This window comes from Lolium perenne, chromosome 4 (genome assembly GCF_019359855.2).
Source record: "Lolium perenne isolate Kyuss_39 chromosome 4, Kyuss_2.0, whole genome shotgun sequence".
Lineage (NCBI taxonomy): Eukaryota > Viridiplantae > Streptophyta > Magnoliopsida > Poales > Poaceae > Lolium > Lolium perenne.
In genome coordinates, this window is record NC_067247.2 from 216,013,942 (window position 1) to 216,086,030 (window position 72,089).

A 72,089-nucleotide genomic window follows, 5' to 3' on the forward strand; every position below is an offset into this window, starting at 1 on the left:
TTATACCAATTACCACATGTAGAATTTCCTGTTTCCAACCATATAACAATTAACGAAGCAGTTTCAACCTTCGCCATGAACATTAAGAATAAAGCTAAGAACATATGTGTTCATATGCAACAGCGGAGCGTGTCTCTCTCCCACACAATGAATGCTAGGATCCAATTTTATTCAAACAAAACAAAACAAGAACTTATAGACGCTCCAAGTAAAGCACATAAGATGTGATGGAATAAAAATATAGTTTCACTAGAGGTGACCTGATAATTTGTCGATGAAGAAGGGGATGCCTTGGGCATCCCCAAGCTTAGATGCTTGAGTCTTCTTGAAATATGCAGGGATGAACCACGGGGGCATCCCTAAGCTTAGAGCTTTCACTCTCCTTGATCATATTGTATCATCCTCCTCTCTTGATCTTTGAAAACTTCCTCCACACCAAACTCAAAACAAACTCATTAGAGGGTTAGTGCATAATCAAAAATCCACATGTTCAGAGGTGACATAATCATTCTTAACACTTCTGGACATTGCACAAAGCTACTGAAAGTTAATGGAACAAAGAAATTCATCAAACATAGCAAAACAGGCAATGTGAAATAAAAGGTAGAATCTGTCAAAACAGAACAGTACGTAAAGACGAATTTTTATGGGGCACTTAACTTGCTCAGATGAAAATGCTAAAACTGAATGAAAGTTGAGTACATATCTGAGGATTACTCACGTAAATTGGCAGATTTTTCTGAGTTACCTACAGAGAATACTACTCAAATTCGTGACAGCAAGAAATCTGTTTCTGCGCAGTAATCCAAATCTACTATGAACCTTACTATCAAAGACTTTACTTGGCACAACAATGCAATAAAATAAAGATAAGGAGAGGTTGCTACAGTAGTAACAACTTCCAAGACTCAAATATAAAATAAAAGTGCAGAAGTAAAATAATGGGTTGTCTCCCATAAGCGCTTTTCTTTAACGCCTTTCAGCTAGGCGCAGAAAGTGTGAATCAAGTATTTTCAAGAGATGAAGCATCAACATCATAATTTGTTCTAATGATAGAATCAAAAGGTAACTTCATTCTCTTTCTAGGGAAGTGTTCCATACCTTTCTTGAGAGGAAATTGATATTTAATATTACCTTCCTTCATATCAATAATAGCACCAACAGTTCGAAGAAAAGGTCTTCCCAATATAATGGGACAAGATGCATTGCATTAAATATCCAAGACAACAAAATCAACGGGGACAAGGTTATTGTTAACCGTAATGCGAACATTATCAATCCTCCCCAAAGGTTTCTTTGTAGAATTATCAGCAAGATTAACATCCAAATAACAATTTTTCAATGGTGGCAAGTCAAGCATATTATAGATTTTCTTAGGCATAACGGAAATACTTGCACCAAGATCACATAAAGCATTACAATCAAAATCATTGACCTTCATATTAATGATGGGCTCCCAACCATCTTCTAACTTCCTAGGAATAGAAGTCTCAAGTTTTAATTTATCTTCTCTAGCTTTTATGAGAGCATTTGTAATATGTTTTGTAAAGGCCAAATTTATAGCACTAGCATTAGGACTTCTAGCAAGTTTTTGTAAGAACTTTATAACTTCAGAGATGTGACAATCATCAAAATCTAAACCATTATGATCTAAAGCAATGGGATCATTGTCCCCAATATTTTGAAAAATTTCAGCAGTTTTATCGCAAGTAGTTTCAGCAGTTTTAGCAGTTTCAGGCAGTTTTGCACACTTTGCATTAGGAGTAGAAACATTGCTAACACCAATTATTTTACCATTGATAGTAGGAGGTGTAGCAATATGTGAAGCATCAACATTACTAGTGGTGGTAATAGTCCAAACTTTAGCTATATTATTCTCTTTAGCATTTTCTTCTTTTTCCCACCTAGCATGTAATTCAGCCATCAATCTTATATTCTCATTAATTCTAACTTGGATGGCGTTTGCTGTAGCAAATGACTTAATATCTTTATTTTAATTAGGCATAACTTTCAATTTTAAAAGATCAACATCAGCAGCAAGACTATCAACTTTAGAAGCAAGAATATCAATTTTACCAAGTTTTTCTTCAACAAATTTGTTAAAAGCGGGTTGTGTACTAATAAATTCTTTAAGCATGGCTTCAAGACCAGGGGGTACATTCCTATTATTGTTGTAAGAATTCCCATAAAAATTACCATAACCATTACCATTATTAGAAGGATATGGCCTATAGTTGTTACTAGAATTATTCCTATAAGCATTGTTGTTGAAATTATTATTTTTAATGAAGTTCACATCAACATGCTATTCTTGAGCAACCAATGAAGCTAAAGGAACATTATTAGTATCAACATTAGATCTACCATTCACAAGCATAGACATAATAGCATCAATCTTATCATTCAAGGAGGAGGTTTCTTCAACAGAATTTACCTTCTTACCTTGTGGAGCTCTTTCCGTGTGCCATTCAGAGTAATTAATCATCATATTATCAAGAAGCTTTGTTGCGGCGCCTAGAGTGATGGACATAAAAGTACCTCCAGCAGCTGAATCCAATAAGTTCCGCGAAGAAAAATTCAATGCTGCATAAAAGGTTTGGATGATCATCCAAGTAGTCAGTCCATGGGTAGGGCAATTTTTAACCAAAGATTTCATTCTTTCCCATGCTTGGGCAACATGCTCATTATCCAATTGCTTAAAATTCATTATGCTACTTCTCAATGATATAATTTTAGCAGGAGGATAATATCTACCAATGAAAGCATCCTTACATTTAGTCCATGAATCAATACTATTCTTAGGCAAAGATAGCAACCAATCTTTAGCTCTTCCTCCTAAAGAGAAAGGAAACAATTTTAATTTTATAATGTCACCATCTATATCCTTATACTTTTGCATTTCACATAGTTCAACAAAATTATTAAGATGGGCAGCAGCATCATCAGAACTAACACCAGAAAATTGCTCTCTCATAACAAGATTTAGTAAAGCAGGTTTAATTTCAAAGAATTCTGCTGTAGTAGCAGGTGGAGCAATAGGTGTGCATAAGAAATCATTATTATTTGTGCTAGTGAAGTCACACAACTTAGTATTTTCAGGAGTACCCATTTCAGCAACAGTAAATATAGCAAACTAGATAAAATAAATGCAAGTAACTAAATTTTTTGTGTTTTTAATATAGAGAACGCAAACAAGATAGTAAATAAAGTAAAGCAAGTAACTAATTTTTTTGTATTTTGATATAAAGCAAACAAAGCAGTAAATAAAATAAAGCAAGACAAAAACAAAGTAAAGAGATTGGAAGTGGAGACTCCCCTTGCAGCGTGTCTTGATCTCCCCGGCAACGGCGCCAGAAAAAGTGTTGCTTCTGACGGTAAAGCACTCGTCCGTTGGGAACCCCAAGAGGAAGGTGTGATGCGTGCAGCAGCGAGTTTTCCCTCAGTAAGAAACCAAGGTTATCGAACCAGTAGGAGTCAAGAAGCACGTTGAAGGTTGATGGTGGCGGAGTGTAGTGCGGCGCAACACCAGGGATTCCGGCGCCAACATGGAACCTGCACAACACAACCAAAATACTTTGCCCCAACGTAACAGTGAGGTTGTCAATCTCACCGGCTTGGTGTAACAAAGGATTAGATGTATAGTGTGGAAGATGATGTTTGCAAAGAACAGTAAGAACAAGTATTGCAGTAGATTGTATTCGATGTAAAAGAATGGACCGGGGTCCACATTTCACTAGTGGGGTCTCTCCAATAAGAAATAGCATGTTGGGTGAACAAATTACAGTTGGGCAATTGACAAATAAAGAGGGCATGACAATGCACATACATATTATGATGAGTAGTGTGAAATTCAATTGGGCATTACGACAAAGTACATAGACCGCTATCCAGCATGCATCTATGCCTAAAAAGTCCACCTTCGGGTTAGCGTCCGCACCCCTTCCAGTATTAAGTTGCAAACAACAGACAATTGCATTAAGTATGGTGCGTAATGTAATCAACACAAATATCCTTAGACATAGCATTGATGTTTTATCCCTAGTGGCAACAACACATCCACAACCTTAGGGGTTGTTGTCACTCCCCCAGATTTAATGGAGACATGAACCCACTATTGAGCATAAATACTCCCTCTTGGAGTTACAAGTATCAACTTGGCCAGAGCCTCTACTAGCAACGGAGAGCATGCAAGATCATAAACAACACATAGATGATAGATTGATAATCAACATAACATAGTATTCCAAATTCATCGGATCCCAACAAACGCAACATGTAGCATTACAAATAGATGATCTTGATCATGATAGGCAGCTCACAAGATCGAACAATGATAGCACATGAGGAGAAGACAACCATCTAGCTACTGCTATGGACCCATAGTCCAGGGGTGAACTACTCACACATCACTCCGGAGGCGATCATGGCGATGAAGAGTCCTCCGGGAGATGATTCCCCTCTCCGGCAGGGTGCCGGAGGCGATCTCCTGAATCCCCCGAGATGGGATTGGCGGCGGCGTCTCTGGAAGGTTTTCCCTATCGTGGCTCTCGGTACTGGGGTTTTCTCGACGAAGGCTTCTTATAGGCGAAAGGGTAGGTCAGGAGGCGGCGCGAGGGGGCCACACATTAGGGCGGCGCGGCCCCCCCTAGGCCGCGCGGCCCAAGTGTGGCGGCGCCTCGTCGCCCCACTTCGTATCTCCCTCGGTCTTCTGGAAGCTTCGTGGAAAAATAAGACCCTGGACGTTGATTTCGTCCAATTCCGAGAATATTTCCTTTGTAGGATTTCTGAAACCAAAAACAGCAGAAAACAACAACTGGCTCTTCGGCATCTTGTCAATAGGTTAGTGCCGGAAAATGCATAAATATGACATAAAGTGTGTATAAAACATGTGAGTATCATCAATAAAGTAGCATGGAACATAAGAAATTATAGATACGTTTGAGACGTATCACTTTCCAGAAGACCGAAGGAGATACGAAGTGGGGCCACGAGGCGCCCACACCATTGGGCGGCGCGGCCAAGGAGGGGCCCGCGCCGGCCTGTGGGGTGGGGCCCTCGTGCCTCCCCTGACTCTGCCCTTCCGCCTATTTATTCCCTCCGTCGCGAAAACCCTATTACCGAGAGCCACGATACGATAAAAGTTCCAGAGACGCCACCGCCACCAATCCCATCTCGGGGGATTCAGGAGATCGCCTCCGGCACCCTGCCGGAGAGGGGAATCATCACCCGGAGGACTCTACATCACCATGATCGCCTCCGGACTAATGTGTGAGTAGTTCATCCTTGGACTATGGGTCCATAGCAGTAGCTAGATGGTTGTCTTCTCCTCATGTGCTATCATGTTTAGATCTTGTGAGCTGCCTATCATGATCAAGATCGTCTATTTGTAATGCTACATGTTGTGTTTGTTGGGATCCGATGAATATGGAATACTATGTCAAGTTGATTATCAATCTATCATATATGTGTTGTTTATGATCTTGCATGCTCTCTGTTGCTAGTAGAGGCTCTGGCCAAGTTGATACTTGTAACTCCAAGAGGGAGTATTTATGCTCGATAGTGGGTTCATGCCTCCATTGAATGCAGGACGATGTGAGAAAGTTCTAAGGTTGTGGATGTGCTGTTGCCACTAGGGATAAAACATCAATGCTTTGTCTAAGGATATTTGTGTTGATTACATTACGCACCATACTTAATGCAATTGTCTGTTGTTTGCAACTTAATACTGGAAGGGGTGCGGATGCTAACCCGATGGTGGAATTTTTAGGCATAGATGCATGTTGGATAGCGGTCTATGTAATTTGTCGTAATGCCCTAAGTAAATCTCATATTAGTCATCATGATATGTATGTGCATTGTTATGCCCTCTCTATTTGTCAATTGCCCAACTGTAATTTGTTCACCCAACATGCTATTTCTTATTGGAGAGACACCACTAGTGAACTATGGACCCCGGTCCATTCTTTTACATCTGAATACAATCTACTACAATCATTGTTCTCTGCTGTTCTTTGCAAACAAACATCATTCTCTACACCATACGTGTAATCCTTTGTTTACAGCAAGCCGGTGAGATTGACAACCTCACTGTTAAGTTGGGGCAAAGTATTTTGATTGTGTTGTGCAGGTTCCACGTTGGCGCCGGAATTCCTGGTGTTGCGCCGCACTACACTCCTTCACCAACAACCTTCACGTGGCCTTCATCTCCTACTGGTTCGATAACCTCGGTTTCTTACTGAGGGAAACTTGCTGCTGTACACATCACACCTTCCACTTGGGGTTCCCAACGAACGTGTGCTTCACGCGTCATCAAGCTAAATTTCTGGCGCCGTTGCCGGGGAGATCAAGACACGCTGCAAGGGGAGTCTCTCACATCCAATCTCTTTACTTTGTTATTGTCTTGCTTTACTTTACTTTATTTACTGCTTTGTTTGCTTTCTCTATATCAAAAACACACAAAAAATTAGTTACTTGCTTTACTTTATTTACTGTCTTGTTTGCCTTCTCTATATTAAAAACACAAAAAAATTAGTTACTTGCATTTACTTTATTCAGTTTGCTTTATTTACTACTGCTAAAATGGGTACGCCTGAGAACACTAAGTTGTGTGACTTCACTAGCACAAATAATAATGATTTCCTATGCACACCTATTGCTCCACCTGCTGCTACAACAGAATTTTATGAAATTAAACCTGCTTTACTAAATCTTGTTATGAGAGAGCAATTTTCTGGTGTTAGTTCTGATGATGTTGCTGCCCATCTTAATAATTTTGTTGAACTTTGTGAAATGCAAAAGTATAAGGATGTAGATGGTGACATTATAAAACTGAAATTGTTTCCTTTCTCCTTAAGAGGAAGAGCTAAAGATTGGTTATCTATGCCTAAAAATAGTATTGATTCATGGACTAAATGTAAAGATGCTTTCATTGGTAGATATTATCCTCCTACTAAAATTATATCTTTTAGAAGTAGCATAATGAATTTTAAGCAATTGCATAATGAACATGTTGCCCAAGCATGGGAAAGACTGAAATCTTTGGTCAAGAATTGCCCTACCCATGGACTAACTACTTGGATGATCATCCAAACCTTTTATGCAGGACTGAATTTTTCTTCGCGGAACCTATTGGATTCAGCTACTGGAGGTACTTTTATGTCCATCACTTTAGGCGCCGCAACAAAGCTTCTTGATAATATGATGATCAACTACTCTAAATGGCACACTGAAAGGACTCCACAGGGTAAGAAGGTAAATTCTGTTGAAGAAACCTCCTCCTTGAGTGATAAGATTGATGCTATTATGTCTATGCTTGTTAATGGTAGACCTAATGTTGATCCTAATAATGTTCCTTTAGCTTCATTGGTTGCTCAAGAAGAGCATGTTGATGTGAATTTCATTAAAAATAATAATTTCAACAACAATGCTTATAGGAATAATTCCGGTAACAACTATAGGCCATACCCTTCTAATAATAGTAACGGTTATGGTAATTCTTACAACAATAATAGGAGTGTACCCTCTGGTCTTGAAGTCATGCTTAAAGAATTTATTAGTACACAAACTGCTTTTAACAAATCTGTTGAAGAAAAGCTTGGTAAAATTGATGTTCTTGCTTCTAAGGTTGATAGTCTTGCTGCTGATGTTGATCTTTTAAAATTGAAAGTTATTCTTAATGAAACTAAAGATATTAAGTCATTTGCTACAGCAAACGCTATCCAAGTTCGAATTAATGAAAATATTTGATTGATGGCTGAATTGCATGCTAGGTGGGAAGGAGAAGAAAAAATTGCTAAAGAGAATAATGTAGCTAAAGTTTGGACTATTACCACCACTAGTAATGTTGATGCTTCACATGATGCTAAACCTCCTACTATCAATGGTAAAATAATTGGTGTTAGCAATGTTTCTACTCCTAATGCAAAGCGTGCAAAACTGCACAAATCGCTAAAAGCTACTTTGAAACTACTTGTGATAAAACTGCTGAAATTTTTCAAAATATTGGGGACAATGATCCCATTGCTTTAGATCATAATGGTTTAGATTTTGATGATTGTCATATCTCTGAAGTTATTAAGTTATTACAAAAACTTGCTAGAAGTCCTAATGCTAGTGCTATAAATTTGGCCTTTACAAAACATATTACAAATGCTCTCATTAAAGCTAGAGAAGAGAAATTAAAACTTGAAACTTCTATTCCTAGGAAGTTGGAAGATGGTTGGGAGCTCATCATTAAGATGAAGGTCAATGATTTTGATTGTAATTCTTTATGTGATCTTGGTGCAAGTATTTCCGTTATGCCTAAGAAACGCTATGATATGCTTGACTTGCCACCATTGAAAAATTATTATTTGGATGTTAATCTTGCTGATAATTCTATAAAGAAACCTTTGGGGAGGATTGATAATGTTCGCATTACGGTTAACAACAACCTTGTCCCCGTTGATTTTGTTGTCTTGGATGTTGAATGCAATGCATCTTGTCCCATTATTTTGGGAAGACCTTTTCTTCGAATTGTTGGTGCTATAATTGATATGAAGGAAGGGAATATTAAGTATCAATTTCCTCTCAAGAAAGGTATGGAACACTTCCCTAGAAAGAGAATGAAGTTACCTTTTGATTCTATTATTAGAAAAAATTATGATGTTGATGCTTCATCTCTTGATAATACTTGATTCACATTTTCTGCGCCTAGCTGAAAGGCGTTAAAGAAAAGAGCTTATGGGAGACAACCCATTATTTTACTTATGCACTTTTGTTTTATATTTGAGTCTTTGAAGTTGTTACTACTGTAGCAACCTCTCCTTATCTTTATTTTATTGCATTGTTGTTCCAAGTAAAGTATTTGATAGTAAGGTTGATACTAGATTTGGATTACTGCGCAGAAACAGATTTCTTGCTGTCACGAATTTGAATAGTTCTCTCTGTAGGTAACTCATAAAAATCAGCGAAAATTCATGAGTGATCCTCAGATATGTACGCAACTTTCATTAAATTTGAGCTTTTTCATCTGAGCATGTTAAGTGCCTCTAAAAAATTCGTCTTTACGGACTGTTCTGTTTTGACAGATTCTGCCTTTTATTTCACATTGCCTCTTTTGCTATGTTGAATGGATTTCTTTGTTCCATTAACTTTCAGTAGCTTTGAGCAATGTCCAGAAGTGTTAGGAATGATTGTGTCACCTCTGAATATGTGAATTTTTGATTATGCACTAACCCTCTAATGAGTTTGTTTTGAGTTTGATGTGGAGGAAGTTTTCAAGGGTCAAGAGAGGAGGATGATACAATATGATCAAGAAGAGTGAAAAGTTTAAGCTTGGGGATGCCCCCGTGGTTCATCCCTGCATATTTCAAGAAGACTCAAGCATCTAAGCTTGGGGATGTCCAAGGCATCCCCTTCTTCACCGACAACTTATCAGGTCACCTCTAGTAAAACTATATTTTTATTCCGTCACATCTTATGTGCTTTACTTGGAGCGTCTGTATGTTTTTATTTCTGTTTTTGTTTGAATAAAATCGGATCCTAGCATTCTTTGTTTTGGAGAAAGACACGCTCCGCTTGTTCATATTAACACTGGTGTTCTTAGCTTTACTTTTAATGTTCATGGCGAAGGTTGAAACTGCTTCGTTCATTGTTATTTGGTTGGAAACAGAAAATGCTCCATGTGGTAATTGGTATATGGTCTTGAATAATTTTATACTTGGCAATTGTTTTGCTCAAATAGATCATGTTTAAGCTCTTGCATCATGTACTTATCACCTATTAGTGGAGAATTACTATAGAGCTTGTTGAAAGTTGGTTTGCATGATTGGTCTCTCTAAAAGTCTAGATATTGTCTGGTAAAGTGTTTGAACAACAAGGAAGACAGTGTAGAGTCTTATAATGCTTGCAATATGTTCTTATGTAAGTTTTGTTGTACCAGTTCATACTTGTGTTTGCTTCAAACAACCTTGCTAGCCAAAGCCTTGTACTGAGAGGGTATTCTTCTCGTGCATCCAAAACCTTGAGCCAAAACCTATGCCATTTGTGTCCACCCTACCTACCTACTATGTGGTGTTTCTCTGCCATTTCAAAGTAAATTGCTTGAGTGCTACCTTTAAAATTTCATTCCTTGTCTTTGCAATATATAGCTCATAGGAAAATAGCCTTAAAAACTATTGTGGTAAAGAATATGTAGCTTATGTATCTTATTTCTTATAAATTGCTTGTTGAGCGGTAACCATGTTTCTGGGGACGCCATCAACTATCACACCTTTGTTGAATGTCATGTGAGTTGCTATGCATGTTCGTCTTGTCTGAAGTAAGGGTGATTTATCATGATCAAATGGTTTGAGTATGCATATTGTTAGAGAAGAACATTGGGCCGCTAACTAAAGCCATGAATCATGGTGGAAGTTTCAGTTTGGACATTAATCCTCAATCTCTTTATGAGAATATTATCTGTTGTTGAATGCTTATGCATTAAAGAGGAGTCCATTATCTGTTTTCTATGTTGTCCCGGTATGGATGTCCTTAGTTGAGATCTATCAAAAACGAGAAATCAAATGAGATCTATCTCCTTGGACCTTTGTACAGGCGGCATAGAGGTACCCCTTTGTGACACTTGGTTGAAACATATGTAATGCAATGATAATCCATGGAAATCCGAGCTAATTAGGACAAGGTGCGAGCACTATTGGTATTCTATGTATGAGGCTTGCAACTTATAGGATGTCTTATGCATAACACATATGAATTATTACTACCGTTGACAAAATTGTTTCTATGTTTTCAAAATAAAAGCTCTAGCACAAAAATAGTAATCCATGCTTCCCTCTGCGAAGGGCCTTTCTTTTACTTTATGTTGAGTCAGTTTACCTACTTCTTTCTATCTTAAAAGCAAACACTTGTGTCAACTGTGTGCATTGATTCCTACATACTTGCTTATTTGCATTCATCATATTACTTCGTGTTGACAATTATCCATGAGATATACATGTTGAAGTTGAAAGCAACTGCTGAAACTTATATCTTCCTCTGTGTTGCTTCAAAACTTTCTACTAAGAATTTATTGCTTTATGAGTTAACTCCTATGCAAGTCTTATTGATGCTTGTCTTGAAAGTACTATTCCTGAAAAGTCTTTGTTATATGATTCAGTTGTTTAGTCATTGTCTTTACCATTGCTTCGAATCACTTCATTCATATCATATGCTTTACAATAGTATTGATCAAGATTATGATAGCAGCACGTCACTTCAGAAATTATCCTTGTTATCGTTTACCTACTCGAGGGCGAGTAGGAACTAAGCTTGGGGATGCTTGATACGTCTCAAACGTATCTATAATTTCTTATGTTCCATGCTAGTTTTATGACAATAATCACATGTTTTATATACACTTTATATCATTTATACGCATTTTCCGGCACTAACCTATTAACGAAATGCCGAAGCGCCAGTTCCTGTTTTCTGCTGTTTTTGGTTTTAGAAATCCTACACAGGAAATATTCTCGGAATTGGAAGAAACAAAAGCCCAGGGTCTTTTTTTCCACGGAGCTTTCCAGAAGACCGAAGGAGATACGAAGTGGGGCCACGAGGCGCCCACACCATAGGGCGGCGCGGCCAAGGAGGGGCCCGCGCCGGCCTGTGGGGTGGGGCCCTCGTGCCTCCCCCGACTCTGCCCTTCTGCCTATTTATTCCCTCCGTCGCGAAAAACCCTATTACCGAGAGCCACGATACGAGAAAAGTTCCAGAGACGCCGCCGCCGCCAATCCCATCTCGGGGGATTCAGGAGATCGCCTCCGGCACCCTGCCGGAGAGGGGAATCATCACCCGGAGGACTCTACATCCCCATGATCGCCTCCGGACTGATGTGTGAGTAGTTCATCCTTGGACTATGGGTCCATAGCAGTAGCTAGATGGTTGTCTTCTCCTCATATGCTATCATGTTTAGATCTTGTGAGCTGCCTATCATGATCAAGATCGTCTATTTGTAATGCTACATGTTGTGTTTGTTGGGATCCGATGAATATGGAATACTATGTCAAGTTGATTATCAATCTATCATATATGTGTTGTTTATGATCTTGCATGCTCTCCGTTGCTAGTAGAGGCTCTGGCCAAGTTGATACTTGTAACTCCAAGAGGGAGTATTTATGCTCGATAGTGGGTTCATGCCTCCATTGAATGCAGGACGTGCTGATGAAAGTTCTAAGGTTGTGGATGTGTTGTTGCCACTAGGGATAAAATATCAATGCTTTGTCTAAGGATATTTGTGTTGATTACATTACGCACCATACTTAATGCAATTGTCTGTTGTTTGCAACTTAATACTGGAAGGGGTGCGGATGCTAACTCGAAGGTGGACTTTTTAGGCATAGATGCATGCTGGATAGCGGTCTATATAATTTGTCGTAATGCCCTAAGTAAATCTCATATTAGTCATCATGATATGTATGTGCATTGTTATGCCCTCTCTATTTGTCAATTGCCCAACTGTAATTTGTTCACCCAACATGCTATTTCTTATTGGAGAGACACCACTAGTGAACTGTGGACCCCGGTCCATTCTTTTACATCTGAATACAATCTACTGTAATCATTGTTCTCTGCTGTTCTTTGCAAACAAACATCATTCTCTACACCATACGTTTAATCCTTTGTTTACAGCAAGCCGGTGAGATTGACAATCTCACTGTTAAGTTGGGGCAAAGTATTTTGATTGTGTTGTGCAGGTTCCACGTTGGCGTCGGAATCCCTGGTGTTGCGCCGCACTACACTCCTTCACCAACAACCTTCACGTGGCCTTCATCTCCTACTGGTTCGATAACCTTGGTTTCTTACTGAGGGAAACTTGCTGTTGTACGCATCACACCTTCCACTTGGGGTTTCCAACGAACGTGTGCTTCACGCGTCATCACACGTGAAACACGAAAAGAGGGAGTGAGAACAAACAATCCGGAAAAAGTTTAACTAACCCCGGGTATACCGGTTTTTTGTGAAAAAATTCGAGTTATTTCTAAGTTCAAGAAAGTGCTTGCTTGGCAAAAGAACTTTGTGACTCATACGCCAAAAACCCCAGAGAGGTAGGCAGAGCCAAAGCAAAAGAACCAAGTGTGCATCGGATTGGATGCCGAAACGATTCCGAAATTTTCACAGTGCAAGATCAAACCAGACAACACAAGCAAATTGCTAAAGTAGCACAACATCACAATTTGATAAGTTACCGGTATACAAGATACCGGCATAAGCAATTGTAGCACAATCAAAAGAGCTGCGGAGTTTTATCTTACATCATGAACCCCGGCATACTGGGGGAGAATTTAACAAACAGTGTTTTGAGACAACAAGCATGATTAACACAGGACAAGAATGTCTAGGCGGCAGGGGGCTGCAGACCGGCTTCAGGAGCTACCGGGGCTTGCTCTGGAGGCACTTCACCCTCTTCCACAACCTCCTCTTCGTCTTCACAGAAACCTTCCTCTTCCTCGTCAGAGACGTCGTCTTTGACATCTTCCGGAGGAGGGATAAAGGTGCGGAACCGGGAGAATTCGGCAATCCGGTACGCGCGGTCTTGGCGCTTGGCGGTCATGACCGGGTCCGTATCAGTAGGCGCGTCGCCGCGAAGACTGTGGAGGGCGTCGAGATCCAGGTACACGTACCAGGAGCAGGCAACGCGTAGCGCTGCATCAGCTCCGGCACGGGCCGCTGAGCACCTCCATTCCCGGAACCTCCGGCATGCGTCCTTGAGGCGGTCGGAGATGAGCGTCACGTTGCCCGGCACCGCTTCCCCGGGCCACAACACTTTGAAGATCTCCATCCGGCAGATCGACCAAGTGCCGGTCCACAGATCGCATATGCTGGATCCGGGCGGCAAGCGCAACCAAGTGGTCGTAAGCGTCCCAGGGCGCATCCGGGTTGCTCATAGATTGCTCAGCCCTGCGATCCGCCACCTTCTTGAGGGCATGTGCCTACGAATCCGGGAAGAGCTCTGCGGGGAAAGAGAAAAGCAACCGGTATAAAAAGATGTTGCCGGAAAGAAAAAGCTTTTAAGCAAAAAGAAGAAAAAAGGCTTACTGAAGGCCAGCGCATCAGCCTGCATAACTAACAGGTCATACTCAGCTTGATCTGTGGTAAGGGTGGTGATCCGGTCTTGCGCCTCTTTCCGCGCCCAGCTCTCCTCCTCCAGCTCCGTCCGTAGCACCGCGCTGGAGTTGGTGAACTCCTTCAGAGATTCATCCAACTTGGCCTCCGCTGCAGCCTGGGCCTCCTTGAGCTCCTGCGAGTGCCGGAGTTCAGCTTGCGTGAGCTGGTCCTTCAACCCGGCGGTCATAACCCTCTGGGCATCCAGAGCCTTGCGGTGCTCCTGGGCAAGCTGCTCCTTTTCAGCTATAAACCAGAAGAAAAAATAGTTAACAAGATGAATCCGGTAGATTCAAAAGATGCAAGACAAACGAAAGAAAAAGTGGTACCTTTGAGCGCGGAGAGCTGAGCTGAGAGGTCCTCGAAGGAGGCTTCCGGAAGAGCTGGTGTGCAAAAAAGTTATAAGTATTGAAAGGAAAAAAGCAACCAGTAAAAAGAAGCCGGAGGCACAAGAGCTAACCTCGGCACTTGCTGTGGGCCTCTGAGAGGTCCCGGTGCTCCCACAGAAGCTCTTCGAAGAGCTGCTTCCGGGTGTCCAGCGTGCCCTCTTCAAGTTAAAAAAAGTTCCGGTAAGAAGATGCCGGTGTTAAAAGAAGTTTCGCGCTAAGAGCTGCGTTCTCAACCCGAAACTCGGGGACTGGCTATGCCGGTTTTTTGTGTTTCTAAAGGAGTTTTGCGCCAAGAGCTGCGTTCTCAACCCGAAACTCGGGGACTAGGAGAATATATATAAGATTGAAAACCGGCATGAATGTAAGGAATTTTGAGGTTCTGCAACTTACCACCACATTGGCGTTGGCATCATGCCACGCGGTGTCAAACTCTCTGACCGCGCGCCGGAGCCGGCTGAAGTGTTGCCCAGTGCTCTGAGGGCCGGCAGGGTCGATCACCGGTAGCTTGTCCTTACCCAGGCCGCGGGTCGCTGGGGACATATCCGCCTGATTCCACTTTTCAACGTGATCAAGCAGATGCCCCAGGTCGGCACCTCCACGGTTGAGCTCGGTAATCCGGCCCAGCTGAGCTGAGGCCGTCTCACCGGCCGCAACGGCGGCACGGCCGGCGTGCAGCACAAGGGACTGCGAGCCGGATGATGGAGAGGTCGCTGCGGTCACCACCGCAGCAAGTTGCTAGGCGGTGAGCTTGGCGCCCTCTGGAGGAGTTGGCTTGGCGGCAGCAGGTTTGCCGGTAGGAGCCGCCGGGGGAGTTGGCGCTGCTTCCTTGGAGGCTGCAGCGGCTTCCGGCGTACCCTTAGCCAGAGGAGAGGCTGCCGGAGTGGAAGGCTCCGGCAAGATCTTGGTGGGGGAGGCAGTCGCCTTCTTCTTCTTCTTCTTCTTGTGTGGAGAGCGAACCAGAGGTTCCGCTCTCCCGGCTTCTTCGGTGCCGGCGCCGGTGTTGCTGGCGCCGGTGTCTTCTGCTTCTGGAGGGGAAGGTAGATCCTCCTCCGCGCGGTGATGTGGAGGTTCAGGGGCCGCGCGCCCCGCACTTGTATTGCCCCCGAGAGGAGGCAGGAGAATTGCCGGCACCAGATGGTACCGGACTTGCTTGATGAGGAGGAGAGACCCTGGGAGCGCCCTCAGGAGTTTTCGGCCTCATGCCCGGTGCGCTCCGGGTGAGGCTCAGCGCGGGCCTGAGAAAGAAAAGAGAAAGAAGGTTGGGAAAAAGCAACCGGAAAAGCAAACTCGAGCGAAAAGCAAGAAGTAAAAAGAATCGGAAGTTTACCCGGAGGCAACCGGCATTCGAGACCAGTAGCGCTTGACGGAGCCCTTCTTGCCGGCATCGCCCTTCTTGGAGCGCTTGGCGGGCGGATCCTCGCTCATGCCGGCCTCGGAGGCCGGAGCCTTGTTCTTGCGCTCGCGCGAGGCAAGTTTGTCCAGGAACTCCTGGCCAACCTCTACCTCCAGCGGTACAGCGTGCTCCACGACCTGTGGGTTGGCGCTGCCTGAGGGGAGATCTACAGAGAAACAATATATGAGGAAGAGAAAGAGCAAAATACCTCAAGAATAGAGACCTCGTCATCAGAACCGGAATCGTGGGCTGAAAACTTACCGGGGCGCGAGGTATGGGTCCGGCCCATCTTGTGTTTGTTCCCGACCACGTAAGGATCCGAGTCCACCTCGTCCAGGGGGCGCTTGCGGCAAGGGCCTCGTGCCCCCGCGGCAATGTGAGGAAAGCGCTCGCAGGCCTGAAAAAGAGAAAAAAGAAAGTTATGTACACATCAGAGGCTACCGGAAAAATAGTCCGGATTGCTTAAGCTCTTACTTCGGCAGATGGAGGATTGGTGGAGCTGAGGGGAAGAAGGCCCCAGGACCACTCCAGCGGCATGTAGGTTTGGAAAATTTACCTAGCCTTAAGGGCCACGTCCGTCGTGCTTAGGGTACAGCTGGTGATCTTGGTGGGATCGCGGCGGCCACACATCTGGCTCATCTTGTGAACCCGATGCTAGAGGGGGAGCACCCAGCGTGAGATGAACACCTGGATGATATCGTCGGAACAGATGTCCGTGTCCTTGATGAGCTGCTCCATGAAGCGGATAATCCGGTTGGTTTCGATATGGGTATTCCCCGGATTGTGCTTCCAGTTGGCCCTTGTTGGCGGTCCCGGATTGTAGGCCGGCAGGTTGATGAAATCAGCGGCGCCCTTGTTCCTTACATAAAAGAAGGTATGTTGCCATGCCCGGCATGACTCCAGATCGGAGAATTTGAAGAAAGGGCTCCCCTGGCGCGCGCTGATGATGCAGGAGCCGCATTGGGTTGGAGACTTGGGCTTGGGGATGTTTTTGCCCTGGACCGAGTTGATCCGGAGGCAGAAGAAGCGAGCGAAAGCTTCAAGAGTAGGGAGGAGACCTGACGTGGGCATTACCCTTCGAGTAACCGATATTGCCTCATCTCGTTCGGGCCGACTAGAGGCCCATGAAGATACCCGATGGCAAGGCGGGCCACTAGGACGACGCTGGAGAAGATTTCTTGAAGAACAAGACAGAGAAGAGCCGAACAAGGAAAGTTTAGAGCTAGGATTTTTGTAAACCTAGTCGTACTCGGACAAACCTCTTGAGACCTGGCCTCCTATATAAAAGCCAGGAGAGGGGCTGCCGAGGGACACAATCAATCTGAGCAACTTTAGCCACCAAAAGTCTAGAGCTAGGTCGCTGTTGCACTTAGCCTCTCGACGAGATCATAGCTGAAACCTTCGGCACCCCATTGTAACCCAATATTCTCATAATCAAGATCAGACATGCAGGACGTAAGGGTTTTACCTCATCGAGGGCCCCGAACCTGGGTAAATCGCTCTCCCCGCTTGTCTATTCACCGATGTCTCGTGTCAGCCTACAGGATTCCATCAACCCTAAGCCCCAATCGGAGGGCATTGCCGAGGAGTACCCTCGACAATTGGCGCCGTCTATGGGAAGCCTGTCGGCACAAGGCAATTCATCGGCAGTACCAGTCACATCTGCAGCGTTTGTGCTCGAATCGCCAATACCGTCAAATCCAAAAGATTCAGTCCGCTGCGGGTCCTTCAAGTTCGTACCGCACACCGAGGCGTCGCGCCTGATCTCTGCAGAATCGTGTGGCAACATGGATACTACTTTCGGTGGTGTCCACTTCATCGTTGACTCTGAAGGGTTTCTTCGCCTCCCTAGGTCTAGCACGTCAAGCCCAAGGACTTCAGTTCCAGAAGGTGCCACCCCAGCGGCAACCCCGGCAGTCCCATCCAGGAGCATGCAAGAAGGCAGCCGAGGCAGTTTCGACGTCGTGACGGAACAAAGAAAGAGACGAAGGGACTCACGCCGTGAAGAGGAAGAGCGAATCGCGACTCGTCCTCATCAGTACGAACGAGGATGCCACAACACACAATCGAACAAGGGACGCACTCGCGCACCTTATCTATCGGCCACGGAGCAGCTCAAGGCACCGTGTTATCTGCACTCTTATATCGATCCAAAGGACGGCCATGAAAAATCTAGCCATCTGCTAAGGAATTGTCGACAGTTCCTCGAAATTCGGCAGTTCTGCGACGACCTCAGGGCCGAAGCCATGGCAAGAGTTCATACGATGGAGAGAAGAGCAGGATCCTACAATTACCCGCCAGAACCATACGTACCAGAGCCGTACATGCCAACAGGAGGAGGAAAGTACATGCCAACCGAGATATTTCCAGAACCATGTGGGCAGGTCAGCATGATCCATAAAACCAGCTTTTCAAAGAGAGAAATCAAAAAGTTCTCGCGAGAAGTGAAGTATGCGGAGGTTGCCATGGTCGACACACCCAAATACATCGACTGGTCAGAGCAGAGCATCTTCTTCAGCAAGACGGATCACCCGAAGGCCGTTCCAAGGCCTAGTCATGCGGCCCTTGTCCTTGAAGCATAGATCGGAGGATACAATATGAGCAAAGTGTTCATGGATGGAGAAAGTGGTCTGAATTTATTATTTGCCAGTACAATGAAAGCAATGTGCCTAACAGTCGACATGCTGAGAGAGTCCGACACAGGATTCCACGGCGTCATACCGACTCGACCTGCTTATTCCCTCGGAAAAATATCACTGGATGTAGTCTTCGGCACACCTAGCAATTTCAGAAAAGAGAAAATCGAGTTCGAAGTGGTTGACTGGGAATCTCAGTATCACGCCATCCTCGGCAGGCCTGCGTTTGCCAAATTTATGGTTGTACCCCATTACGCGTACTTGAAACTGAAGATGCCACGCAATAATGGGACATCAATAACCATCCACGGAAGCTTCTCCCGCTCAGATAACTGCGACAGGGATTTCCAGAAGATCGCCTCAAAATTCGGAGCTACGGAAGAACTTAACGCAATCGACACCATCACGGACCACACAAAGCCACCAGCCGACAATCGAAACGTAAGATCCGACGAGTTTGACGCCGCAAAGGAAGAAAAGAAGCAGCAGGTGCACCCCTCTGACCCGAAGAAAACGGTCAATACGTCGGCGGACCTCACTGTTGCATAGGAAGGCGCGCTCATCGAGTTCCTCCGTGAGCGCTAGGAGATATTTGCATGGGAACCATCCGACATGCTAGGTATCCCCAGGGAACTCGCTGAGCACGCCCTCAATGTTGACCCAAAAGCCAAACCAATACAACAGTCGATGCGTGGATTTTCTGAGCCAAAGAGAAAAGCAATCGGTGAAGAAGTTAGTCGACTTCGCAAGGCAGGATTCATTCGGGAGCTCAAGGAAGCCGAGTGGGTGGCCAATCCCGTCATGGTACCAAAGAAAGACACAACCGCTCTTCGCATGTGTATCGATTACACCAGCCTTAACAAGCATTGCCCAAAGGATCACTTCCCACTGCCTCGTATTGATCAGATAGTCGACTCCACAGCTGGATGCGACCGTCTCTCCTTCCTCGATGCATACTTCGGGTACAACCAGATCAAGCTCAAGAAGGAAGATCAGGATTTAACCGCGTTCATCACTCCGCACGGCGTTTTCTGCTACAACGTCATGACCTTCGGGTTGAAAAATGCAGGGGCAACTTATCAACGTTGCATGCAAGCCTGTCTTGGAGAACAGATCGGGAGGAATATCGAAGTTTACATTGATGATATTGTGGTAAAGACAAAGCACGCCGCCACCCTCATTGACGACCTACGGGAAACCTTTGACAACCTTGACAAGTATAAGATCAATTTGAACCCAAAGAAATGTTTCTTCGGGGTGCCAGGAGGACAAGTACTCGGGTACTTCATCTCAGCTAGAGGAATAGAAGCCAATCCCTTGAAGATCAAAGCTATCCTTGATATAGAGCCGCCAAAGAATCTGCACCAAGTGCAGCAATTGGCAGGACGACTGGCAGCGCTTAGCAGATTCATCGCCAAGCTAGGAGAAAAAGCTTTGCCCTTCTATAGTCTAATGAAAAAATCAGAAAAGTTCGAGTGGACAAATGAGGCACAGGAGTCTTTTGATAATCTGAAGAAAATCTTATCGACGTCCCCAATGCTTGTAACTCCGCGCGAGAAAGAAACACTTCTATGTACATAGCAGCAACGGTGCAAGTCTTCAGCAGCGTCCTGGTTGTCAAACGAGAAGAAGCAGGGAGAGTTCACGGCGTGCAAAGACCCGTTTACTACCTCAGTGAAGTACTCACACCTGCGAAACAGAGATACCCTCATCACCAGAAGTTGGCGTATGCGGTATGGAGAACTGCTCGCAAGCTACGACATTATTTCACGGAGCACCCGATCATTGTTGTAAGCGAGGCACCGCTGAAGAATATACTCACTAACCCAGAGGCCACGGGTCGAGTATCCCAATGGGCTATCGAGATAGCACCACACGACATAACTTACGTCAACCGAACGGCGATAAAGTCCCAAATTCTCCCAGATTTTGTGGCCGACTGGATCCAATCACAAACTCCGGCAGCACCCGACATGTCGGGGTCATGGATAATGTACTTCGACGAGTCGAAACGGAGCACATGTGTAGGAGCAGGGGTGATACTAATATCGCCACGAGGAGACAAGATGAAGTACATACTACGTATGAATTTCTCCCTGCCGACAAATAATGAAGCAGAATACGAAGCACTGCTGCATGGAATGAAGATGGCAAAGGCATGTAGAGGAACTCGCCTGGAAATTTATGGAGACTCGAACCTGGTGGTACAGCAGTCGATGAATCTATGCGACGCGGTAAGTGACAACATGATCGCCTACCGATAGTTATACCAAAATATGGAAGCCAAATTCGAAGGGTGCGAACTTAAGCATATCGGCAGAGCCAGTAACGAGAAAGCCGACACTCTGGCAAATATCGGATCCATGTGCCTTCCCATTCCAGACGGAGTGTTTTACGAAGTTATCACTCAACGATCGATAAAAGAGAAAGCATCGGCACCTTCAAAGCCGTCGGCTGATGAATCGGAGGCAAACCCGCAACAAGCTGTCGAAGAATCTCCACCTCGATCGACGGAACAGGTCCTCCTCCTTGAACCACTATGGACCAAGCCATTCCTAACATACCTGACGAAGCAGGAGCTACCAGAGGATCCCATAGAAGCAAGGCGAATCGTCAGACGGTCAAAGGCCTTTACTGTGGTAAATGGAGAACTCTACAAGCGCAACATCTCTGGTATTGACCGTCCAAAGGTGCATTGCCATTGACGATGGAAAAGCGTTGTTGCATGAGATACACGAGGGAACTTGCGGACACCACGCAGGAAGCAGGTCCCTTGTGGCAAAAGCCTTCAGGGCAGGATTTTACTGGCCAACGGCGACATCGGATGCTCGAGATCTGGTTATGAAGTGCGACCCCTGCCAGCGTTTTTCACCAAAACCACATGCTCCCGCGACAGATCTAATGACAATACCCCTGGCATGGCCCATCGCTCAATGGGGACTCGACCAAGTTGGATCGCTGCCAAGATCGTCGTGTGGAGGACACACATATCTACTGGTCGCAGTCGACAAATTCACCAAGTGGATCGAGGCAGTACCTGTTCAAAATCAGAAATCCGAAACTGCCGTTCAGTTCTTCAGAGGAATGTACAGTCGATTTGCAAAAGCTACAAAAAAAGTGACATATGCAACTAGCAGGGTTCCTAGCGAGGCATCAAGTCCAAACTAGACAACATGGGTACGTGAAAACAGCAAAGCTACCAAATACGTACGCACGCGGTAGACGCAACTACACGGACATGGTCGATAAACAGCGAACGTATGTGTTACCAACAGCACTACTAGCTTCCTGGAGTTCACTGGTACATAACATGAGCTGAAAACAAAAGCAGAAAACGTGTTCTACATAGGCTAAACTAACGATGTCACTAGATGGCATTCGGTTCACCGGCGACTCGACAAACTGTAAAACTAAGCCTGAAAACCATGTTTAGGAGGTAGGCGAAACCATCTCTACCGTGTGTGTGCAAGGGTTTCTGCTGGTGCTCACCGAGCTCGTCGCAGTTCGTGGTTGAAGACGGTGGCCGGAGTCGAGAACGTTGATGTGGATGTCGTCAGTGGTCAGCAGCTCGACCTTCTAGCTCCGTGGATAAACTCCCCTCGTCCCGGTGATCCTAATGGCGCACCAGCTCCGCCTCTAGTGCCCTGAATCGTCGGGAACGCGAGCGGCGTTCGGCGGCGGCCTCGTGGAGCTTCGCGAGATTAGATCGGTTTAAACTGCTAGACCTTGGGTGGCGGCGTGTGGGGTGAAATATAAGACGCAGGAGGGTCGTCCTGGGGCTTTTATATGCAGCTGAGAGAGGCGGTATTGTTCCAGGAGAATCGGAACAATCGTTCCGTACAACGCTGGTATGCGTGTACACCATGGACTCCTCCGCGCGGGCGTGTGTCGAGGATGGGCTGCGGCTGGTGCGTGGATGCAACGCTGCAGCTAGGCCCAGCAAAGCGAGGGCCGGCCACTACTACGGTTATGCATCGATGGCTAAAAAGAGCAAAGATAAGAGAACAGAGTGTACATGTACGTACAGAGAAAAGAAATAGGAAGAGAGCACGTAGTAGCTTGTAGCTATGCATGCATGTGCATGTGAAAAATTATACCAAGATTCAAATTGGCAAATGAAGCTCAGATTCAAATACAACTTCAAGACAAAACAACCAGTGGCTTCAAATAGAAAATCAATTCAAAAGAATAAATCTTCAGAACTCCAAATAAAATATTCCTTTGTTTTATTTTGCGGCAACATCCGTTTCAACAAAAAATTCAGGTCATAAAAATCCGGATGTTACAATTATACCCCCCTTACAAGGAATCTCGACCCCGAGATTCGACCTAAGAGAAAAGATTTGGAAACTCCTCCCGGAGGGCATCTTCCCGCTCCCATGTCGCTTCTTCCTCGCTGTGGTTGCTCCATTGAACTTTGCAGAACTTGATCACATTCCTCCTAGTTGTCCTCAATTGTTCATCAAGAATTTTAACGGGGTACTCTTCATAAGTCAAATCATCTTGAACTTCTATGGAATCCAACGAGGTTTTCCGAGCCTCTTCTTCTGGCTTATTGAAACATTTCTTCAGCTGGGATACGTGAAACACATTATACACTTTCGACAGCTTCTTGGGTAGTGCTAACTCATAAGCAACCTCGCCACGCCGGGCGGTGATCGTAAACGGTCCAATGTATCGAGGTGCCAACTTTCCCTATAGTCCAAAACGTCGCATCCCGCGAAGTGGAGATACTTTTAGGTACACATCGTCACCCTTCTCAAATGATAACTCGTGACGGCGTCTATCCGCATAGACCTTCTGCCTAGATTGGGCAGCCCGTAGCATTTCCTGAATCATCTTTACTTGCTTATCTGCCTCCTCTAGAGTATCGGGTCCAAATACTTAGTTCTCTCCCACCTCATGCCAGTTAAGTGGGGTGCGACACTTCCGTCCATACAAAGCTTCAAATGGAGACATTTGTAGGCTCGTTTGAAAACTATTGTTGTAAGAAAATTCTGCATAAGGCAAACTCTTGTCCCATGTGCGCTGACAGGTTAGAGCACATGCCCGAAGCATGTCTTCCAAAATCTGGTTCACTCGCTCAGTTTGTCCATCAGTCTGCGGATGGTAGGTGGTACTAAAATTCAACTGCGTGCCCAAGACTTCGTGTATCTTCTTCCAAAACCTCGAGGTAAATTGAGTACCTCGATCAGATACAATCTTTTTGGGGACTCCATGTAGGCAAACAATTCTGGCCATATATAATTCGGCCAATTTCTCCCCCTTAAAAGTGGTCTTCACCGGGATAAAGTGAGTTGACTTGGTTAATCGATCCACGATGACCCAGATGGAATCATACCCTGCTGTCGTTCTCGGGAGTCCTGTTATGAAGTCCATCCCGATTTCTTCCCATTTCCACTCAGGGACCTTGAGTGATTGAAGCAGTCCCGCAGGCTTTTGATGCTCCGCCTTGACTCTGCGGCATACATCACACCTAGATACATACTCTGCAATCTCTCGCTTCATGCTAGACCACCAAAAACTATCTCGGAGATCGTGATACATCTTTGTGCTTCCTGGGTGTATGGAATATGGTGTGTCATGTGCCTCTTTCATGATTGCATCCTTGAGTTCCTTTTGGTCGGGCACCAATAAGCGATCTCGAAACCAAATGCTTCCACTTTCATCCTCCTTGTATTCAGGTGCTTCTCCTGACTTGATTTTTGCTCGAATCTCTCCGATCCCCGTGTCATTTTTCTGGGCTTCTCTAACTTGATCCTCTAGCGTGAACTTGACTTCTAATACCTCCTCGTTTTCAGCGAGACTCACATTCAAGTTGAGCTTCCTAAATTCTTCATGCAATTCTGGTTGGGCTTCTTGGATCATGAGGTTATTACAATAAACCTTTCTGCTCAACGCATCAGCTACGACATTAGCTTTACCAGGGTGGTAATTTACGCCAATATTGTAGTCCTTAATCAACTCCAGCCATCTCCTTTGCCTCAGATTAAAATCTGGTTGAGTGAAAATATACTTCAAACTCTTATGATCCGTATATATTTCACAACGGTTGCCAATAAGGTAGTGCCTCCATATCTTTAAGGCATGAACTACGGCAGCCAACTCTAAGTCATGGGTAGGATAGTTCACTTCATGAGGGCGTAACTGTCTCGATGCATAGGCCAAAACCTTGCCTTGTTGCATGAGCACACAACCCAATCCTTGTTTAGAAGCATCACAATAAACTTCAAAATCCTTCCGAATATCCGGCAGTATTAGCACCGGAGCCGATGTCAATCTCCTCTTGAGTTCTTGAAAACTCGTTTCACATGCTGGTGTCCACTCAAACTTTTTATCTTTCTTGATCAATTGTGTCATCGGTCTTGCAATCCGCGAGAAATCCTCTATGAATCGACGGTAATATCCTGCAAGACCAAGGAAACTACGTATCTCTGACACATTCTTCGGTTGTTTCCAACTAAGTACTGATTCCACTTTAGCTGGATCCACTGCTACTCCTTCCGCCGAGATGACATGACCAAGGAAATCCACTTGCTTCAGCCAAAACTCACACTTGCTAAACTTGGCATAGAGTTGATGTTCCCTAAGCCTTTCCAGAACAATCCGAAGGTGCTTTTCATGATCCTCCTCATTACGAGAGTAAATCAACACATCATCAATGAACACTACGACAAACTTATCCAAGCAATCCATGAACACTTTATTCATGAGATTCATGAAGTAGGCTGGTGCATTCGTGAGTCCAAAGGACATCACTAGAAATTCATACAGACCATACCGAGTGACAAAGGCTGTCTTGGGTATGTCTTCTGGTCGGATCTTCAACTGATGGTATCCCGACCTAAGGTCTATCTTAGAGAAGACAGAAGCTCCCTTCAATTGATCAAACAGATCATCAATCCTAGGCAAAGGGTATTTATTCTTGATGGTCACTTCATTCAGGGCACGGTAATCCACGCACATTCGCATGGTATCATCTTTCTTCTTAACAAACAACACCGGTGCTCCCCAAGGCGAGGTGCTTGGTCTAACATACTAGTTCATTTGCTGGCATCCTGTACGGTCTCTTTGCAATTGGAGCAGTGCCCGGGACTAACTCGATGGCAAACTCTATCTCACGGTCTGGTGGCAGACCGGGTAACTCATCCGGGAAAACATCAGGGTATTCCTTAAACACTCTAACATCCGATACAACCATCTCCTTCAAGCTGTTCAGAATACTGTCCACTGCGGTATGAGGTGCTGACTTGGGTTTGTAATCCACCACAGTTCCATTCTTACTAGTCAGCGATACTGCTCCAAGGCCACAGTCTATCATAGCTTTGTGTTTTACTAACCAGTTCATGCCCAGAATAACATCTAACCCTTTAGAGTCTAACACTATGAGGTCTGCTAGAAACTCTACTCCCTCGATCGTTAGGATCACCTTAGGACATTTTAAACCCGTAGTAAGAATTCCCCCAGGTGATTGTACTGCCATCTCTCGACTCATACCCTCGGTTTTCAAATGATGTTTTTCAACAAAATGCTTGAAAACGAACAAATGGGAAGCTCCAGAATCGAAAAGTACTGAACCATAACATGAGTTGATTGGAAACATACCAAGGATAACATCTGAAGCTTCATGCGCCTGTTCCGCCGTGATATGGTTGACTTGGCCACGTCCTTGCTGTCCTGAGGCATGAGGTGCGCCTCCCGGGGTAGGCAGTATGCCTCGTCCACGTCCCGCTGCTGGCGTCTTGGCGGCGGACCCCAAGTTGAACTTCACTGGTGTAGCCCCAGTGTTCTTCTTTCCCGGGCATGCAGCAACAAAGTGACCCTCTTCGCCACAGTTGTAGCATGTCCTCCCAGCAGTGTTGGCATGGTTCCCTCCGACTTCAGCTCTCGGAGTACGATAGGCACCATACGAAGCATTGTGATTAGGCTTCGTCGGCTTTGCACCTGATCCACGGTATCCTGGGTTGTTATTGTTCTTCTGGCGTGAGCTCCCTGCCCCATACTGACTCTGCAGTGCCTTGCGCTTGCGGTGTTCATCAAGTTCGTTCTTTGAATTCTCCTGAAGGATAGCCTTGTTGACCAAACTCTGGAAGTTGGCAAAATCATGAGACACCAACCTATCCTTCAACCCTAGGTTCAGGCCCCTCAAAAACTTAGAAATCTTATCCGCCTCAGTGGGAATATCCGCCCTTCCATAGCGCGATAACTGGGTGAAACGGTCCCAGTACTCAGAGACTGACATCTTCCCCTGAACCAGAGCTCGAAATTCATCCCTCTTTAGCTCCATAAGACCAGCTGGAATGTGTGCAGTGTGAAATGATTGAGCAAACTCATTCCACGTGATCCCCTCGGCATCATCATGCGCCTCACAATAGTTCTCCCACCAATCCGCGGCCACACCATGTAGTTGGTGCGCAGCATACTTCACACGGTCCTGAGCATTAACACTCACCAGGTTGAGCTTCCGGTGAATATCCTTTAGCCAATCGTCTGCCTCAATAGGGTCCGCTGATCCCGCAAAGGTGGGTGGCTTCGTCCTCATGAACTCTGCAAGCTTGGACTGCGGTGGAGGAGGATTCTGATTCTGGTTTTGGTTCTGATTCTGATTCTGATTCCGATTCGCCAGAGTGGCGGCCATCTGCTACATTAGTTGTGTCTGCATCAGCATCACTTGCGCAATGTTAACCGGTGGCGGTGGTGGCGGCTGCTCTGGTCCTTCATTCTCGGTGTCAGTGTCCGTGTCGTGAACTTCACCCTCGACGAAGTCCTCCTGAAACGCTGGCGCGTGACCACGTCCGCGTCCACGTCCTCCGCGACCACGACCCCGATTTGCATTCATCCCATGTCGTTGTTGCAAGTTAGGATAGATAAGAGGGAAAAGGAAACTAACCCATAACCAAATCTGTAACCAAACATGAAATATCCAAATAAACTTCAATTAAATTACTTTGTAAAACATGGTTTAGTATGATTACATAAAATAACCAAACAGATGTAGTCAACACTCAAGCAAAATCCCCTAACATACGTAGTACATATCTAAAAGGATTCTATTCAACTCATCCTATATAGTTTGTCTTCTCTCGACTGGGTATTGAAGTATGGAGTACTTGATATATGACTCTTGAATCTAGGGATGGAAATTGGTAGTGGATAGTCCATATTATCCGACGTCCGTATTCGAGAAATTGAAAATGGAAATAGTAATATCCGAATCCGGACGTCTGTCGAAATGGATATGGTAACTATCCGGATCCGTTTTACAAAAAGCAAATACAAATATGGTATTGAATTTTGAAGCAAATGTGGATATGGAAATGGATATATCCGTATCCGAATAAGATTATGTTAACCAATTTTAGTAATTCAACCTCAATATGCTAATTATCTAACCTAGAGAAACTAACAAATCGATCAAATTTTCTTTTATGTGATTAAACTTGAAACTACTATGTATTATATCAGTATATTTATCTCTCTACCATTATGTAATTGGCTCATTATAAGAGATGAGTCTATTGTTTCCTTATATTCGCATCCGTTCCGAATTGAGAAAACATCCGATCCGTATTTGTATTCGAGTAACATCCGCTCCGAATTCGTATTCGGCAATATCCGTATTCGCATCCGTATTCGTTTTAAAAATATGGAAACGGATATGGGAAGGACACTATCCGATCCGCATCCGATCCGTTTCCACCCCTACTTGAATCCATGCGTACTTGGGAACTTGTGAAATGAAATGAATTTGAAAACCTTGGAATGATGAGTCATTCTATTGAAAGATTTTGAAGGTGAATATGACTGGTGAATGACTTGGTGAATTTTACAAAACTGATGGTTGGGTTCGGATGCGATATCATTCCAATTTTACAAGTACCCCCACAATACCTGAATTTGGGTAAGGCTTGACTGGAAACTTATGTATTTTAGTATAGGTTCCCTCTGAACAAGCGTCATAGGGGTTATGCCGAGGCTGCCTCCATTGAAAGTGAAATGACGTGAAATGAGGTGAATGTCCTACCCAAGCCCTGTGCAGTTCCCGGGTTGACGGTTTGTTTTCACCGGGAGGCCAAGCTCATGGGGAGAGGTGCCTATACTAGAGTATGTAAATGAAAGGTTAGGATTGGTAGTTCGCGTACTGCGGACAATAAATCAGGGCCAGTTACCCCTGACAAACTATTGCAATTGTTGTGGCACAAGTGTACAACCTCTGCAGAGTTTAACCTATTCGAATAGCCGCGTCCGCGGTCATGGACAGTTGGAAAGGCCATACTGTTCCGTCATCAGAACTTTTCTAAAAATATGAATGGTGACTTGTGAAATGAATTGAAAGTTGATTTTGACTTTGAATCACAACTGAGTTGTGGGAATGACACTAATGTTCCCACTTGAGTTAGGCAAATGAAGGGGTTTTTGATTATTAAAGTGTTTATGAAATAAAACTAGCGTTATGCAAATGAAACTAGAGCTTAGAACCCCCTTACTATAGTTGATAGTATTTACCTTAGTTTTAGTTTGCGAGTTCTTTAAAGTACTCATGGCTGTGTCCCTGGCTATTCAAATGGCCAGACTATGAAGGGGAGTACCAGAACCCGGAAGAAGGACAGCAGGACGTCTACGACAACTAGGATCACTCCTGACGTCAACAGTTGCCTGTGGAATAGATGGACTACTACTACGCTATTTCGCTTCCGCTATGTGTTATGTAATGGATCAATAGAACTTCTATTATTGTAATGAGACTGGATCATGTGATCCTTTATTTGTAAGATGATTATGTGTTGTAATGAATGATGTGTTGTGATATCAATCTATTATGTCTCGCAAAAACAATATTCCTGGGATTGCGAGGAATGGCATAATAGGCATCTGGACTTAAAAATCCGGGTGTTGACAACGAGCTAGTGGCCTTCACCAACATAACTGTTGCTATGAAGGACGTCGCACAGGCCATCAGGGACAACAAGCCCACGGACATGCACCCTGACCTGTACAATGCGGTCATGGACATGCTTGGCTTCGCCGAGGATGATCTCATGGCCGCCCTCAGCCACCTCGTCGACCACAAGGCCCAGGGTTCTAGCTTCGTCGGCATGATCGAGCCACACCGTGTCCTTTGGCCGAGGAACTACCTTGGCAAGTACCACACCAAGGTGTAGTGGTGCCCTTGACGGGGTGGTTCAGGGAGGCATGCATGGAGATGGTGATGATGATGATGTGATGATGTATATTCTGGCAGTAGCTAGGATGAAAAACATTTGATGGCCCCCTTTTTGTGAGTATGATGAGGTGGTATATACTAACCCCTCATGTGATGAGAACTTTGCGGTGTTAGGATGAGACACCCACTTTTGTTGTGGTGGTAGGACGACACCATGGTAGTTTAGGATGGACTTCTGATCGACTTTTGGAATGATCATGCATGCCCCTGTTAGATTATTATTTGCTGTCAACACTTGCGTTGTTACATTGCTCATTTTTGAATTGCTTAATGGTTGTGATCGCTAACTTCTTCTTATGCCATGCTAGTGGTATGTGGTGTTTCGCGGGCGGGTTTGAGGAATCTACAGCTCATGGAGAGTCTGTCAAGATCAGGTCAATGGCTACCCCAACAACATCTACCGAAGATATGCAACATTGGAGGAGGCACATCAAAAGTACCTCACCTTTCTGGAAGGGAAGCTCCTGGAAGATCACGCCATCAATGATGCAGTGCCATTAGCACAGCTGCCGCCGAAGGAAGTACATGCTCCACAAGGAGCACCACCGGAGGTACGTCCCAGTTGGGTCAAAGATTACATCGCCTTCCTCATCGTGGTGACCGTGAGGATCGTGTTCTTCTAAATGGTCTATGATCGTATGTAATATGCCATGACATGGCACCTTATTTGAATTGTGGTAAAGATATGAAACGGTGATTTAAGCAACCAAACAACTGATTCCTATTTTTCTACGTGCAAGATTAGCTGAAAACGGGCAACCAAACGATCGAGCCTGGGTTCCTTTTCCAGCGCGCAAAATGCCGCACAGCTACCAAACAACCCGCCAAAAGTGGCGTCCTCTTATCTATGCACGTATATTCGGCCCAAACAATCAAACGCGCCGCATATCTGTTGGAGTTTCTCTGACCATCAGTGACTCCCAGTCCCAGATCTGAGCGCCTGTCGTGCTCAGTTCCCCATCCGCCTCCGAAACCTAACCCCGCGATCCCAATGCGCAGGTGAGCACCGCTTTCTCGTCAAATCCCCCTTTTCTTTCACAAGTTTTGCCGATTTTTGGGTCATCTTCCCGGCAGGAGTCCTGGAGAGGCGTCGCTCCGCCGCCGCCGCGCGCCTGTTCGGCTTTGTGTCGCCTTGGCGGCGCTCGTCGCTTGCACTATCTGGCTCTGGTCCTCCTCCGCCGGCCTCACCGTTGGCTCCTACAAGGCCCATGTACGCTCTCTTGCAAACCTCTTAACCCCTTTATAGTTGGTACTGTAATTTCCTTCCGTTAGGAGTACGCTTGGGAATGCAAGTGGTGTATTAGGTAGACTAGTTGAATGCCCGTACGTTGCTAAGGTTTTCTAAAATTATTTTTTGCCGTACATGTAAGCATAACACACATGATAATTCTTTTTTTGACAATCAATACCACATATATTTATAGTAACAAATAGTACATGGTAGAGATACGAAAATCATTGAGATCTTCAAATTCTCCTTCCTTCCATAACACAATCTTATAGTTCTCTGAAGGCAGCCAAAAATAGATACCGAACCATAGATCTTAAAATATCAACGAAGGTTTTCTCATTGTTTAACTTGAGCCGCAATGCCAAGGCTACATGCACGCGTGCAATCATTGAAGTAATCAATCAACATCGGCAAGAGTACCAACACCAGTATGCTAAGGAAAATTAACTGAACAACCTGGTCGACGTCGCTGGAGAGCCGAGAGTACGAATCACCATTGTCGAAGACGTAGCAACCGAGACAAATATCGCGAGGATAATCCTCCTTGCGGCAACGATGAGAAAAGATCCAACATTGTTCTAGCGACGAAAGATCTGAAGATCCATACCTAGATAATTGTAATCCTCCAATGCCACCATTGTCGCCACAAATGAGATCTTGTCGCCGAATGAAGGACTGAAGAATACTTATTGTAGACGATGACATCTCCAATGTGGCAAAGGCCAACAAGAAGACAGCTATCAAACCCTACCTAATCTGTTGAAAACCCTACTTTATAAAAAAACTCCAAGCATAGATCAGGTTCCCTACCCATCACGACGGCGGCAAGGCCTACTGGAGGAGGGGGAACCGATCTATAGTGGAGGCCAAGGCGCGGTTTTCTTGGAGGCAGCGGCCAGGAACAAGGATTATTGTGACACCATTAGAGCATGCGACACATAATGAAATTGTGTTGCATGCACAAGGTCATGTTTGAGCCAGCTAGAAAAATAATGTTTTCCTGTCCTTAGCAAGATTTTTATTCTCTTTCTCGAAAAAATACCAGTGGGCATCGGTATTACCGGTCATCGAAAATACCGATCCAAATATCGCCCTTAAAATTCTACAAATTTGAGTAAATTAAAAAAATGCGGTAAATACCGGTTGGTGTTCTCTTACACCGGTGCATACCGAGAAAACCGGTTACCGGTTATATCTCTAAATTATTGGCCGAGAAAAAAAATCCCTCCTCCTTAGCATCTGCATTCTTTTCACTGATTAGACTTGACTGGCCAGCTAGCCAAACATGTAGGTGATTTTTAAACCTATATTCTATATTTTTATTTTAGTATATAAAGTTCAATTGCATCTGGAAAAATATTTCTCTCAATTCAAAATACAAACATCATAGATTTTTTTTGTTCAAATCTCTTCACCTACTTTGGTCAAAGAAAATGTACTACTGGCATCAAAATTCAATTTAGTTGCCTTAGAACTTGAGGCAACAGAGATGGATCCAAGTATTGCGAATGTACCATCTGCACCAATTTTGATGACATTCAGATTGTATGTATTTAATTTCTGAAATTCTCGGTTGCATCACCGCATGAAACCAGGAAAAAATAGAAGCTGTAAAGGCAACTTATCATATTTCCCAACACCAGCATCTATATCTCTTAAATTTTCAAAACCATATATGCAATGTTTCCCTTTGCTCCATTTCTTTTTCTTTCCTTTCTGGTGGATCGTACTTTCTAGAGTAGTCTTTATAGAAGAGATAGAAGCACCGGAAAAATAATCCAGATCAGAATATGAAGATCCAAAGATCGCGAAAAGAAAAGAGATATGGAGTACTTAGAACATGCACAGATTAAGCTGACGTATATACTTAGCCATCCTGGCGTGCTTGAATAGACCATGGAGGCCGCATGGAGCTGATGACGTACTTGAGCCGTTGTGAGCCGCCACCATCAAGGCGAGTAATCTTTGTGTCGTAGCAGTCGCCACCTAAGGCGTGGCCTCTTCAACGACCTCTGGTTCGCCATAATCGGTACCTCATATTCGCTAGGGCAGCACACGGGCCTCTCTTCTCGTGAATGTTCCTCGGACCTGCAGGAGGAGTAAGATCGCTTCCTTGGACCTAGGGCAGCACAAGTGCTTTTTATTGGAGCTTGAGATGAGAGGCGAGAGTTCCACGCGGTGAGCTCGGCAAAGACGTCGGAGTCGGACTCGGACTCGGTGTCATGTGAATGTGACAGGAGAGGGAGCTGATCTGGCAAGAGCGGTGGCAGCCGACGGATGGCCGGAGAGGGTGCGATGGTGGCAGCCTGGCGGGGATAAGGGGTGAGGCAAGAAACCAATGAAAGTAGCGAGGGAGTTGGTGAGATAAATTTGCCAGATAATACGAGTTTGAGAAGGGAGCGACGCACCACCAACCATCACCGATCGCTAACCGTTATTGCTTTCCATATTTATCTGAATTCTGGTGATTATGGCGGTGTTGGGCAAGTTTGTTGACGAAGTTGTGCAGGATAACCACGGCGACCAAGCTAGCCTAATCCGTTAAAGATCAATCAGAATGACTCTGGTGTTTTCATTTGAATTGTGGCCAATATGTGCATGTGATCTTGTTCTGATTGCTTTCCATGTACCGTCCTTCCGATCATATCGTCCTAATTGGTTTCCATATGTTCTAGACAACTGTTGATGGGATCACATCAATCACTGATGGTCGTTGTCTGGTTGCTTTCCATATATTCGTCCATTGATTGTCTCATCACTATTGACTATGCTGATCCCGTGATCTATTTGCTGATTGCTTGATCCCGTGATCAATTAACTATGGAAAATCCCGTGACTATGGCAGTCCCATTAATATGGCGATCCCGTTTCTGCCTGTTGTCGTTTTTTTTTGGTAAGTATATGACGAATGGCTGGATGGCAACCGGAAACGTTTACTAAGATTGGATGGTGAAGATGTCTCCAATCTTTGACATCAAACTTTTTTGACGACGTACGGACTCACATATAATAGTAAAGATGATGCAGAGGAATTTTCTCCCTTTGTGCTTTTTAACAGGGTATATTTGAGCACGTTACGTCCTTTTTGCATTGCTTAGCAGCGAGGAAATAGGATGCTAGTATTTAAATTTAAATGGGTTAATTGGATCTATGCCACTCCAATTTCCACCACTTGGAGATATGCATTACAAAAACAAGACTAGGAGATATGCCACTCCAACTTTCTCATACTTGTATCTATGCCATTTTGTACACTTAAATGGAATAACAGTTCAAAAGTATTTCAGTATGTACTATAATACCCCTGTTTTCAACTTTTGGCAGCATATTTGGCTTTTCTGGGCGCCCAAAAATTCAAAAAAAATAAATATTTGGCCGAAATTTGAACTTGTCAGAAAAATTCGAAAACATTACAGAAAATCACAAACACTAATATTAATCTATTGTGCAAGTATGAGCAATTTCTGGGAAGATTTGGACCTCTAAACCGACGTTTTAAGTTCTGTCCAGTAACTTGTTAAATTTCTGCCAAAAGTTTGAACTTCCTAGAAAAATCTGAAAAAATTACAGAAAATCAAAAACACTAATATGTCTAAGCTAAGTGTATTCATCAGTTCAAGACTAAAAAATTCATGAAGAAAACGAAATTAAAGAACGTGCTATCTGTACATTCACGGACAGACTGGGAGAGATGGTGGGGACTAGCTCGTACAAGCACTCAGGGATCGGCTTCATCCTGCAGAAATGGCGCACAGGTCAAGCTGCAACGCTTTCCTCTATCTGCATTGAGCGCACCTCAAGCCACAGCAGCCCTACACAGCAGCTTCGACCGAGCGGCACTACCCTCCACGGCTCTATCGGGGGCGTGGCTCCACCTCCATCGCCCTAAGCCAGCACCTCCGGGGATCACCTCCCCGCAGCCACCACCTTCGTTCGCCTCCTCCAGCCACCGGCGTTGCTTGCCTCTCCAGCTGCCGGCCGCCTCCAAGCTTTAGGGTTCATCGCCTTAAGCGCTGGTCGAGGGGAATTAAGGTGTGCGTTGAGTAAAGGAAGTAGATCGGGGGAATTGACCGTGAGTTAAAATAAACATTTTGTATAAAGGCATTTCCGTCCGTACTTAGACAATATCTTGGTATTGATGAAAATGGCATTGATAGAGGTATCCAAAAGTTGGAGTGGTATATCTCCAAGTCTTGTTTTTGTAATGGCATATCTCCAAGTGGTGGAAATTAGAGTGGCATAGATCCAATTAACCCTATAAATATATTTTTTTAGGAGGAAAGTCCAAGTGATAGCATTTCTCCGCAGCTTGGTGTCGAAAATTCCAAGCCGCTGGAAAGTTGTAGTATGTGACTATCCTTGTTGCCAAGGGAGGGACTGGGTGAGGGGTTAATTTGCTTACCAGAACTATCATTATTTGGTCATCTATTTGGTTGGTGCTTAGTTTTGGGATGGTACAATTGGTTACAATACACGTGCTCAATTTGTTTAGAAAGCATCACTACCTTCTTTACAGAAATGCTTAAGACATAATTTGATGAGGTAACAAGGATGTTTTCCCAGTGGTGAACTAGGCGAGATTGCATTATAGAATATTATTTTCCAATGATAATAATACTATTTAAAGATAATAATGTTTAGTAGCAATAAATATTCCTTCTTGAGTGCGTCGTTCATTTTAGTTAATTTGGCTGGTAAGCTGATTCCAAATGCATGTATGCTAGTTTTATGCAATGTGTATTTGAGTTCATACTGAAATGATTTATTATACTGACGTCAATTCTATTGCTCAAGGATGTTGATGTAAATAAGTTGTGGAGAACTGCGGAATCAAAGGGTTGGAGAGCTTCTTCTGCCCCACGATCATATTGGCCTCGTATGTTTGTTTCTGTGACCTCTGGAAATCAATGGTCAAATTCTTAGCAAATGATGGTAAAGTGGATACACTTGAAGTGTAATTTATGTACTTGCAGCCCCACCAACTGAGTTTGAGACTAATGGGTACTTGCGTGTCCGATGCAATGGCGGCTTGAACCAACAACGTACCGCGGTATGATTAATGAATAAACTGTCTTTTTAGTTCTAAACACGCATGTTTGATCATGGGAGTTATTATTTTTCAAACCGGGTTCCCCATTCTCTATTACCTTCATAATAAAAACAAGAGTTATTCTAAGTTCTAACAGAAATTTAAAAAAAAAAGACAAAGATGAGAAAATGGGTTTGACGCACTAGGGGTCGAACCCCATTCTTGGAGCCAAATTATGGGACAAAAACCCCTTAGCACCAGCCACTAGCATTAAATGATTAAATCACATGGGTTGTTACGGTTATATCTTTGATGTTAACAAAATTAAGGTTGCTATTGTCTTGTTTTTGTAGATTTGCAATGCTGTTGTTGCTGCACGAATAATGAATGCTACACTAGTGCTGCCAGAATTAGATACAAACTCTTTCTGGCATGATGAGAGGTATCACTTTTTTCCAAAATTATTTCTCATTTATGTTTTGCCAATAGGATTTGATTTTCATGCAAAGTACTTCAGAAGTTTGTTAACATAGAAAATTACTTTTACTCATCTATTGGCTTAATCATATTTCCATTGCTTTGATATTCTACAGTTGGTATTAATTGATTATATAGTTTCATCATCTTGTGCTTGATTTGTGATATTTACATGAGCATATTCGGCCCATGTTCCATCTAGCGAACCATATTTGTTTACTTCCTAGAAGAATTTGAAGCAAGATAATAGCAGATATTTAGCACTGAGTAGACAGAATATTGTAGAGTAGAACAGTTCCAGAGTTCTGAATATTTGCCTATATTATGTATGCAATGTCATAATAGGTTTGGAAATCGGGAAGGATATATGCAGTTTGTATTCAAAACATTATCATTGATGAGAAGTTAAACTTCAGTTTAGGACTTTTATATAGGGTTTATAAAAAACCATCGGTCCATCAAATAGTGTAGTGATTCAGGTGATCATGGGTCTCAAGCTTTAAATGATTCACCATATTTTGAGAGATAAGATTCTCCCAGATGTAACTGTCGATCACTAATTTGCATACATTGCCATTCACCATCTATTTCTCGTATGCATTGTTTGGAAGTAGGTATTCAGCCCGGGGTATTGAATTGAGTTGTGATACCAAATCAACCAATGCATTGAAATGGGGCTGCAATTCAAGAACTTTTGTATGGATACACATGTATTACGTAGATGGAATCTGAGGGTAGCAACAAATTCTAATATGTGTTTGGATGGCAAAATTTCTATTTTCTTGGCCGATTGAGCCTTATCCCCTTTCTTGCGTACAAGGCCCTCGTCCATAAGAAAAGAAACAGGGAGAGAGCAACGATGAAATTCAATCAATCGACGCCCGTAGTTCCCTTCCCCAAATCCCAGGCCGGGCGGTGATGCTGACCCGGATGGTGGAGAACCTCGTGGCCCTCTCTCTCCGTGCGAACGAGAAGCTGCCTGTGGGGGGCATCTTCACCTGAGCATTGTCCTCTCGCCGTCGCCCCTTCGCCCAACCGGTCACATGACTTGTGCTTGGGCAGACAATGCCCTATCGACAGTCTGCGGTCTTTTGAAGGCGATGCCATGCACCAGCTCCTCCTTTCAACTTGTATGCGACCAAAGGATCTTTATGGTCTTTTGGAATGCTCATGACCTCAAAGAAAGTCTTCACCTCATACAACTAATCAAGACACCTTCAATATCAACATTTCCATTAAAAATAGGGATCTCAGCTTTCACCTTGTATGTTTCTCTCGCATATGTAGTGTTGTGTACTCTCAGATATGCATAGAAATCCGGTTCTTTAAGGTCTTCATCATATTCTTCACCTTTAGAAGCTTCAACATAAGTTGGCCTTCTTGAGGTATGTTGGACGAGCATCTTCTTCCTCCTTTGATGAATTGTTATGCCTGAACCTCACACTCACTGGAAAAGGGGAAGAACACTCAAAACACACACATGATTTGGCACGAATTTTGGGTCTTAATTATGAGGAAATAGTCGATTACAACTGTGCCTTCTTGGCCAACCATGAACAGTTGCGGCTATGGGGAATTAATCCTAATACATCAATGATCGACCCTGGAGGAGAGAAGGGACTAAAATAGCTTGAGCTGAGCTACATGACAAGATGCAGTTGGGACGATAAGATTACAGCTGTAAAGTTCTGAGTTGCCCGTTGGTTGCTTTTGAGCCGTCCATCAGTAGATCAACGGTGATTGCTTCATCACTGTGGCATTCTGGATAAAGCTGGCGTCTTCCCAGGTTGCTTGATCTACCGACATATTCTCCCATTTTACTAGCCATTGCACCACAGGAATAGAAATGTCACCTTGAGCTCGGGGAATTAGCTTTCTTTCGAGAACAGCTTCAGGAGCGATCAGAATTGTGCCATCCTGGTTGATGAGTGGTAAATGAGGGCTGGGTACAGCTTTAGGTCCCAAATGTCGTTTGAGCTGACTAACATGGAATGTGTGATGCAGCTTACATCCTTCGGGCAGAAGAAGCTTGTATGAGGTGTTGCCTATCTTCTGGAGAACTTGAAAAGGGCCATAATATTTTGAATGAAGTTTCAGACATCTGTGCAAGTGTTTGATATCCTACAGAAGAATCATCTCTCTGCCAAGATGGAAAAGTGCACATTTGCACAACCACAAGTAGAATACTTGGGTCATGTTATAAGCAAAGAAGGAGCTGCTACAGATCCTAAAAAGATAGCAGCAATTGTGAACTGGCCACAGCCTGAAAATGTCACAGATCTAAGAAGCTTCTTGGGCCTTACTGGATATTATCGCAGATTTATCAAAAACTATAGTATTATCTGCAAACCACTGTTTGAGGCACTTAAAAAGGACAGTTTCCAGTGGTCTGAATTCCAAATAGCTGCATTCCAATTACTCAAGGAGAAGATGACTGCATCTCCTGTACTCTACCAGATTTCACTTCCCCTTTCACCTTAGAGGCAGATGCATTTGATTATGGGATTGGGGCCGTTCTAATGCAGCAAGGCAGATCCATTTCATTCTTGAGCAGAGGCCATAGGGCCAAAGTCAGCTAGCCTCTCTACCTATGACAAGGAAGCCATGGCAATCTTAGAAGCACTCAAGAGGTGGAAGCATTACTTCTCAGCACTTCCCTCATCATAAAGACTGATCAACAAAGTCTAAAATACATACAAGAGCAGAAACTAACAGATGGCATACAACATAAACTGCTTATCAAGTTGCTGGGCTATAATTACACTGTGGAATATAAGAAAGGAAAAGAAAACAAGGTTGCTGATGCCTTGTCCAGAATCAAGCGTAAGTTAGTGTCCATGTTTACAAGTGCAGCGATTCCTATTTCGATCACAGATGTTACAAAGTCTTACACTGAAGATGACAAATGCAAGGAGCTCATTGCACACTGACCGTTGCACCAGCTGGCACTCCAAACACAACATTCTCCAAGGGTCTGCTCAGATATAAAGGAAAACTTATCATTGGCAGCACCACTGACTTAAGGGAGAAAATCATAAGCTCGCTTTACAATAAGGAGCTAGGTGGACACTCTGGGGAAAGGCCACGTATCAAAGAGCCAAACTTCTATTTCATTGGACTGGCATGAAACAACAAATTATTGAGTACATCAAGCAATGCCCGGTCTGCCAAATTAACAACCCTGAGCATTGCAAGTATCCGGGATTACTCCAACCTCTTCCAGTGCCAGATTTTGCTCGGACTCACATAAGCATGGACTTCATAGAGGGGCTACCAATATCGGAAAACAGAGATATCATCCTGGTAGTGGTTGATAGGTTTACCAAATATGCACACTTCATATCCTTGAAACACCCAATTACTGTCAAGACAGTAGCTCAAGCCTTCACTGCAAACATATTCAAACTGCATGGTCTACCAACAGTCATTGTCACAGATCGATGCAAAATCTTTATTAGTACTCTGTGGCAAGACCTTTTCAAGTCACTTGGTGTCAAATTGCACTTCAGTACATCCTATCACCCACAAACCGACGGCCAAACAGAAAGAGTAAACCAATGCTTGGAGAACTACCTTCAAAACATGGCTTTCCAGCAACCAAAGAAGTGGCATCACTGGTTGCCTTTAGCTGAGTGGTGGTACAATACTACCTTCCATACATCACTCAAAATGACTCCATTTCAGGCATTATACGGCAGACCACCTCCATTACTTGCGGAGTTACTGCTACCCACAGATGACCACACATCTGAATTAATTCCAAATGCATCTGTTCAAGACATTGCCAGACAGATCAAGGAGAACCTGTTGAAAGCTCAAGACAGAATGAAGCTCTACGCTGACAAGAATAGGTCAGAGAGAACTTGCTGTTGGTGACATGGTGTACTCAAAACTCCAGCCCTATAGGCACACATCCTCAGCTTGCTTGAGGTGAGAGATATGATCAGTAATTAGTGCTGTAGATGAGGATGTCATCACAGAACACTAATGCAAACTTTCTTAGAATTGGTGCCAGGATAGAGTTCATGAGCTGCTGAAACGTAGCGGGGGCATTAGTTAGGCCGAAGGGCATTACAACATACTCATAATGGCCTTGGTGTGTTGTGAAAGCTGTTTTGTGATGTCCTGCTCATCAATTCTTATTTGGTGGTAACCACTACGCAGATCGATTTTCGAGAAGAATTGTGCTCCATGTAAATTCATCAAGCAAGTCCTCTATTATTGTAATAGGGTACTTGTTTTTTGATAGTTTGCAAGTTAAGCTTTCTGAAGTCAACTACTTTTCTCCAAGTGTTGTCTTTCTTCTCGACAAGGATAACAGGGGAAGAATATGGGCTGGAGCTATCTCTGATGATCCCTTTTTGAATGAGATCTTTGATGATATCTTCCATGGCATTCTTTTGTTGGTGTGGCAATCGATAAGGTCGTTGATTGACAACTTTGGAACCTGGTATAAGTGGAATAGTATGGTCAGAAGATCTCCTTGGTGGCAGTTTTGTTGGTTCAGCAAACAGTGGGCAGCACTGGCTTGATGAATAGAACTGCTCCACAGACAGACTCGGCAAGTAGTTTGTTGAGATGGTAACTCTCTGTTATTGCCGACGTGCCAGGTAGACTTTCATCATGAAAGGTTACAGTTTCTTCTTCATTTGTAGTTGCTTTGAGTAGCATTCTCTTGTAATCGAGAGTGACTGGGCTGTGCTGATAGATCCAATCAGCTCCCAGTATGATGTCATAGCCTTTAAGCTGTAGTATTCTGAAATTAGAGGTAAATGGTGTCCCTTGGATGTTGTACTTGCACTGATGGCAACTGAATTCTGTCCATAAGGTAGCACCATTAGCTACTGTTACTTTCAATTTTGGGGAAGGAAATAAAGGGCAAGCTGCGTTGTTGGTAGCAAATGCAGGAGTCATAAATGTTGTTGTGCTTCCAGTATCGACAAGAGCTGTTGCTCTATGTTGCCCAATTAGTATTGACGAGGTAAATGTATATTTCCTTGTTTTCAGGCCAAATAATGCATGCATAGACAGTTGTAGTTCTGGCTGCTGATTTTGTTCAGTGTCAGAATCTTCTTCACTGTCAGAAGTCTCTGATGTACACAATTTCTGCATCAGCGGTTTGCAATGCTTGGACTTGTGCCTTTTGGGCCATTTTGCAAATTTTCTTGTGGCCAGGAAACCAGGGTTCTTTGCATTTGTAGAATTGGTTTTTGCTCTTTGCTAGTTCAATAGCTGTAGCTGGTGTTGTGTTCACTTCAAAATTTACTTGCCTTCGAGGGAAGAAACTCTGCTGAGAATATTGCTTCCTTTGTGGATTTGCTTGTTGTATTCTCTTTGCCATCCACATTGCCTGTTGCATGTTTTCAGGTTTGTGACACTGCAAGTGTGCTTGTATATAGTCAGATAACCCTGAGATGAAACTATTTATATAGTAGGTCATCTGGTAGACCTGGGCTGTCTCTTCTCATGAGATTCATAGCTGACTCGAATTTTTGAATGTATGCTGCCACAGTAGATGTTTGAGTCAGCGAATGGAATGCCCTCACATTATCACAAATAGAGCTTTCTGCAAATCTATCTGCTATGTACAAGCAGAATCTGTGCCAAGCAGTATTTGTAGCACTATAACCAGTGCCCCTCCACCATTGTATTGCATCCCCTTTGAGGTAAGTAACAGCCACTTCAGTTCGTTGTTCAAGTGGAGTTCTTGCTGAATCAAAGTAGAGCTCAATTGTTTGGATCCAAGAATCTGCATCTTTGCCATCAAATTCGGGAATATTCATCTTAGCTGGTTTGACAGCCGGTACACCTCTCCTATTGTCCAATACAGGGAATATATTTCTGTTTCTCTGAAAACCCTTTGGTGTTGCTGACCAGCAGGGTTTTGTTGCTGTTGGGTATGGTTGGTGTGATGTTGCTGACCCATGTTGGCCTGTTGCTGCTGACCATGTTGCTGGCCAAGGTGTGGTTGCTTCTGGGAGGCAACGATGACAGCACCAGGATTTATGGCATTCGGGTGTCTGTATGGTGTTCTCGGAGTGCCATCCAAATTAATTTCTTTGCCTTGGAGATTTCTCAGAGTGCAAGTGCCAGCAGGAGCTGTATGTGGGCGTGCATCCTCGTATGCTTGATTGCTTGTGGTGGTGGTGGTATACAAACAGAGGTTGCAGATAGTATGTTGGCATTGGGTGGAGTTTGTGGGTGGGAGCTACCTGTCTGATGGATTTCGTCCTCACGCACTTTTACTGATTGGAACAGTCGGTCGAAATTGGCCTGAATTGAAGTGAAGTTCTTCTGTATGCTTTCGAAATTTGCTTTCACCTGGTGGAGAATTCAGTGAACTCTCGCCGGTCCTTCTCTGTGGTGTCGAAGTTTGATGATGTCGATCTGTTTGATGATGTCGAGCTGCAGTGACTCGAGCTGAAGCATGCCGGTATCTTGTGTCCCCGCTTCGGATTTCTCTGCCATGCTTGGCCTTGAAGTTGACCCTTCCGCCGCCTTCGCTACGCCTGCGTCGCCCGCTGCAGGATGCCGCACGGATCTGGGAGGGAGGTGGGATTCTGCGACTGAAAGCAAGGACCTTCAGCAACCACTCCGGTACCCCGATCTGCAGCCGGACAGTGCCTCCGCCGCCAAGCCGCCGCCGTCCGCTCCTTTGAAGAAGAGCGCTACACTGCCGCCGGGAAAAAGAGCAACCGAGAAGGATTTGATGGGAGATCCCAACTTCTCTTCGCTCTTGATCCGATTCGCCGCCGAGGATTGTTGGCTCTGATACCACTGTTATGCCTGAACCTCTCACTCACTGGAAAAGGGGAAGAACACTCAAAACACACACAGGATCCGGCACGAATTTTGGGTCTTAATTATGAGGAAATAGTCGATTACAACTGTCCCTTCTTTTTTTTTCGAGAAAACACAAAGGACCTTTGCGTCTCATTTCATTGAAAAGGTAGAATGTTTACAGTCCTCCTAGGAGGCAGCATACAAAGAACACACTCGGCTACTCAGTGTACATCCCAGGTCGCCGGCAGCGCTACCCTAAGTCCCATAGCACCTGCTTTAGCCCAGAGGGCAGCTTCTTCCTTGAATTTGGACATCAGGTCGCGCACAGACGGCCGTGCTCCTTCAAAAACACACTCGTTACGGTGCTTCCAAATCATCCATGGCAGGAGCAGCGCTGCTGATCCTAGCCCTTTGCAGAGGGGTTTGGGCGTTGTTTGCTTCGCTTCCACCAGCCAAGTGAAGATGGAGTCATCAGTGTCCCGTGGCGTGCGGCACGACAAACGCAACCAAGCCAGAGCCTCGAGCCAAACTTGCTTGGCAAAGGGGCAGTGGATGAGTAGGTGCTGCATAGTCTCGGGTTCCTGATCGCATAGTAGGCAGCGGGGGTGGTGTTGTAGGCCACGGCGCGCCAGCTGGTCGGCAGTCCAGCACCGATTCTGGGATGCTAACCAGTTGAAAAACTTGACCCGTGGTGGCGCCCAAGCTTTCCAAATGTGCTTCCACACCGGGCAGAGGGTGGAACCCTGGAACGTGGCGAGGTAAGCGGAGCTGGCAGAGTAGTTGCCGCTCGCCGTCCACTTCCAGAGCAGCTGGTCTGGGGCGTCGTGGAGCTGTGTGCCATCAATGGCTTGCCAGAGCATAAGGTACTGCCCAATCTCATGGAGCCCGAGCGTGCCATGGATGTCTCGTGCCCAGGCGTGGTCCTGCAGACCATCCGCCACCGTCCTCAGCTTCCTTCTCCGCTTGGGTATGCAAGCATGCAACAGCGGCGCGATCTCGCCGATGGACCGTCCATTGAGCCACCTGTCCTCCCAGAACAAGGCCTTGCGTCCGTCCCCGATCTGCATCGTGGTGGATGCGAAGAACAAGGCGCGCTCATCTGCGGTGAACTGTAGGTCCAGATCATGCCAGGCGCGGCGAGGATCGGTGCGACTGAGCCATAGCCAACGCAAGCGCAGGGAGAGGCCCGTGCGCTCCAGGTCGCGCACGCCCAGGCCCCCAAGGGAGATCGGCCTCGCCACCCGCTGCCAATTCACGTGACAATGGCCACCCTTGGCATCGGCACGCCCAGCCCAGAGGAAGACACGCTGGATTTTGACGATCAGCTTGATGGTTTTTTTGTCAGGGGCTATCACCAGCAGTTGGTGGATCGGGATGGCGCCTAGAACAGATTTGACCATAGCCAGGCGGCCAGCCTTGTCCATGAGCCCTGCCTTCCAGGTGGGGAGCTTCGCCGCGACCCTGTCGACCACGGGCTGCAATTGCGCAGCTGTGGGTTTCCTCACAGTTAGGGGTATGCCAAGGTAAGTGATTGGCAGCTCGACGATCGGGCAACTCAGCTGCTGAACGGCTGCCTGGACATCCTCGGGAACGCAACGAATCAGAGTCGCGGTGCTCTTGGTGTAATTGACGCGGAGGCCGGAGGCGCGGCCGAACAGGTTCAGCGTTTCCTTGACAGCCACAACCTCCTCGGGTGTGGGGTGGCAAAAGAGGATCACGTCGTCAGCATATAGCGAGATCGTGGGCATCTCTTTCCGCGGGTGTAGCTGCCCCAGGACGCGAAGCTCGACGGCGCGCTTGAATAGCTTCCCCAAGGTATCAACTGCGAGGACGAAGAGCTGCGGTGAAAGGGGGTCGCCCTGCCTCAGCCCTCTTCTGTGCCAAATAGCTGGGCCGGGCGCACCATTGATGAGCACCCGCGTACTCGCGGAGGACAGCAGGATGGCAAGCCACTCGAGGAAGCGATTGCCGAAGCCATACTGGCGTAGAGCCTCAAAGAGGAACGGCCAGGCGATGGAGTCGAACGCCCGTGCCAGGTCGAGTTTGAGGAGGATGCGCGGCGCGCCCAGCTAGTGTAGGAGCCTAGCCGATTGCCGTACAAGGACGAAGTTGTCGTGGAGGCTTCGGCCGCCGATGAATGCATTCTGGACCGGGCTGACAATGCCATCAAGCTTCAGCGCGAGACGCAGGGACAACACCTTGGCAAACAGCTTGGCCATGAGGTGGATCAGGCTTATCGGCCTGAAGTCGCGCAAGGTGGACGCGCCGGCATGTTTTGGCAGCAGGGTGAGGAACATGTCAACGACGGCCTCGTAGCTCGTATAGCTGTTGGAACATGTCAACGACATCGTGCTTAACCAGAGGCCAGCATGCGCGCAGGAATTCGGCAGTGAAGCTTGGTTCAGCTTGGAGAAACCACGGCCTCGTAGCTCGTATAGCTGTTGGAACATGTCAACGACATCGTGCTTAACCAGAGGCCAGCATGCGCGCAGGAATTCGGCAGTGAAGCCGTCCGGGCCTGGCGCCTTCCTTGCTGGCATGCGCCGTACTGCCTGCCATATCTCCTCCTCGCTGAACGGTGCATCAAGGTCCAGCAGGTCCTCGTGGCGCGTGATGAGGTCGTCGAAGTTGAGCGTGCAGTCGCGCGGCTCCTCCGTGCCCAGCAGCCCCTCGTAATGGAGGAAGGCGGCTTCCGCGATCTCTGCAGGGTCCGTGAGCGTGCGTCCGTCAGCCGATAGGCTGTGGATCGTGTTCTTTTGCTTGCGGTAGGAGCATTGTCGATGAAAGAACGAAGTGTTGGCGTCGCCGTCCTTGAGCGAGGCGATGCGAGCTCGCTGCCTAGCCATGGTCCGTTCGAGCGATGCAAGGCCCAGGTACTTCCGCTTGATGTCCTTGCGCAGCCATTCCTCCTGGGCAGATAACACCCTCCCCTCTTGTGCCTTGTCAAAACTCAGCAAAAGCACGCGCGAGAGGGCAAGTTTGTGCCGCACGTTGCCCACGGAGAGCGCGCTCCAACTTGTCAGTCTTCACGCCGTGGCCTGCATCTTTAGGAGCAGGCGCAGGAAGGGGTCGGCTTGGTGAATGGATTGCCAGGCCGACGCCACCGTCTCCTGGAACCCGGGCATGCGAATCCAGAAATCCTCGAAGTGAAAACGCCGGTGCGCAGGAGGCAGGGGTGAACAGTCAAGCAACAAGGGACTATGGTCCGAGACGACGGAGGCGATGCAGCGAAGATGACAGTGACAATGCTGCTCTTCCCAGTCCACCGTGCACAAGACGCGATCCAAGCGGACGAGGGTGGGCGGTGACTGCGCGTTGGACCAAGTGTAGCGACGCCCGTTGAGATACACCTCTTTGAGTGCGAGGTCGTTGATGACGCGTCGAAACTGCCCCATCATCCTCCGGTCTAAGTTATTGTTGTTCTTATCCTCGTCCTGATAGATCAGGTTGAAGTCACCGCAGATCATCCACGGACCCTCGCAATCCCTATGGATGTCGCGTAGCTCTTGCAGGAAGGCGATTTTCTCGGCGTCCTCCTGCGGGCCGTACACCACCGTGATCCACCATGGGCCGGCGCTCGGCTGGGTGCGGACCTTGGCGGTGATCGTGTTCGCGGTGAACTCTGGGTCGGTGACGGTCACCATCCGGCTCCTCCATGCAAGCAAGATGCCGCCGCGAGTATCGACCGCCGGTAGGTAAGTGAAATCGTCGAACTCCGAGCCAAGTGTTTCAAGGACAATGGACGAGTAGAGCAATTCCATCTTTGTTTCCTGGAGGCAGATAATCGAGGCGTCCGTGGTGGCCAACAGCGAGCGGATGGCGATGCGGCGCGCACGCGCGTTGAGCCCACGTACATTCCAAATAACAATTTTGAGTCCGTAATCCATAGAAACAGGATCGACGAAGCACAAAACGGGCGCGTAGCCTAAACAATGACCGGCGGGCCATCCGGCGTCGCGCTGCCATTCGGGGTCAGTAGATGGGCGGGTAGCTGGCGGTCCACCAGAGCTGCGATCGCAGTGAGGACGACGAGTGGGATTGGTGCTGCGAAGACGTCGTCGTAGGCTTTCATGGCTTCCGCCGTGATGGCCTGATCCGTGTCGATGATGCCGAGCGTGCGCAGGATCTGTATGTGGGCACGTCGCTCAGCAGTGGGTGGCGCATTGACCGTTTTTGCGGAGGAAGCCGAGCGTCCACGTCGTGGCGCAAAATTGGGTGGGTGGCGGCGCGTTCTTCTCCCCGGGGTAGGCAGGGCAGAGCCTAGCTCCTTGGTGGCAGCCGTTAGGAAGTCGCCGAGCGTCCACGTGGTAGGCGGCTGTGCAGGCCGCGGCCTTCTCCTGAGCGTGATCGGCGGCGAGGCGAAGCGGCTGGCCGGAGCAGGTGGCGTCGGCGTGGGGTCTGCAGCAGCAGGCGCGGCGGGGCTTGGCGTGTTTGGCACGGCGCTGGCGCAGGCCAAGTCCATGGTCAGCTGGGCCTGGTTTGCCTCATCCTGGGTCTCCTGGGCCTGGTTTGCCTCATCCTGGGTCTCCTGGCCTCTGAGGTCGTGTTGGAGGCCTCGTGGGCTTTGTGGGCTGGTCCAGCATCCATCTTGGGGGAAGCTTCCGGAGTCTTGGCTGGCGAGGTGGCGGGAGAAGGCGGTTTTGCATGGCTTCCGGTGTCACCGTCGTGCGGCGCTGACCGGTCACAGCAAGCGTCCAAACTGCCTCCACTAGCAGCCAGAGGTGAAGCACTGCTTTGCCCCGACAGAGGATCAGTGTCGGGTGCCGAGCCGCTAGCCTCCAATGCTGAATCAGGGACTTCACTTTGCAAAAGCGACCCGGTCGGGGACGCGTGCTGATCCCCAGCCTCACGCTCCTTGGCCATGGCTTCGTTGGGGTCCCCACTGCTTTCCTGGCCAGCACATAGCTGCGACGCGATTGGGTCGTTCGTGGTCTGCGCAGCAGGCTGGCCCGGTGTCGCTTGTGCAGCTGCAACAGCTTTGGCCCTCCAGACTTTGGCAGGTTGTGCACAGCGGCCAGCCTTGGCCCTTCTCTTTTTGGCGTGGCGACGAGGATGGCGGGCCCTGTAGCTGTCCGGCCAGGGGTCCACTGCCCTTTCCAGAATCGGTGGCGCCGCCGCGTTGTGGCCGTCGGAGCCCCAACCAGGATCAACGTCGACGCCGTCGGCGCGGGATGTGCGGGGCGCGGTCCAGCTAAGGGAGTCTACGGCCATGCCATCAGCACGACCCTCCGGCGCGGCTCCGGTGCGCCGCCTCTTCCGACCTCTGTGCCTTCTTGGCCAACCACGAACAGTGGCGGCTGTGGGGAATTAACCCTAATACATCAATGATCGACCCTGGAGGAGAGAAGGGACTAAAATAGCTTGAGCTGAGCTACAGGACAAGATGCAGTTGGGACGATAAGATTACAGCTGTAAAGTTCAGAGTTCCCGTTGGTGGCTTTTGAGCCGTCCATCAGTAGATCAACGGTGCTTCATCACTGTGGCATGAAATGGACTTGGTTAACTGAACTTGAGTGACCCACATCGTCTGGTCCATGACATGAATTTTCCTCACTGTCAGCAGGAGGAACATCCTTGTCATCTGAACCACCTGATCGATCCTCTGGTTAAGATCTTCACCTAGCGCTTGGATTTGTTGTTCTGCAGCATCCTTTCTGTTTCTCAATTCCCCAATTGCTTGCTGCAGCTTGCTCTCAAAGAGGACGCCAAGAACTGGAATGGATCAGCAAGACTTTGATACCACCGAAGCAGCACAAGGTTGTGGAGGAACAACTCCACTTTGCTTCTACGATATGGACATCACAAAGGTTGAAGGAACCACTTCAACGTTCTGCGCTAGATATCGCTTTAGGGGGATAGGGGCGGGAACTGCCAAATAGTTCAGTCCAAAACTCTTTAACACACTAGATCTATTCCAAGGTCTAAGATAAGAACACTGATTTCTCTTTATTGATAGGTAGTGGGTACATAGTCTATTTACATAGCTAGAGGTAAGGACCTTTCTTTATAGGCTTCACGAGCCTTCACTACTCAGCTCTGCTCATAGCTAGAAGGGTAAGCAAATACAAATAGCCTAGTTACAACTCATAACCAGAACATTATAGAAACCACTACAGCATATGACTAAAGGACCAAGTTATCTAGAATATAGTAGAAGTGTGTAGAAGCAATGATGGATTTTAACTAAATAATTATTTTCTTTTCTCTACTGTCCCACATCATCAACTAAGATAACAAGGCATCACAAATGATTTTAAGTAGTGCACTGCATTCCTTCTAATTTGTTTTGTTCAATACTAAATCATAATGAGGTTCCGTGCGTTACATTTAATTTCAGTAATGATTTTCTATATATTCAAAACTGCCTTTTTGTCAGCCTTTTTGGTTTGTAGTGAGGGATCTTTGCGTGGTGGTACCTGGTTGATGTTTACTTATGTTCTCCATTTATATGCAACCAGTGGTTTTGTAGGTATTTATGATGTTCCCCACTTCATCAAGACATTAAAATACGATGTCCGTATTATTACGAGCTTTCCAGAAATCTCTACAAACGGAAAATCGAAGAAGCTGAAAGCCCACCAGGTGAATGAAAAGCTCACTAGTTTTAGTTGTACCAAAACAAATTATTCCAGAGAGACTATGCTCATGAAACAATTTCTGTTGGAATCAGATCCGGCCACCTCGAGATGCACCGGTAACTTGGTATAAAACAGTTGCTTTGGAGAAAATGAAGAATTATGGGGCTATCTATTTGACTCCATTTTCACACCGCATGGCAGAAGATATAAATGATCCAGAGATCCAGAGATTGCGATGCAGGGTGAATTACCATGCATTACGATTCAAGCCTAACATCATGAAAACAAGCAGTGAGATAGTGAATAAGCTCCGCTCAGAAGGCCATTTCATGTCAATTCATCTTCGGTTTGAGATGGATATGCTTGCTTTTGCTGGGTAGGGCATTGAATAACTACATCGCATGATTGCATGCGTCAGCGATGCACGTTTAGAATTCTTGTAGTGATATTCATTGTGAGCATCATATATGCTTGCTATGCATCTATGGATGGAGAAGTGCATCCAGGCATCCTTTGTTTCAGTTCCAGTTCAGTGTACCCGAAAAGCCCTCACAACAGCATCCCCTTAGATATCATAACATTTATTTTATTGATTGTTAATTCGTCATCAATTTTTGTGAAGTGATGTTATTAGCCAAAATAAACATGTGTCGCTGATCATTATGCATTATGGTCATCTGCTCTCTTATTCTAGAATTTTGGAGTACAGTTATATTATTTGGTTCATTGCAGTTCGACAGCTGACCAGCTATGTTTTCTATCAGTACTTCAGTAGTAAGCAGTGCTACATTGCTTCTATGCATGAAGATAAATGCAATGGTTGTTGGTTGTTGCATATCTTCATTTCGCGTTGTTGTTCATAGCTTATTTTTGGTATGAAAACTGCAGGTGCATTGATATATTTACACCTCAAGAACAGAAAATGCTGATCAAGTACCGCAAGGAAAATTTTGCAGAAAAAGAACTTGTCTATAGGGAAAGACGGCTCATTGGAAAGTGCCCTTTAACTCCAGAGGAGGTACAGAATTTTTGTAGATATTTTGTTCTTTATATTTCTGATGCGGTACTATAATATTCAACTGTGTTCTGAAATTAGAAGTTAGTTACTTTTAAGTTGGAGTACCAAATTGAAGCTTTGTAACATTTTATTTATACTGCATAGCATGATAATGATGATGGTTCTGGACCTGAAGTCTGATTAAAACTATGAGTATTATAGTGATTTCGACACTTCATGATTAGTAATATCAGAAGCTGCCACCAATACTAAAGTTTGTGTGCATACCCAAGCCTGCCAGGGTGCCACTTTATGGTCCAGCTCAATGAATTGTAGATTTACTTCATAAGTAATTATTTTTAATTTTAATGTTTCTTGAAGTCCACTTTCAATCTCAGCTCTCTCGAAAGCAGACCTTTCAACTAAAATCTGAATTGCAAACTCGAACTACAGAAATTGTCCACTGTACAGGTACAGAACCGTTGATGCCATTTGTTGAGGTTAGTTGTAATGGTGTTAAAATTGCCTGCTGGTTTTAAAGTTAGCTGTGACTGGTGTTGAACTGTTGATGCCATTTATTCGCCACATCATCAAGCAAATAAGTAAAGATATAGAATAGATCGATAAATTTGACACTGTTGAAGTGAGATGTTAGTGTGGTTCCAACACAAAGCTTGCCTGTCCAGCCAACGTGAAGTGATTTGTTTGATTACATGATGACGGAACATGCCGAAACCACTTGTAAAGCCATCTGAGGCTGTAAAGCAGACGGTTTTTGATAATTGATGTTGCAATGCCTATGGTTAGAGGACCTTTCGGATTGACTTCAATATATGATTGCTCCAGTGATTTTTTTTAAAAGGACGGCAGTTAGTAAAGAAAAGAATTATGTTAATATATAACTGACTCTAACTCTGTAAAACTTGCTTCACAACAATTGTTTTTCTCTGTACTACCTTAAGCATTGTGGGCAGTTTATACTTCTTCTCAGAGCAAGATCCATATAATCTATTATCTGCACCATTGTTTATTAATTCTTACAATTGTTGGTTTGGTGGCACGGATATGCACGTCATATACCATCCTGATGTGAATAAACCATTTTTGATAGACTAAGATTAATTATGCTAGGAAGGAAAATTTGAAACATATGCAGGAAAATGGTGTATGTTTTTTAAATCTGTCAAAATTGGGGAAAGACATTGAAATATACATTTCATAGCAGAAACTTTTTGTCGAGAAAAGCTTTACATAGATAGTTCAAACAAGTGTTCATGTTGTTGTGCAGGTAGGTCTTATTCTTCGTGCGATGGGATTTGATAATACAACTCACATCTACCTTGCTTCTGGTGAGCTGTTTGGTGGGAAACACTTCATGAGGCCCTTCAAGGTTATGTTTCCACGCCTAGAAAACCATAGCTCAGTTGGACATGGAAAGCTGGAAGAAAATACCCGAGGGCTGGCAGGTTCTGCAGTTGATTACATGGTCTGTCTCCTATCAGATATTTTTGTGCCTACATATGATGGTCCAAGCAACTTTGCAAACAACCTCATGGGTCACCGCCTATATTATGGTTTCCGTACCACTGTCACACCAAACAGAAAGGCCCTTGCTCCTCTATTCATGGACAGAGAGGAAGGTCAGACAGCTGGTTTTGAAGAGCGAGTGAAGCAGGTCATGCTTACCTCGCATTTTGGTGGCCCCCACAAGCGCATTCATCCAGAGTCTTTCTATACAAACTCATGGCCAGAGTGCTTTTGCCAGGTGAATCCTGTGAATCGTGCGGATGAATGCCCACCAGACAATATATACGAGGTTCTGGAGAATCAATTTCTGAGTGAAGAAGGTTTTGGAGAAGTGAAAGCCACTAATCAGGCAGACTCAACCAGCCAACCAGAGGAGAGTACGATTTAACTGAGCAACCAAGCTATTTATTGCCTGAGATCATGTATCACCTACCAGGCTATTACATTTTCAATGGATGAATTGAGGATTGTTGTGGTATTGATGGCCCAAGATGATAACATGCTCAAGTGAGAGGTTCAGTTTAACCAGAACTATTAGGATGTGAGAGACTGAAAGCACAACTACGAGAGGACTGAATTAGACAGAGATCTGTCAATCATGTTTTCGCAGAGGAAACTATACACGTTCTGTCAAATAGTAACTGTTCATTGAGTGTAGGACGTGGTGCGTGATGAGGGTAGCAATGGCTGGAAATGTATCTACGGGATGTTATAGCAGAATGTGTAGTAACTCACTGTACCAGCCTATGCTTTTTTTTCCACAGTTTTGCATATACTACTAGCTAAATGCCTGTTTATTTGATCTATTTCTGGCTTTTCGCTGAAATAGGTCACCGAAACGAACCAATGGAGTCAGCTTTGTTGTGGCTTTACCACCACCCAATTAGGGATGGCAATGGGTACCCATGACCCGCCTACCTATTGGGTTTGGTAAAAACCCAATAGAAGTACGGGTATGGGACAAAATATTACTCATGTGTTTGTAAACGGAAAAAATATCATACCCATCGGGTAGAGTGGGTACAGGTATGGGATCGTAGAACCCATACCCGCATACCCATGTACCAATCTAAATTTAACAAGTGGGCCGTCGTAATATTCTAAACTATTCAATTTCCCCCTAATCATGCCTTTTCATGTTGCTAGGCTGAACCCCACGTTTTCCGGTCTCACAAGCGCTGGTAGGTTAGTGAGGATTAAACCCCTATTTATGTGTGCTTCACCTCTTGTAATATTTTTTAGATCAATTTGATGTGTTGTAAGCGCGGGCATTTTTACCCGCGGGTACCCATTTACCCTACCGGGTGACGGGTATGGGAAAAACTTGTACCCATTGACGGGTATGGGTACGGGTGATGGGTAAGAATGAAAGTGACGGGTACAGGTATGGGATGGCTCTACCCATACCCATACCATGCAGGTGCCATCCCTACACCGAATACGCAGAAGCACCCCCGTATGTGTTTCAAGCTCATTGTGCAAGTTGTCCGGTTCGGTCCGTCCCTGATATTGGACCACAACACCTGTAGGAAATTTAGAGGTTACTAGGGGCGCGTTTGGTTGCCTGGGACGAAAACCAGCATGTCTGCGCCAGCGAGATGGGAGGCATTGCGCGTGTTGAACGGGTTATGGGCCATTTTTGGCGGGTCGTTTTGTAGCCTGTGCGGCCTTTTGCGCACCGGAGAAGGAACCCAGAACCCATCGTTTGGTTGCCAGTTTCCAGCCCGTTCTTCCCAGGTCGTGCAACACACAACTTGTTTGGTTGCAGATAGCTCAGTGTTGTGGTAACCACTTCACTTAAGAGTGGTGAGGTTACCCATTACTGAATAACAGCACATATGAGATTCAGTTCATCAGAAAAGATGCTGGTAATACACAACAACTAGTACTTAGTGGGAGATACATCACGAACGAAGCAACTACTTCGTGATGCATCACATGTTCGTCACGAGGGGTTAGTATATACCTCGAAGAATTTCATCATTACAAACCGGGGATCAGGTTGTACCAAATCCTAGCTAATGGAGGGATACAAGATCACCTCCCAAAATCAGCGGATCATGAGAAGGAAGCAGAAGCACTAGGCAGAAACTGGTTGCGGAGCCAGGTCCTAAGCCAGCTCCTCCTCTCCGGTGGCTGCAGCTTACGGTAGATGGCATACTCGGCTTCATTGTCTGCAATGAAGTCGATAGACCTCACCAGGAAGTTAGGCTAGAACAGCTGCGCCTTGCAGACGAACCGGGGAGTGAAGATCGTCTTCATCTGAGCGTAGTTGGTGATCGGGGTGCCGACGTACTGACGGTGCTTCGGGTACCGCTGCAATCGACAAGGAACACCTGTTAGTGCGGACGACATTGACATGTATATACTTTGAGATCTATGCAGGAGCTCAATGAGGATTCGTACCATGATGTACTCGTCCGCCGCCCCTTCATCACCGCCGTATAAGCAGCAACCATCTTCGCTCCAGTCTAGAATGCGATCGGATTTCATCTTCATGATGACGCTCCACTTCGTTCTCCAGTTTCTGATGTGGTTGTACAACTGAAGAATGGTGACATATACGCCGGCGAATGCAAGAACATCCACGGCTACCTTCTTCATCTGCTGCTCCTTGAATCCCATGTTGAAGCAGACGCCGCTACGGACGAGCTGAACCAACCGGTTCAGCACAAACTCTGATAGCTCAGGTTTCCAAACCATGGCTGGTTTGCTTGCTATCAGAGATGGCTGAGCATTCACCATTGGCGCAGACAGATCAGGGGAGCCCAAAGGTATGATGGCCTACATGACATACACTAGCAGATCAATGAACTACGACATGGACATCCTTAAGCACTAGCAGATCTATGAACTACGACATGGACATCCTTAAGCACTAGCAGATCTATGAACTACCACTACCACATCAAAGAACAACGAGGTAGGTAAGATCGGCCTTACAGTCAAAGGATCCACACGCAGCACCAAGGTAGAGAAAATAGCGGACCCTGACGAAGATGCAGCCAGCACCACCGTCCCAGTGGAAGATGCAGGCAGCACCACCGTCCCCGTCGTAGAGTCAGATCGAACCTGGAAAACCTCCACAACCTCCACCGGCGACGAAGGAATGTCCTACAATGGATTCGTTCAGACCCCGGTTGTGTACCCATAAGATCTAGATCTAAAGCTAGGGTTTGCAGAAGCTTACCACAACCGAAGTCATCGACGCAGACGAAGAAGATGACCATCCACCGCGGCAGTAGCCGCCGCCATAGCCGCCGTCGCCGCCGCAAGCCTCGCCGACCGTGCGGGTGAGGTAGAGCCGGCCATGTCGCTAGATCGGGGATGGTGGATGAGCTCGAAATGGGGGGAAATGTGGGATTTGGATTTGCCGGTGAGAGAGCTGCCCCTATATACGGTGGCAAAAATTCAAGCGCGGTGACCGAATTCATGGCGCCGAGATTTTGCCATCCCGCGCGAGCTCCCGTCATCTCCCGCGGTGGCTCTGCGAGGACGCCGCGTTCTCCACTTCTGCGGAAACGGGGTGACTCGCTAGAAACGGCCGAACCGGGCGTTCCTCCACGGCCTGGCCCGAGGGTGCTTTGAGAACCGGTTCCTGCAAGAACGCGGCGTCGACCAGGTAGCCAAACATGCCGAAAAAAGCTGGGCCGATGCGAGCCAAGGGGCAGCCTACCAAACCGCCCTAGCTGAATACCCGTACGTCGCTATTCTAGGAAGAAATGGATGAGGATTTCGTGCACATGAGCTCCAGGGCACCCGCCAACTGGTGCTCTGTGATTCGCTTGTTTTGATGTTGGTAGCTGTGCCAGAAATATTTTGCAGGGAATACCAACATTTGGAAATCCCATAGGACCAGAAGGTAGTTGGGCAGTGTTGTCCCATTAAGGTAGTTCAGGCCTAAGGAAGAGGGGGAGGAAATTCTGGGACCAGAATTCCCCTATTTAAGTGCAATTGGTGCACTCATGTACCTCGCGAATTGTACACGACCGGATATTGCATTCGGCGTCAATTTGCTTGCTAGGTACAGTTCTGAGCCTACCAAGAGACATTGGAAATGCGTTAAGGACATCTTCCGATATCTGCAAGGAACTAAAGATCTTGGCTTGTTTTATCGAAGGAATCAAGACCTATCAGTCGTAGGCTATGCTGATGCTGGGTACCTATCAGACCCGCACAAGTCCAAGTCGCAGACTGGATATGTTTTTTTTTGTGGTGGAACTGCAATTTCTTGGAAATCGTCTAAGCAGACTCTCGTGTCAATTTCGACGAACCACTCGGAAATCATGGCACTATATGAAGCATCACGTGAGTGTGTTTGGCTTCGAAGGGTGATCACCCACATCCAGATGACATGTGGGTTGAATACCATCCAAACCCCAACCATTATCTACGAAGATAATACCGCTTGTGTTGCACAAGTCTAGACGGGTTATGTGAAGAGCAGTCTTACAAAGCATATACACCCCAAGTTCTTCTATGCACATGAATTGCAAAAGATGAACGAGGTAAAGGTCTTGCATACTAAGTCGTGTGAGAATCTTGCTGATCTATTCACTAAGTCATTACCGGCATCTTCTTTCGAGAGATGTGTTCGTGGAATCGGTATGATGAGACTTAGGGAGATGCAAGGTTTAGGGGGAGAATCTTCACAAAATCATCACTGAAATCTTGATCCCGATGATTGAGTACTTAACTCTGCAGTTAAGTGAATTGTACTCTTTTTCTCTTAAGTGAGTTTTTATGAAGTTTCTCACATGAGGTTTTTGACGAGGCAATTCGTGCAATATAGTAAAGTATACCATGATCCTTTTCTCCATATTTTTCCCACTGGGTTTTTCAGAGTTTTGAGACATGGATATACGGATAATACCCAGGGGGAGTGTTGGGAAACTTTGGGCCTTCCGACGTGGCCCACTTCGGTAGGCACGTTTGGCTAAGTCTTCCCCCACGTTTAACGTTAAGTGGGTTTTATCCCTTTATCCCTCTAGACCTATATATAGAAGGAGCTCAATCATTATACGTACCAGTTGACAGAAAGATCAATAAAGAGCTCTCCCCATATTCTACCCTATGTCAATTACTTTACGCAATCGGTGTACCTTTACTGTTCATCTACTTCATCTACGCTGTGCACCATCGGGATCCGCCAGCCGGCAGAGGTTGCACAACGAGTTGTGCCAGGAAACACAGTGACAGTTTTTGTGTGATTCGGTTACCCATACTTTGGCAGAACACGTATGGACAACCTTTGTTGAGCTGGCCGAACCGGTTTGTAGTGTGAAAACATCTCAACTTTGACTTCTTCATCTGACGCTTATTTTTTTATTTGTTCAGATATGTAATTTCTGCAGCACCACAAAGACTTGTATAAATAATACAAAATAGATTCTTCCAATTTTACGTTTACCAGTTATTCAATTATTTTAATTTAGTTGTAAAAGAAATATCGTAGAAGCAGGTAGTTTTATACGAAATTAATTATCTCCAATGCTGCAAGTCATATGAAATATATTCTACATGGTTTCGTAAAAAATCTACCTGCTACTACGATATTTTTTTACAACTAAAACAAAATAAATGAATTAGTCGCAAACGTGAAATAGGAAGAATCTATTTTGTATTATTTATACAAGTCTTTGTGGTGCTGCAGAAATTACATATACTAGCACTGTGCCCGGGCTCTGCTGCGGAACAAAAATAATTTGAACTTAAAATTTATAAATGATGAATTTGCAATAAGCTTGCATGTTTACCGTACCTTACAATAATAATATGCAATATTAAACAACTTTTTTCATATATTATGTTGTTTTGTTTAAAATATGAATTTTGGTTAGACATGGGAGGAATACGAGCAAATTAACGTGAACCAAAATATTTTATACAACAACATCAGCGATCAACCAGTTCTCTATCAAAGGTAATACAACAACTTTCAAATAACCTGAAGGTGTTTTCCTCTTCCGTTTGTATTCACTCCGAAAGCAGACCAACTTCGATTTACAAACTTGCTACGCGTAGAAGCAAATGCAAGGAATTACGGGTACCTACCTGTCTTCTTGTGCCTAAAGGCATAGAAGTCGTGGTTAGTTACATGAGCAAGTGAAGAGAAACACCGAGTTTTACATTCTTCACGATCGTGCAATAATGAATTATAAAACATCTAATTCGTATCCTTTGTATACAAAAAATCGAACCTCACTGAGAGAAACGGGCTTTGTTCCTGAGACGATGGAGCTTGGAGAATGAGGGACGAGGGATCTTGTCGAAGTTCAAAGCAAGTCCACGCTGCCGCTGTCGGGAGTCTACCCGTCGCTCCCGGTAGTCCATACTGGACGGTGTTGGCGGTTCTCGAAGCTGATGGATGGGAGGGGATGCGCCGCTTGAGCGCAAGGAAGGAGAAGGTCGGCTTCAGCGAGCTCGATGCAGCGTATTGGAGGGCTGCGCAAATGGGCTCGAGGTAGCAGATTGGATAGCGGCGCCGGTGTGCTCAAGGTAGCGCCAGCGGATTGGATGGCGGCGCCGGCAGGCTCGATCGAGGAAGTGATGGGGAGGCATGCCGGCGCTCCCCTGCCCACCCCCGCCGAAAAGGACACAAGAAAGGACGCTAAAGCTGCGGACGACCAGCGGCTGACGGTGGGGCTCGTCAGGTACGAGTGGTGTTCTCAATATCTGATTTTGCCAGGTACGAGCGGCTGATTTTGCGGGGTATTCCAGGCGATGGGCGAATCGTGGATGGGGATCGTGAGTGACTGCGTGCTTTTTTTTTGGGGTAACACAACTCTCTTTATTAATCATTGTTCAAAGGAACGAGATTGTGTTTCGCTGGCAGGCGCAGCCCAACAATATTTTGCAAGACCCGCTTCAGGCAGACGGGGAGGTCTTCTTTGAAAAATTAGCGATGCTCAGAACGGAAGGCTTACACGTACGAACGACGGATCCGAATTTAATATTCAAAGGAACGAGATTGTGTTTCGCTGGCAGGCGCAGCCCAACAATATTTTGCAAGACCCGCTTCAGGCAGACGGGGAGGTCTTCTTTGAAAAATTAGCGATGCTCAGAACGGAAGGCTTACACGTACGAACGACGGATTCGAATTTAATAGTAAATAAAGATAAACAAATATTAAAATAAGAGTCAAATGGTGAAGTCAAAGTTAAGATGGTTTTCACACTGCTCAACAAAGGTAGCTCACTCGAAGCCCCCATCACGTCTGCCTGCTTTGAATGCTGTTGGCATAATTGTTGCTCACGTGATACCTCATTAAATGCACAGTGGCATGGAATACATCAGCGTTGCTCATCTACATGCATATATACACTAATAAATCTGTCTCTGTACTGTAAAGATACGGACAAAAGGATTGCCAGATTGAGAGAAGGAATGTAATGTCCCAGGTTTAGAGACGATCGAGGGGTAGATTTTAGAAAGGGATGTGCATTGCATAGTAAATTCTGGGGAAATTTCGCGCTTTTAAACAAAAACTGCATCGAAGGGGGACAAGTTTCTCTCTCGACACCTTACAGGGTTAGGGTTTCGAGAGTGCGACAAACTTGCATCTCACTTCACTAGTCTAGGGTTTTGAGAAGAGAGGGGAGAGTTTGCTTGATTGAATTCCAAATGATATGGCATGGTTGAATTCAAACCAAGGTTGAATTTGAATTTCAAATTCAAACATTAAATAATTACTTAAATAATTCAAATGAAGAAATTCATTAAGTAAATGATCAATAATAAACAAGATGAACAATAATAATAAAGTAAAGCTCATTAGGGAAAACTTTGAGCTTTATTGATCATCACACAAGATACATTGTCTTTACAATATTCATAATGGAAATAAATGAATATTACAACTCATTACAAGAATTGGTGAAATTGAAAATAATAGAAAAATTAAAAGGAAAAGTTACAAGTTATCTAAATATCCTAATACTACAAGAACATCTTCACTTGATCTTGGACTTGATGATCTTCTGGATCATCTTGATCAATTCCTGATTCCTGCACACAAGCACAACAAAGAAAGAAGTTATGCCAAGTGGCTACAGCCTGCTCACATGGCTGTGTGCATGCAGCACACATACACAGTGAATCACCCAAACAGAAAGGTGGAGCTGTCGATCAGGGAAGCAAGGGCCAACCATATAAAAACTTTTCCACAGCAAACCCTAGCTCATTCATCGACCAAGCCTCAGGGTAAGTCACCAGGCACCAAGAACAGCCAAGAACACCAAGAACAGGTGAACAGCTAGAGCTGTCTCATCTATTCACAATCACCAGAAATTAAACCAAGACTTCAAGCTGGCTAGGAGGAGCAGTGGCAAGCAAAAGACCACCAAGCAAAACCTCTACACCAACACCAAATTTCTAGGAGCCGGAGTGAGGTATACACATCATCATGAACAAACCGGATGGTTTTGTTCATAAATTACCAGGCATGATCTCAAGCACACCAAAAGGGGTAGGAAGCCCTGTTTGTGTCATCATATGGCTATCTAGCCATTTGGTACAAGCAAACATAGAAAAAGCCAGCAGCAGATTATCCAGGGAACACTGATTGTGTCCACACAGTGACACAATCAGAGAAATCCAACATGGATTTAATCCCTAGCTAGCTACACAAGTTCACTTGACAACCTATAGCCAGCTAAACCATCAGACAGATAGACCATTAGGTGTCTATATATGTTGTCAACATTAAAGGCATCTGGCAACCAAATATGGTTTACCCAGAAAGCATTTGTCCATACACATCAAGCCAACTATGGTGGGAGCTTCCTGAGCAGCCAAGAATGGCTGCTGAGGCCACCTCAACCACCCAAAACAGTCAAACCACCAAGCCAAGATTTGCATCATCACCCGTGGGTTCAGAGTGGGCTAGGGTCCCCAACAAATGTTGGCATCCCTCTAGCCAAGAAAATTAAATCATTATGATCATCACTGTGTCACAGTTCACATCATTTATCTATTTAAACAATCAGAACTACACAGATAAATGAAATAATCAAGCTACCATGCACAGAATCTAGCAGATGATCCAATGGATCATTGCAAGCATCCATTGATGCTTGGACAAGCACCAGCATACACAGGCTAAGCCTGTGTGACACACACACAACACAGAATGGATCACAGTGAGGCACTGACAACAAAGAATAGTTTCTGCAAGCAACTGGTGATCATATGACCACCAGAAACTTGCAAGAGCATGCCACAGCATGCTATACATCAATTACAGCACCATCACATGGCCAGACAATTAAATTAGCCACAGACAAGGACAATGGCATAGCAGATAATCAAATAAGCTAGATATGATGGTATTCAGTAGCAGTTCATCAAAAGATAGAACTGTGCAAGCACAATTATGCTCAATGGAACAGTTCATGAATTATATCACACAGGAAAGTACACCAGAGGCACTGGCTCTTGCAAACTTGCAAGGAATTGCATACTGCAATCAAGTCAGGGCAATTCATATGAATACACATGAGAAATTTACAGGAATAGCATCAAGAATAGAGGCACAGACAAGCACAAGCACAAGTGTGAATACAGTAGCTGTGGCCATGGTAACAGCACAACAGCAGCAGATGCTTAGCAAGAGAGCACAGTAGCTAGCATCCGGGATAGCAGCGAGAGCCTAGCAAGGTATGCGCACGGCAACGACAAACATCGCAACAAAGAAGCATAGCAACAGCAGCTAGTAGAGCAATAGCAGCAGCACGAGATGGTCTCTCCAGGAAGGGGAGTAGCCGCATCTCAAGCTAGGAGGAGAAGAGATAGAACACAAAGGAGAAGAAAGAGTGGCGCACTTACCGTGGTCGAGCAGATAGGCACGGTCATGGCGGCCACGACGGCACACGCCAGAGCGCGGCGGCGCCAAGCCAAGCCTGGCCATGGCGACACCACGGCACCGCCCGCACCACGGCGGCGAAGCCAGGGCGGAGTCCAAGCACCAGGAGCACCAGGAACGGCGGGATCGAACGGATCCCGTAACCCTAGCACCAGACGGGGACGAGACCGAGAGCAGCCGGTCGCCCGCGTCAGATCGACGCGGATAAGATTGACCGCCGTCGTGTGGCGCGTTGATTGCGCACCATGGCGGGGGCCAAGCCCGGCGAATCTCGCCGGAATCGAGCGGCGACGGCGGAGGCGACGCGGGTCGCCAGAGCAGATTAGGGTTAGGGTTCGATCGCGCGTGAGGAGAAGAGAGGAGTGGGGCTGGTCGAGCCGGGCCGAGCCGGTCGGTTCGACCTAACCCACTGGGTTGCACCGACAGGTGGGCCCAGGGGTGTTTCTGTCTTTTCACAAACAAATAAAAATGCTGAAACTTTGAATAATAATAGAAAATTGATAAAAGCTCTAAAAAAAATAATTAAAAATATGAAAATAGATCAGCATAAAATTCTCTATAATAATAAAATACAAAAGGGAGTTTTTTGAAGACAATTAAAAATAAGTCTTCATTTGAGGATTTAAATAATCATTTAAATCACACATAAAATTTTCAATAATAAAATAAGTCCATTAATGAATTGGGATTTCAAAAACACCTTGACAACATTTCAAGGTTGTATTTTACTTTAATTCATGTATCCCCAAATTATTCTTAGTATTAACCTCTTACACGAATTAATAACGATGTCGGAAGGGGGGAACAAACCCTAAAAATGGAATCATGCATAAATTGCTTCTTTAACCATTGCCCTTATCGGACAATGATGCTATTTTCAGAACAAGAGGACAAGGGTCAGTCCATACCTTCCAACTGCAGAACTTTGCAGTGTTCAGGCAAGTTCATCACTTGCTCATGTCATTTGAAGTATTTTTATCAAATTACTTGCAAAGTATTATGGTTATCACTATTGCACAAAAATCAAAACCACTACTTTCATAACTATGAATATGACTATGTGGTGGGCAATGGAACCATGGATTGTGTTGATATGGTGGAGGTTCCATTGCACGGGTTTATATCCATCTAGGATTAAACAACAAATGTCGCCAGTGATTCTTGTGCCGTAATACCCGTGTTAACCATAAGATCCGGAGTGGGACGGAATAGTCAAAAGTGTTTCCACCTCTCGTTCATCAACGGATGCGCTTTACCGTAGTACACTTGTGATCCAAGGGGGCAAGCTGGTGAGGCTGGGGAGTCCTAAGTCCCCACGGCATAGTCCGTAGTACACTTGTCACCCGAAGGAGCAAGATGGTGAGGCTGGGGAGTCCTAAGTCCCCACGGTATTGCGGTCTATGATGGATTGTAAGATGTCCGGAACGGTCTATCCATGCTTGATAGGGGAAGGCATATAAGTGCCCGGAACGGTCTCATCATGGATATAGGGGAGGACAAACTTACAAAAGGGTGGGTGTTCGAGGTAGCGGAGGAACATGATTGGCTAGACCTTATACCGGGCCTCACACCTAAGGAAGTGTGAACGGGAGAGCTGCCCGATTGGCATCAAGGTTAAGATCTCTTATGGGTAAAGCAACACACCTCTGCAGAGTGTAAACAACTGTGACCTGTCACTCCCTGTTCCGGGATTGAGGAACTGCGAACGCGGTCGGAAAGGAGCTCCATGAAGTTCTAGTAAACCGGTGAAGGCTGACGGACATAGCTCTTTGAAATAAAAGCAATCTCTTGAAGAAATATTTATCAAAACTTGCATTGGTATTAGATTTTCTGGTCTAATATCGTAGCTAGTGCATTAAACACCTCTTATCTATAATGAACTTGTTGAGTACGCTCGTACTCATACCACTCTTAAATCCCATGCTTAGATTGTCTGAACCGTCTGGAGGAGGACTACGACAACAATGAAGGAGCCGAGGTTATCGGCTATGATGCACCTGACCTCTCAGGAGGAGTTGAAGGCGTAGACTACATCATCGTCTACGGATCCGGGGAGGCTTCCGGAGAAGAACAAGCCTAGAGATATCTGAGGAGTAGTAGTAGCCGAGCAGCACAAACTCTTACCATGTAGCTGCTCGATTAAATAAATGTTTATTTTAATGAGACTATGGTATTGTAAGCTAAGTTGGGTTCGCCTCGAACCCAGGAGTTATCCTCTTAGGACCCAAGAGGAGCTCCAAGATGACTTGTGTATGTGTATTGTAATAATATGTGAATGAGTTATGGACCTTGCTATGTTCTGTTGTACTACTCTGAGGGATGTGATATTTGCGGAATGGTACTTCGCGAATGTTATATCAACGACTGGCATACTACAACATGCAGTGGTATGCAGGGTCACCACAGTTGGTATCAGAGCAAAAGCTTTGACCTTAGGTTGGAACCTAGTAAATGGGACCAAACGTTAGGAGTCAAATAGGATTAGTAAAGAATTCTCTAAAAATATGGTGTATATTCAATTGAGAATACAACAATCATATCTTTTAGTGCGATAATTCTTTATTATCTCTATTATGATGCATTATTACTAATCTTATAATCTTTCTATTTCTACAGCCAACATGGCAAGTGCACGACCGGGAAGAAACGTGAAAGTTATGGATTCCACACTGAACGAATACCAAGGAGGACTTGCTGATATCCTACGAGCCATGTTATTGGAATTTGGGTGCGATCCCCAGATTCCAGTAAAGAAGTACATGTTCTATGATGGACCGGTGTTGGCCAAGTGCAGAGTAGGACTGAGACTTCCCGAATCTTTGGGAATGAGCATAGTCATGCCAGCTGGAGAAGCTAGGACAACCAACACAGCCTACCATATAGCTGTTATGAGAGCCATAACCGACATACGGGAACATAAGACAAAAGAGCTTATGGATTCCGAGTTTTCCCATATTCCCCATAATCAGGAGGAAGAAGATCCCTTGCTCAACCACTACAAATACGCCAAACGCAAACCCATAGCAGCGGCAAAATATATGGATAATGGCCGTAACTTCATATCTTTACTCTTTCAGCTGAATCATCATCTGATAGGAGCTATTGATACGATGCTAGAGGAATTTACCGAACCCAAGGAGGAGAGTAGGGAGAAAGAAACTATGGATAATGTAGTGCACACACCAGTTTATTCAGCTGGTGACTACATCAGCTTTGATCCACTTGCACGTGAACCTACACCTGCTACACAGGAACTACACGGGTAGTTCCTATGGGGGATACGAAGGCGGAGCGGAATCCGGAAACAACCAGCGTTCCGAGACTCCAATCGAGAATTCCAGGGGTTGGCGTTGGGGTAATGATACTGGAACCCATAGTACTACTGAGTATTATGATGGAGAGATGAACGATGATGCAACAACCCAGAACCAAAGCTATCCTAGTAATGAAGGAGTGGATGGAGGATATCCGACACAGGTTGAGTCGGGTATGGGTTTTGGTAACCCTTATGGTGGGGCTACAGGAGAGTACACCCGATGGGTGGACTATGATGCACTCAACGATCAGTTTGTGAACACTGATTTCTCCTTAGGGTCATCATCGGATTCGGATTACAAGCCAACGGGGAGACCTTATGTTCCAGGGTCTATCAGGAGGACGACACGTTCGACCGGATGGAAGCCTGGAATGTATCGGGAGTGAAGACCGTTTAGAAGTCCACCAAGGGAGGCGTGGCTATAATACACAAGTACCACGTGTATTATAGTTTGTAATATTTGTATAAATTTGTACATATACTTTAATAAGTGAGTTTGCATACTCACATCGACTTGAGTATTGTAATAAGACCACTTATGTAAGTCTATACAGTGGTATATGTTTTGTATGATTTGGATTTGCTTCTTGATTTCCATTGCGTGACTAGTTCTGTGCACAAAGTTGAGCTCAGAAAACTTGCGCATGGAGTAATTATGAGTATCATCTTGTGTTGCAGAACTAGGGGGATTATGTCGGGAACGTTAGGAAACGAGACTGAAGCACAGCGCATGGAGCGCGAAGCAAAAGAGAAGGAAGAGGCTGAGGGTGCAGCCAGAGATCAGTTTCCACCACCACCACCACCCATGACGCAGCAAAACTTTATCCAGTACATGCAACTGGCGGAAGAGAGGCAGCGTGTAACACTGGAGCTGCAGAACAAATTCCTTCAGGATCTGATGCAGCAGAATAGGGTAGAGAGACCTGAGAATCAGGGAGTCACATTAGCAGACTTCCAAAACACCAAGCCGATATCTTTCGCATACGCGCCAGAGCCTATGGACGCGGAAGATTGGCTGATGGATACTGAGCGCAAGCTCAACACTGTTGGATGCAACGACCAAGAGAAGGTTAGTTATGGTACCAATCTGTTATTTTGACCTGCGGCATCATGGTGGGACAATATAGTAGCCGTTTACCCGGCTGGTAAGGTATTTACCTGGGAGGAGTTCGCAAGGAAGTTCAGGGAATCCAATGTCCCTGAAAGTATTGTAGAACTGAAGCGTCGAGAGTTCGAGAGTCTCGAGCAGAAGGACAAGGCAATCCTGACCTATGTCAGGGAGTTTTCAAAGCTGTCCCGGTATGCTGTTGAGGAAGTCAACACCGAGGACAAGAAGAAGAAGAGATTTCTGAGGGGGTTAAGTCCCCAGTTCAAGGTACAGCTACGGATGATGAGAGCAACGGAATTCCAAGAGTTGGTGGATGCAGCTATCACTCTTGAAGATGACTTCAAACAACTGCAAGAAGAGAAGAGGAAGAAGGCCAAGTATGAGCCTAAGAGGTTTGTTAGTAACAAGCCTAACACCAGCTTGAGTTTCAAGCCTAGATACAACAACAACAACAACAACAACAGCAACTACTACGGTAGTAGGAAGAATCAGGCATTCCAGACTGCAAATCAGAGTGTTTGCAGGAGTTGTGGACTCACAGGGCATTTCGCCAGGGATTGCAAGAAACCAAGGATTATATGCTTTGGTTGTCGCCAGGAGGGGCACATGTTGAAGGACTGCCCCAAGAAGAATAGTGGAGGAGGTCAATCTGGAGGAGGAGGAAACCGAGGAGGAAACACCGGAGGCAACTGGAAGAATAAGAAGCCCTTCGGAAAGCTGAACTGTACCAGTCTGGAGGAGGTGGTCAACTCTGACCAGGCGGTGATAGGTACGCTCCAGATACTCACTCATCCTGGCAAAGTACTTTTTGATACTGGTGCAACTACATCATTCATTTCTCAACAATTCATCATCAAACATGGGATTAGTTGCACTAAGTTAGATACACCCATAACCATACTTTCCGCGGGGGGAACGATAGTAGTAACCCATGTCAAACAAAAACAAGTCATTATGATCAATAAGTGCGCGTTTGACGCGGACCTGTTCATTTTACCGATGAAGGACATGGATGTCATTCTTGGTATGAACTGGTTAGAAGCTAATGGAGCATTGATCGACTGTGTAAACAAGACAGTGTCATTAAAAAGTCCCGAGGGAAGTAGAATGATCTACCAAGGCGACAAACATACACAGATTGAAGTTGAGCTACAGCTGAATAGCATGAAGGAGGTGAAGTTAGAAGATATACCTGTGGTAAATGAATTCCAGGATGTGTTTCCTGCGGAATTACCTGGTATGCCACCAGATAGGGAGATAGAATTCACTATCGACCTAATCCCAGGAACAGCTCCGATTGCTAAAGCACCATATAAAATGGGGCCTAAGGAATTGAAAGAACTTAAGGAGCAATTGGATGACTTGGAACAAAAGGGATTCATTCAGGAGAGTGTTTCACCATGGGGATCACCTGTGATCTTCGTGGATAAAAGAGATGGAGGAAGAAGGATGTGCGGAGACTACAGAAATCTGAACAACGTCACAATCAAGAACAAGTATCCACTTCCAAGAATACAAGATCTATTCGATCAGGTTAGAGGAGCGGGAGTCTTTTCCAAGATTGATCTAAGATCGGGTTATCACCAGATAAAGATCAAGAAGGAGGACGTTCCGAAAACTGCCTTTGTCTCAAGGTATGGACACCATGAATACCTTGTAGTACCTTTTGGATTAACCAATGCCCCAGCAATATTCATGAATCTCATGAATAAGATCTTCATGCCATATCTTGACAAGTTTGTCATCGTATTCATCGATGATATCTTGATATATTCCAAGAACAAGGCGGAACATGCCGAACATTTGAGGTTAGTGTTGCAAACACTAAGGGAACACCAACTTTATGCCAAATTCAGTAAGTGTGAATTTTGGCTAGATCAAGTGGAATTTCTTGGTCATGTCATTAGCAAGGATGGAATCGCTGTCAACCCGAGTAAGGTAGCAGCAGTTCTAGAATGGGAAGCACCCAAGACTATCAAGGAAATCCGAGGATTCCTTGGAATGGCAGGATACTATCGGAGATTCATTGAAGGATTCTCTAAGATAGCAGGACCTATGACAAAGTTGCTAAGGAAGAATACACCATTCGTGTGGTCAGAGGAGTGTGAGAAGAGTTTTCAAACTCTGAAGGAGAAACTCACCACGGCACCGGTGTTAGCAGTTCCAGAAGTTGGCAAGGATTACACCGTGTACTGTGACGCATCCAAACATGGATTGGGTTGCGTACTCATGCAAGATCGGAAAGTGATATCCTATGGATCGAGGCAACTCAGACCTCATGAAGTGAACTATCCAACACATGACTTGGAATTAGCAGCTGTCGTGTTTGCATTAAAAACTTGGAGACATTTTCTCTATGGAGCTAAGTGTGAGCTCTATACAGATCATAAAAGCCTCAAATATTTCTTCACTCAGAAGGAACTCAACATGAGGCAGAAAAGATGGCTAGAACTGATCAAGGATTATGATCTGACAATCAATTACACACCAGGGAAGGCTAATGTAGTAGCAGATGCCCTAAGTAGGAAGAGTATCGGAGGAGTGGAACAAGAAATATCACCGGAGCTGAGGAAGGAAATAAGCCAAGCCCAAATACAACTTTGGGAGAAGGAAGCCCATGAAGGATTATCGGCGTTGCAAGTAGCCGATGAACTTAATGTTAACTTGAAGAATGAGATAATGATGGGTCAGATGGACGATCCATTCATTGTAGAGGAGATGAGGAGAATAGATGAGGAAAGACCATCAGAATTTCACCGAGGAGAATCTGGATCTTTGTGGTTCCAGAAGAGGATTTGCGTTCCGGATATTGCTGAAATTAAGGAAGTAATACTCCGGGAAGCTCATCAAACACCATATTCAATACATCCAGGAAGTACAAAGATGTACATGGACTTAAAGGAACTATTCTGGTGGAATAACATGAAGAGGGAGATAGCACAATATGTGGCAGAATGCCATACCTGCCAGCGAGTGAAGGCTGAACATCAGAGTCCCGCAGGGAAGTTACAACCTCTACCTATTCCAGAGTGGAAATGGGAGGAAATAGGGATGGATTTCATCACCGGACTACCCATGACTAATAAAAAGAAGGACATGATATGGGTAATCGTGGACCGGTTGACGAAAAGTGCACACTTTTTAGCGGTAAACCAGCAGGATAAAGGAGAGAAACTCATCGATCTTTACATCAAAGAGATCGTGAGTAAGCATGGAGTGCCTAAGAAGATCGTATCGGATCGAGGATCCGTGTTCACATCAGCATTTTGGAAGCAACTTCACGAAGCTTTAGGATCCAAGTTGGACTATAGTACCGCTTATCATCCACAAACCGGTGGACAAACCGAGAGAACCAATCAGATCTTAGAAGATATGCTTAGGGCTTGTGCCCTAGACTTCGGAGGATCATGGGAGGAGCATCTACCTTTAGCAGAGTTTTCATACAACAATAGTTATCAAAGCAGCATCAAGATGGCACCATTTGAAGCTCTGTATGGAAGGAAGTGTAGATCGCCAATATGTTGGTATGAAGCCGGAGCAAGCAAAGAGTTCAACCCTGATTATGTCAAGGAAAAACAACAAATCATTGACACTATCAGAGACAGGCTAAAGATAGCCCATAGTCGGCAAAAGAGTTATGCCGATCAGAAGAGAAGGACATGGGAACCACAAGTTGGAGACATGGTTTATCTTAGGGTAAGCCCGATGAAAGGACTCCAGAGGTTTGGAGTAAAAGGAAAGCTCAGTCCTAGATATATAGGACCTTTCAAGATACTGAGTCAGAATCGAGGTTTAGCCTTTGAATTGGATTTACCAGGAAGGTTAGATCAAGTTCACAATGTATTCCATGTGTCACAACTTCGGAAATGTTTGAAGACCCAGATGAACCAATATCACATGAGGAGCTTGAGTTACAACCAGACCTGACGTACATTGAGAAGCCAGCCAAGATTCTCGAAGAGAGCTGGAAACAACTCAGAAATAAGGCGATCAAGTATTGCAAGATACAATGGAAGCATCATCCCGAGAGGGAGGCCACCTGGGAAAAAGAGGAAGACTTGAGGAAAACATACCCCGAGCTGTTCAGGTATTACAACCATAACTTCGGGACGAAGTTTTCTTTAAGGGGGAAAGGCTGTAATGTCCCAGGTTTAGAGACGATCGAGGGGTAGATTTTAGAAAGGGATGTGCATTGCATAGTAAATTCTGGGGAAATTTCGCGCTTTTAAACAAAAACTGCATCGAAGGGGGACAAGTTTCTCTCTCGACACCTTACAGGGTTAGGGTTTCGAGAGTGCGACAAACTTGCATCTCACTTCACTAGTCTAGGGTTTTGAGAAGAGAGGGGAGAGTTTGCTTGATTGAATTCCAAATGATATGGCATGGTTGAATTCAAACCAAGGTTGAATTTGAATTTCAAATTCAAACATTAAATAATTACTTAAATAATTCAAATGAAGAAATTCATTAAGTAAATGATCAATAATAAACAAGATGAACAATAATAATAAAGTAAAGCTCATTAGGGAAAACTTTGAGCTTTATTGATCATCACACAAGATACATTGTCTTTACAATATTCATAATGGAAATAAATGAATATTACAACTCATTACAAGAATTGGTGAAATTGAAAATAATAGAAAAATTAAAAGGAAAAGTTACAAGTTATCTAAATATCCTAATACTACAAGAACATCTTCACTTGATCTTGGACTTGATGATCTTCTGGATCATCTTGATCAATTCCTGATTCCTGCACACAAGCACAACAAAGAAAGAAGTTATGCCAAGTGGCATAGCCACTTGGCAGGTTAAAAAAAGAATGGAAATAGAGGATAATATCAAGTCTGCCGAGCTGATCCAACCCTCACAGCCAAGTACAGGGTATCGGCATACACACACACACAAACCTGCTCACATGGCTGTGTGCATGCAGACACATACACAAAGTGAATCACCCAAACAGAAAGGTGGAGCTGTCGATCGGGAAGCAAGGGCCAACCATATAAAAACTTTTCCACAAAGAAACCCTAGCTCATTCATCGACCAAGCCTCAGGGTAAGTCACCAGGCACCAAGAACAGCCAAGAACACCAAGAACAGGTGAACAGCTAGAGCTGTCTCATCTATTCACAATCACCAGAAATTAAACCAAGACTTCAAGCTTGCTAGGAGGAGCAGGGCAAGCAAAAGACCACCAGAAGCAAAACCTCCAAATTTCTAGGAGCTGGAGTGAGGTATACACATCATCATGAACAAACCAGATGGTTTTGTTCATAAATTGCACAGGCATGATCTCAAGCACACCAAAAGGGGTAGGAAGCCCTGTTTGTGTCATCATATGGCTATCTAGCCATTTGGTACAAGCAAACATAGAAAAAGCCAGCAGCAGATTATCCAGGGAACACTGATTGTG

At 45.2% G+C, this 72,089-nt stretch overlaps 2 protein-coding genes across 4 annotated transcripts; one reads left to right on the forward strand and one right to left on the reverse strand.

Annotated features, from left to right (window-relative positions):
* Positions 1-25,569: 25,569 nt before the first annotated feature.
* On the reverse strand, positions 25,570-27,177 carry LOC139839271 (uncharacterized). Its single transcript, XM_071829319.1, has one exon. It carries the CDS (start codon positions 27,175-27,177, stop codon positions 25,570-25,572), a length of 1,608 nt encoding a protein of 535 aa, XP_071685420.1.
* Positions 27,178-30,606: 3,429 nt separating this feature from the next.
* Positions 30,607-53,268, forward strand: LOC127295027 (O-fucosyltransferase 1). 3 transcript variants are annotated; one of them, XM_051324923.2, is made up of 9 exons: positions 30,607-30,762; positions 30,838-30,973; positions 35,789-35,870; positions 35,968-36,044; positions 36,377-36,465; positions 49,742-49,865; positions 49,954-50,237; positions 50,750-50,879; positions 52,147-53,268. In XM_051324923.2, exons 1-9 carry the CDS (start codon positions 30,755-30,757, stop codon positions 52,771-52,773), a joined length of 1,557 nt encoding a protein of 518 aa, XP_051180883.1. In that variant the 5' UTR covers positions 30,607-30,754; the 3' UTR covers positions 52,774-53,268. The 3 variants fall into 3 exon arrangements, with proteins under 3 accessions (XP_051180883.1, XP_051180885.1, XP_051180884.1); XM_051324925.2 differs by lacking the exons at positions 30,607-30,762; positions 30,838-30,973 and adding an exon at positions 35,333-35,375; XM_051324924.2 differs by lacking the exons at positions 30,607-30,762; positions 30,838-30,973; positions 35,789-35,870 and adding an exon at positions 48,970-49,090 and having other exon boundaries at positions 36,027-36,044.
* The last annotated feature ends 18,821 nt before the right edge of the window (positions 53,269-72,089 follow it).

Excerpts from the sequence above, each read along its gene's own strand:
- LOC139839271 (XM_071829319.1), bottom strand. The coding sequence starts at position 27,177 with ATGGCCGCCACTCTGGCGAATCGGAATCAGAATCAGAATCAGAACCAA.
- LOC127295027 (XM_051324923.2), top strand. Across the intron at positions 36,045-36,376 it reads TGAACCAACAACGTACCGCG|ATTTGCAATGCTGTTGTTGC; the intron begins GTATGATTAATG and ends TTGTTTTTGTAG. Across the intron at positions 49,866-49,953 it reads AGAAGCTGAAAGCCCACCAG|ATCCGGCCACCTCGAGATGC; the intron begins GTGAATGAAAAG and ends TGTTGGAATCAG.